Source organism: Schistocerca americana, chromosome 7, assembly GCF_021461395.2.
Source record: "Schistocerca americana isolate TAMUIC-IGC-003095 chromosome 7, iqSchAmer2.1, whole genome shotgun sequence".
Lineage (NCBI taxonomy): Eukaryota > Metazoa > Arthropoda > Insecta > Orthoptera > Acrididae > Schistocerca > Schistocerca americana.
Genome location: NC_060125.1, coordinates 219,659,113 through 219,731,201, shown reverse-complemented (window position 1 = coordinate 219,731,201; position 72,089 = coordinate 219,659,113). Strand labels below are relative to the sequence as shown.

General features: G+C 44.0%; 1 pseudogene; it reads left to right on the top strand.

Annotated features, from left to right (window-relative positions):
* The first annotated feature begins 49,369 nt into the window (after positions 1–49,369).
* On the top strand, positions 49,370–49,487 carry LOC124623564 (annotated as a pseudogene).
* Positions 49,488–72,089: the final 22,602 nt, after the last annotated feature.

Sequence of the window (72,089 nt, the reverse complement as noted above, 5' to 3'; positions counted from 1 at the left end):
TTCAACGAAACTTTCTGTCTCTATTCCATTGTGTTTACAAAATTGTCCAAATTCTTTGGAAGTAAAAGGAGGTCCATTGTCAGAAACAATAGTTAGTGGCAAGCCTTTGAGAGAATACAGAAGCGAGCGCCTTGATAGTGCTAGCGGCATTGGTCGAATGCACTTGGGTAACAAAAGTGTATTTGCTAGTGGCATCGACGGTAATCAACCAACGTGTTTGCCAAAAGGGGACAGCAAAGTCTATACAGAGTCGTCATTACTGAGTATCAGAATGTGGCCAGGAGAAAAATTCCTGGTGCGGAGCGGCCACTTTGTCTGCGCAAATGCGACACACATCCTATTTGTTTATCTCAACCAGGCCACGTACAATGTTGGCGTGCCAGATGCTTAGAGTGAACTGTTCCCCAATGACCTCTAAAAATGGTTCAAATTGATCTGAGCACTATGGGAATTTTGCTGAGCTCATCAGTCCCCTAGAACTTAGAACTACCTAAACCTAACTAACCTAAGGACATCACACACATCCAAGCCCGAGGCAGGATTCGAACCTGCGACCGTAGCGGTCGCGCGGTTCCAGACTGAAAGGCCAGTGACCTCTATATAGAAGACTTAAGAGTTTAAAGAGTTAGCGATTAATGTTTTGGTCTGTTCGTTAGGCGTCTGAAGCAAAATAACATCACTGAGAAGAGATAAAATGTTTCGGTGCAAAAGTATCTTTGCACAAAGGGATCGGAAATAGTTTCTGAGAACATAGCCAATCTTTGCGAATGCGAGTTTTTAGCAGTCTAGTGATTAGTCCTACACTGCATCTTGTGCGATGTGCCATGAATCAATAGGAAAATAATTCAGAGGTTGCGGATCAGAAGAATCAATAAAGCTTCAGATGTATCGAAAGCTGCATCTATACATACAGGTAAACGAGACAAAGTGTTGGCGTTTGCGTGTTGCTCTTTCGGGCGATACATAATTTCATACCGATAATTTGACAATAGGCGACCAACGCTGAAGCTCTCGCGCTATGCTGTCGAGAACTATTTTCGACGGATGAAACAGTGAAGTCAAAGGCTTAGGGTCTGTGATCACGAAAAGTTTTCTGCCGTACAGATAATGATGAAAAATGGTGACACCATACGTTATAGCAAGGCTTCCTTCTCCAGCTGACTGTAATTAATCTGGGCAGTGTTCAAACTTTTCGATGAAAATGGGATGGGGCATCCTGTTTTGCCAATTTTGTGAGATAAAATTGGCCCTTGCCTTGGGACGAGGCATCGAATCCAAGCACAAGTGATTTAAGTGCATTAGTTAAGATTAACGAAGCATTGAATTTTTCAGTCTTTTAAAAGCTTGGTCACAGTCTTTTGTTCAATAGGACGGAACATTTTTACTTGTGAAGCGATTCAGAGGCATGACAATCTGTTCCACGTTACGAATAAACTTATGTAGTAAGTCAATTTTCCAAGAACGGATTACAGCTCATGTAAATTCGTAGGAGATGGCAATTGCTAAATTGTTTTCAAATGTTCCATCGAAGGACGAGCACAGTTTTAGTTAATACTATGTCCTACATATTCAGTCGTTGTGTCGAAAAAGAACATTTATGCAAGTTACATTTGAGGTCGGCCTCAGTTAAAACTTGGAAGAAGACAGTCCAAATTTTTAAGGCGTCATTCCGGTGTTTGTCCAGAGACAAGATAATTAAAACAAGAAGGTACCTTGAACATTACTTGTTCGAGAAATTTTTAAAACAATACAGGCACTAACACTTCCGAAAGGTTGTCATTGATATTCAAACAAGCGGACATGTGTATTTACAAAAAAATTTTCTTTGTCTCTTCGACCAACAGCAATTGAAGATTGGCTTCTGGATGATCAGTTTTTGAGAAGATATGTCCTCCTACAAGCCGATCCAAAATTTCCTGTATACTTGGGAACGAGTGGAATCAACGACTGTAAATTTACCACGCATTTGAAATCAACACAAAGACGAATCTTCCCATTTGGGTTGCGAAACACGAACAAGAGTGATGCCTACAGATATGCTGAAATAGGATTTAAGATACCCGCAGTTCCAGTCTCTGAAATTCTGTAGCCACGTCATTGCACTATGCATGCTGCACAGGCCATGTGTGGGAACATTAGGGTTGTGCATTACTTTTCAGAGTAAAGTGAGAGTGAAAATCTTTCACACATCCTAGGGTATCAACGAACAGATGTTGTCACCGAGTTGTTGAATGGTGGCATGGGAAATTTTTGTCTCAATGGCGTGCACATTGTCTGGTATGTCTAATCTGCAGGAATCAAAAGCATACATTCCGAAAATATTTTAGCCTGTGAATAAGCCGACTACAGTGAAAAGGATTTTAGTTGTATTTTCCTATTTTGCAGGTAAGTGGCACGTTGCAAGCACTGAAATGCTGTCTCCAAAACAGGCAGACTTGACGTTTGCAAAGGTGGTTGGCCACGTTTATCGCATGTACAGGGTTATTACAAATGATTGAAGCGATTTAATAAATTCACTATAGCTCCATTCATTGACACATGGTCACGACACACTACAGATACGTAGAAAAACTCATAAAGTTTTGTTCGGCTAAAGCCGCACTTCAGGTTTCTGCCGCCAGAGCGCTCGAGAGCGCAGTGAGACAAAATGGCGACAGGAGCCGAGAAAGCGTATGTCGTGCTTGAGATGCACTCACATCAGTCAGTCATAACAGTGCAACGACACTTCAGGACGAAGTTCAAAAAAGATCCACCAACTGCTAACACCATTCGGTGATGGTATGCGTAGTTTAAAGCTTCTGGATGCCTCTGTAAGGGGAAGTCAACGGGTCGGCCTGCAGTGAGCGAAGAAACGGTTGAACGCGTGCGGGCAAGTTTCACGCGTAGCCCGCGGAAGTCGACGAATAAAGCAAGCAGGGAGCTAAACGTACCACATCCGACGGTTTGGAAAATCTTACGGAAAAGGCTAAAGCAGAAGCATTTCTTAAACAGGAGATTGGAAAACCGATGGATCGGTCGTGGTGGAGATCATGATCAACAATTCATGTCATGGCCTCCACGCTCTCCGGACTTAACCCCATGCGATTTCTTTCTGTGGGGTTATGTGAAAGATTCAGTGTTTAAACCTCCTCTACCAAGAAACGTGCCAGAACGGCGAGCTCGCATCAATGATGCTTTCGAACTCATTGATGGGGACATGTTGCGCCAAGTGTGGGAGGAACTTGATTATCGGCTTGATGTCTGCCGGTTCACTAAAGGGGCACATATCGAACATTTGTGAATGCCTAAAAAAACTTTTTGAGTTTTTGTATGTGTGTGCAAAGAATTGTGAAAATATCTCAAATAATAAAGTTATTGTAGAGCTGTGAAATCGCTTCAATCATTTGTAATAACCCTGTATTTAGATTAAGCAACGTGACAGAAGCTCCGGTATCTTGTTTAAAGGCACTGATTGGTTACAAATTTGCAACGTAATCCACAATTTACTATATGTTCTATGAATACAATTGTTCATTCCGTGTTGTGGAAAACTGTTCTCTGTTTTCACCTGTGCGCTAGAGTGTTTTCGTGAATTTTTTTGTAAGTTTTTTGTAAGTTCCTGTGGGACTAAACTGCTGAGTTCATCAGCCCCTAGGCTTACACACTACTTAATCTACCATAAATTAACTTACGCTAAGCACAATATACGCACACATGCCTGAGGGAGGACTCGAACCTTCGACGGTGGGAGCCGCGTGAACAGTGGCATTCGTGAATTTCAAGGTTGGGAGAGCCGTTTTAAACCGTGTGGTACTCACATTAAACGCATAGATATGCCCTTTTTGCGTCTACGCTTGTCTGGTAGTTGAGCAGGAGGAGGCGCAGAATCTGAATATGAAATGACATTGATTTCCGTCCTTCTTGCTTTGTTTTATTCCAGTGTGAAACACAGGGGCGGCCAGTTCAGTGTTGTATGTCCACAGCGTTCAGCTTGTCTGAAGAAGCAATTCTTACGATCATGTATGGCGTAGGATTTGACACATGACTCGATTTGTGCGGAGCTGGAGCAGTATAACGACTCCTGCACCAGCACGGCAAACGCTTTATGTAGGGTGTTCGGGCACGTTCGCGCGGTGCTGACTTGCGAGTGTTGGGGCCGAGGCTGTGGCTGGGGCACGGGTTGTTTGCCTTAAATAAAGCGATAACTGGTAGACAGAAATCTTGCTCTGCCAATCTTGAACTTCGCGTGCATCGATAGCTTTAGAATTTTGGCCCTCAATCTCTGATCTGATAGATTCTGAAAGCATTTGTTATGTTGCGACACAGACACAATTGAACTTATGTCTCTAGTCATGCCCTGCATTTCCCCAGTCCATTATTTATAGGACTGATCACTACGACGTTGCATGTGGAAAAATTTCTACCGTGAAGGAGCAACGTGTATCTGACTCTCAAAAAATTCGTCTAATCTTGCAATTATGACCTCGTAGAGCTGGGCTTCAGGCTCTCTGAGGGGAAACAGTTTCACTAGGACGTGGTAGGTGTACACTTCCACACATGAAAAGAAGAATGCATGACATAATTCACCTGTTATATTTTGTAGGCGTCGAAATGATGATGCAGCTGTGAAATGCGTTCTTTCTATATTTCCTTCAGCTCGTCGAACTGTCAGAAGGGCGGTGGCGGCAGGTGAATCCCTTCTTAACCTCTGGTACCTTTTGTTGTGGCGTAACAAGCTAGTTACGCCACACTGAGAAGGGAGCCGAAAGGCACGCGTACACACACGCCGACTGGCGTCAAGTCTGGAACAGGATAACTGTTGAATGGTAGCAAGAAAAGTACGTAGCTGCTTTATACTTAACTTTTAATCTTTGTTGGTTTACAACGTTCTTCTTGAGACATTTATACGATAACTCTCAAACTAGGTAAGGCTAATGGCGCCTTGCTAGGTCGTAGCCATGGACTTAGCAGAAGGCTATTCTAACTGTCTCTCGGCAAATGAGAGGAAGGCTTCGTCCGTATTGTCGCTAGCAATGTCGTCCGTACAACTGGGCGAGTGCTCGTCCGTATCTCGAGACCTGCCTTGTGGTGGCGCTCGGTCTGCAATCACACTGTGGCGACACGCGGGTCCGACATGTACTAAATGGACCGCGGCCGATTTAAGCTACCACCTAGCAAGTGTGGTGTCTGGCGGTGACACCACACCTTTTGCTGCTGGGCTGCTTGCATTTGTACGAAGCAAGAAACTGCTGACAGCAGTTCCATTATTCATTGATTCTGAAAGTGAATAAGAAATGTTAGACGCTGCTCAGCACTTAGATGTTGTTCTCCCCGGTTTGCCTTGATTCCTTAAATATCTCAGCTTAAATATTTCAACTTATGTACTGCAACCTATATACGCACACACACAAAAAAGAATTCAACAGAAGGAAAAAAAATTATCCTTCTCATGTGTGCAGAGCTCCTTGTTCCACTTCCTTGTCCTCGACGCCAGTCTGTTATACAGGATACAGGAGCGAGGAAAAGACGCTGTTCATGAACAGAGAATTCGGACATTAATCTATTCTACCTCTAATATCAAATAGTAAAAATAACACAAAATTTGTTGCTGTAGTTGTAGTGTCAGTTGACAACAGTAGATTTGAATGTAGAAATATATACAGACACAGAAGCTTTACAAATCTGTCACTCTTCAGTACAATGTCTATGCGGAAGATATCGAGGCCTGGCCACTACAGAAGTCTGTAAATATTGTTCAACTAGCACACACACAAAATGGTATCAGTGCATGAATGTTCGAACAGAAGAACACTCGCCGCTACAGCTCCAGAGAGGGGATGCTTGCGTCTCATTGGCTACGGCGTAACCGTTCGTAGCAGCGGCCTCGTGCAGCGGTGGAGGCTGTAGAAAACGTGGCGGCGTAACTGGCGGGGTGCATATTTGGAAGTGCGGCCGATCCGATGGCGGCCGGTACCACAGTACTGAAACCACGGGCTGCCTGTAATAGACACCTATTACGTATGTCGCAAAATGGCGTTATTTATACCATTACTTGCTACGATTGTTATTACCCACCTCCAGGAGGAAGCATTAGATAAATGCAACATAAGGACGTCGTGGTGAAAATTTCATGATACTCTAAGGTTGAAAACAGAAAGTTTCGTAGCATTTGCCTAGCTATCATAATTTGCTCAAAATATTCCTGTCATCCGTTTAAAGTGGAGGTTAGTGGAACAGGCGAGGCGTATTATTTAGAAACCGGAAAGCAGAGGAAAAACAGATTTACTGAATGGTTTGGTTTTGTTTTGGGGGGAAGAGACCAAACAGCGAGGTCATCTGTCTCATCGGAATACGGAAGGATGGGGAAGGAAGTCGGCCGTGCCCTTTGAAAGGAACCATCCCGACATTTGCCTCGAGCGATTTAGGGAGATCACGGAAAACCTAAACCAGGATGGCCGGACGCGGGATTGAACCGTAGTCCTGCCGAATGTTTACTGAATGTTTTCAAATGTTCCTTTAGTAAGGAAATTACAGAAGTACTTCTCCAGTTTGATTCTTGCACCATAGGAAATACGACTTGCATATATATTAATCCCAGTGGTGTTGCGAAACAGCTGAAATCGCTAAGAGTAACAAGGTTCCAGGGTGTTGGTAGAATCTCTGTCACATTCTGCACGGAATTTGCAGATGAGTTAGCTGGTAGCTTAATATAACATAGTATTATTCAGTGTTTATTTAGGATCATTCCTACGATAATTTATTGCCATTAACTATAATTTATGACGCAAAATGGCGGCCACATGATTTACCATGATCACCTGTTTTAATTAGCATAATTTATGACTCAATATGGCTGCCAAAATCGAAATGTGGCTGCCCAAAATATGTCCGGCACCATAACGTCACGGTGCTCATCACCCAGTGTAAAAATGATTGGAAATTTATAAAAACCATTGATGCTAGTTTGTAAAGTACACTCTTTCCATGTAACTTTCACACTATGGAGGCACAGAGTTCATATTTCAAAAGAAATTACACTCTTTCTATATAGACACTGTGGACGTCCGTAAATACATTGATGACATATCAGTAGAAAGTAATAACCGTAAAATGCTTGGAAGTAATCATACAGAGCGATGTGAAGTGGAATGACTATATACACTCCTGGAAATGGAAAAAAGAACACATTGACACCGTTGTGTCAGACCCACCATACTTGCTCCGGACACTGCGAGAGGGCTGTACAAGCAATGATCACACGCACGGCACAGCGGACACACCAGGAACCGCGGTGTTGGCCGTCGAATGGCGCTAGCTGCGCAGCATTTGTGCACCGCCGCCGTCAGTGTCAGCCAGTTTGCCGTGGCATACGGAGATCCATCGCAGTCTTTAACACTGGTAGCATGCCGCGACAGCGTGGACGTGAACCGTATGTGCAGTTGACGGACTTTGAGCGAGGGCGTATAGTGGGCATGTGGGAGGCCGGGTGGACGTACCGCCGAATTGCTCAACACGTGGGGCGTGAGGTCTCCACAGTACATCGATGTTGTCGCCAGTGGTCGGCGGAAGGTGCACGTGCCCGTCGACCTGGGACCGGACCGCAGCAACGCACGGATGCACGCCAAGACCGTAGGATCCTACGCAGTGCCGTAGGGGACCGCACCGCCACTTCCCAGCAAATTAGGGACACTGTTGCTCCTGGGGTATCGGCGAGGACCATTTGCAACCGTCTCCATGAAGCTGGGCTACGGTCCCGCACACCGTTAGGCCGTCTTCCGCTCACGCCCCAACATCGTGCAGCCCGCCTCCAGTGGTGTCGCGACAGGCGTGAATGGAGGGACGAATGGAGACGTGTCGTCTTCAGCGATGAGAGTCGCTTCTGCCTTGGTGCCAATGATGGTCGTAAGCGTGTTTGGCGCCGTTCAGGTGAGCGCCACAATCAAGACTGCATACGACCGAGGCACACAGGGCCAACACCCGGCATCATGGTGTGGGGAGCGATCTCCTACACTGGCCGTACACCACTGGTGATCGTCGAGGGGACACTGAATAGTGCACGGTACATCCAAACCGTCATCGAACCCATCGTTCTACCATTCCTAGACCGGCAAGGGAACTTGCTGTTCCAAAAGGACAATGCACGTCCGCATGTATCCCGTGCCACCCAACGTGCTCTAGAAGGTGTAAGTCAACTACCCTGGCCAGCAAGATCTCCGGATCTGTCCCCCATTGAGCATGTTTGGGACTGGATGAAGCGTCGTCTCACTCGGTCTGCACGTCCAGCACGAACGCTGGTCCAACTGAGGCGCCAGGTGGAAATGGCATGGAAAGCCGTTCCACAGGACTACATCCAGCATCTCTACGATCGTCTCCATGGGAGAATAGCAGCCTGCATTGCTGCGAAAGGTGGATATACACTGTACTAGTGCCGACATTGTGCATGCTCTGTTGCCTGTGTCTATGTGCCTGTGGTTCTGTCAGTGTGATCATGTGATGTATCTGTCCCCAGGAATGTGTCAATAAAGTTTCCCCTTCCTGGGACAATGAATTCACGGTGTTCTTATTTCAATTTCCAGGAGTGTAAAACAGAACGTAGAGAAGCAGATGCCAGATGTAACAGTTTAATACATATTGTCCATCAAGTGTGTTAAAAAAAGAGAAGCCAGATCCTTCATGATTGCGTACAGCACACGTCTACACTACCATTGATGGATTCAACACTACTCACAAGTCGTTTCATCGTAATAGTATGTGCGGGAACGGGTTACAAGGCTCGGCTGCAAGTATAGCGTCTGTGGTGCACAGGGCTCTGAGATGATGGAAGCAGGAGTATGCTGCCCAGGCCCAGGGTGGGAGGAGTGCATTGAGAGAGATAAGGCAATCAGTAGGGAACGCTACGACTGCAAATAACGTGAACCAAAGTCAGTACTAATTATTTGGAATGAATCTGCACAGAGACCACAAGCAGAGTCTCAAACCACACATAGGTTAGAAAATTGAGGTAGTAGTTGTAATTGAGAACTAGTGAACGAAGATTTCATCTACAAGATACGAACTGCTGGTCAGCCCATTTGACTAGATATTTATTTCCGATAGAAGGCTAATGGCAGTCTCCATGTGAAGTGGTATGTACCATAGTAACAGTATCACCACTACTCTCTGAATCAGTATCCCTAAAGTGGCGGGATATTAGAAATATTTTCCTTCATAAACATCCCACATGAGTCTTCACACGAAATCCTGTCCAGTCGTGGGACCATTCTCAAATATTTCACATGCAAAGTGTTAAATGCAAGAAAACACCACAACTATTATTGCTACTCCTTCTCTATCTCTTAACGACAGCATATCAACTGTCCCATCAACATTTTTCAGTTTCACCAAATATACTTTTCAGTTTTAGCTGACAGTGAGAGGTCCACATAATAAATGCCAATATAAAACCACTTGAATGATTATCAAAACACTTACAAAAGTACTTAAATTTTGTTCGTAGTGGCCTGTCTGGGTCAAAAATTAAATAAAATCGGAGGTGGTTCATTCAACTCACACTGCATCGCTTAACAACACATAGTCTCCATCCACAATATATAACTTTATATTGTGAATATCACAAAACGGTGTTAATTACTCGTACTTTCCAATGATGATTGCAGAAATTTAATCACAATTTCTATAACACTACGACGTTTCAATCATTAATACAAGTCAGTTACAAGAAAGTAATGCCAATCTTTCATTTCTTCACTAATTTTCATGTGAAACAACTCACCACTGAGCTGGTGAATCTTTGGCAACACGGGGTACACTTAATGATCGCTAGAATGGACCTATCGTCGGTATCCACAGGGAAATCGAACCGGTCCATCGATGGAACCGGGCCACCGATAGCAACATTCCCCTATCCCCCATGGACTGCAGTCCCTAGTATGGATTACCGACTGTCCCACACAGACTGGCAACGGGAATGGGGGGAAAGAAAAAGACAGAAAGGCAAGAAGTATCCTACAATTCACCAGTAAGTCCACTACTCCACGAAACCTCTTACAAATTTGATACTTCCTAAGAGACAGACTCAAATTTAACCACAGACGTGTCAGTGAATATCTTTACAGGCTGTATATCGTTCAGACACCTTTACGCTCCTGTAGAGAAGAAAGGATGCCCTAGAGGCCTGGAACTAATATGGTCCTTTTACAAGAACTTCTGCAGCTTGGTCATCCGTTGCCAACCTGCGTGACGACTGTGTTAGAAACAAAATATCACATAATTTTCTACGCGATGTACAGATTCACTGTAGCCGCAGGTATCCGTGCTCTGTAACTATGTATTTTCTGTCAACAACATGTATGTGCGTGCAAACAAACAAATATTCTAACATTAATTTTCTGTCAGTATCTATATATGCTGGCTGTATGGTGTAAGCTAAAGGGCAATAAATTCAATTGAGTACTGACAACAGAGGACAGAAGTTGAGCCGCATCAGTGTTAGAGTAGGACTTTACCACTGACTTGTAACGCCAGAAGGAGGCTATAGAAGACACATTGACGTGCTAAGTGTAGCAAATATTTTCACGATACTTTCAGTTTGACTTAAGAGCTTGTTTTATATAGATACTAGTTGACGAACCCGACATTGGCAGGTTGTGCACCTTGCCAATTTTCTGTTAAAAACATAAACAAAAAATTAACTGTGTAGAGTAAAATCGAAAAAATTTCATTTCCACGTATTCGTGGAAACACCTTTGAATTATGAAACAGTCGTATAAAGAAATAGGCGTAACGTACAAATGTGTAAGTACAGCTGCTTTGCGTGTCCACCTCTACGGCAACGGATCTTCGTAGCTCTACCGACGGATACTGTTTTCCCCTACAACCGCTTCAGCTTGGCAGTTGAAAGCTGCCAAAAGCGCTGCCAGGTGTCAGGGATTTCCTTCTACATCTGCATCTACATTTATACTCCGCAAGCTACCCAACAGTGTGTGGCGGAGGGCACTTTACGTGCCACTGACATTACATCCCTTTCCTGTTCCAGTCGCGTATGGTTCGCCGGAAGAACGACTGTCTGAAAGCGTCCGTGCGCGCTCGAATCTCTCTAATTTTACATTCGTGATCTCCTCGGGAGGTATAAGTAGGGGGAAGCAATATATTCGGTAGCTCATCCAGAAACGCACCCACTCGAAACCTGGACATCAAGCTACACCGTGATGCAGAGTGCCTCTCTTGCAGACTCTGCCACTTGAGATTGCTAAACATCTCCGTAACACTATCACGCTTACCAAATAACCCTGTGACGAAACGCACCACTCTTCTTTGGATCTTCTCTATCTCCTCTGTCAACCCGACCTGGTACGGATCCCACACTGATGAGCAATACTCAAGTGTAGGTCGAACGAGTGTTTTGTAAGCCACCTCCTTTGTTGATGGACTACATTTTCTAAGGACTCTCACAATGAATCTCAACCTGGCATCCGCGTTACCAACAATTAATTTTATATGATCATTCCACTTCAAATCGTTCCGTACGCATACTCCCAGATATTTTACAGAAGTAAGTGCTACCAGTGTTTGTTCCGCTATCATATAATCATACAATAAAGGATCCTTATTTCTATATTTCACAATACATTACATTTGTCTATGTTAAGGGTCAGTTGCCACTCCCTGCACTAAGTGCCTATCCGCTGCAGATCTTCCTGCATTTCGCTGCAATTTTCTAATGCTACAACTTCTCTGTATACTACAACATCATCCGCGAAAAGCCGCATGTAACTTCCGACCCTATCTACTAGGTCATTTATATATATTGTGAAAAGCAATGGTCCCATAACACTCCCCTGTGGCACGCCAGAGGTTACTTTAACGTCTGTAGATGTCTCTCCATTGAGAACAACATGCTGTGTTCTGTTTGCTAAAAACTCTTCAATCCAGTCACACAGCTGGTCTGATATTCCGAAGGCTCTTACTTTGTTTATCAGGCGACAGTGCGAAACTGTATCGAACGCCTTTCGGAAGTCAAGGTAAATGGCATCTACCTGGGAGCCTGTAACTAATATTTTGTGGGTCTCACGAACAAATAAAGCGAGTTGGGTCTCATACGATCGCTGTTTCCGGAATCCATGTTGATTCCTACAGAGTAGACTCTGGGTTTCCAGAAATGACATGATACACGAGCAAAAAACATGTTCTGAAATTCTACAACAGATCGATGTCAGAGATATAGGCCTATAGTTTTGCGCATATGCTCGACGAACCTTCTTGAAAACTGGAACTACCTGTGCTCTTTTCCAAGTTGATTACACTGTAGGAGTGTCTTGAAGTACAGTGTTTATGACGTCATATTTCTTGAACTACGTATTTTACAATGATGTTTCTGTGTAAGCACATTCAGCGACATATATGGATACTATATCCGAAATATGTCGCGAATAGTGTTAGTAGCAAAGTAGTAATAAATTTAGATGTTATGCATGATGTGGAAGTTTTTCACGCATCCCAGATGTATGATCTGTGTCATACAATGATATAATTTTGTAGGTACTTTCAGCGGAATATGTGGATACTATTTGAAGAATGTGTTGCTAATAGTGTTAGTAGCAAAAATTAAAAAAAAATAAAACTAATAAATTTAAAAAATCAGGCACAATGCGGTAGTTCTTCATGAATCTCATGATATAATTTTGTAGGGGCATTTAGCGGTGTATGTGGATACTGTTTGCAAAATTTATTGCGAATAGAGTTAGTAGTATAGAAGTAACAAATTTAAACGTCACGCATGATGCAGCAGTTCTCACGTATATCATTGCATTATGTCGTCATATCTTCTGAACTATGGTAGTTCTTACCAGACAACGATTATTGCCTGAAAGTATGTGTACAAAGTTTGGTCGAATTTGGTCCAGGGGTTTAGGAGGAGATGTGGAAGATACATTCACACGCACTCGTACATTTTTATAGTACGCGTGGATAACTAATAAATATGTACAAATCTTTTTCTTGTGGTTACTTTAACAGGTGTCATGAGGGATAATTTACAGCCTGAAGTATAAGTGACAACATGTAATCTACAACACAGCGAGGAAACTTTGACAAGGACTTTGCCAAGACCACCGAGCTACTTCAGTACCTGGTACAAGAGAGTCAGCCAGTTACGCGTCCTTTTCTGTTCGGATGGAGACACACCGAGTCATAGCCTTTTGATACTTCAGCTCCCCTCCATATTAAAGGGCGCTGTGAGTGAATATTGAGTTCCGCAGGCAGCGGGAGCCAGAAGTTTAAAGCGGCCGGAGGTAGCAAGTTTTCTCCCGGGAGAGAACACACGGCTAAGTTGACGATATTTGCTCTGCCGAGGCACAGCGCATGTCATATTGAGTTATGCTAATACTGCGTGATATCGCAGGTGCCAGCCACGCACGGTGCGTCCTGAATCTCAGCAGAAATCAGCTGAGCGTGCCGTCCCTTTCACGCTACAGGAAATGAGGCTTAGGGAGCAATCAAGCTATGTTAGTGCGCTCGATTACTTATGGCATCCCTTGCAGAAGTTGACATTGTAACTATAGGAGTTAGTCAAACAGTACCTGTGCTACAATTTTCTAATTTATTACAACAGCTCAAATTTTACAGTGACTATTTTTCAACGTAGGAATCCTGCTATTCAGTGTTCACTCTGTGCACAAGATGATCCAACACCTTGAAATGTCGAAGAAAAGGCATGTACTGACGTTTGCTTTCCTGCTGAAAGTGAAGAGCCCATGTTTTATCTCTATGGTTACTATAATAATCCAGTAGTGCATTAAATGCATCCACAGCACTGAAAATGGACAATCATCAGCTGAATAATGGATTGAAAAATAGTGCCAGACAGGGACCTCCCCATCTGGCTCACGGCCGGAACCAAACTTCCATATCTCGGACGGGAACATACATAATGAATGTACGAGTACAGGTTGTAGAGACATGGTAGTGGCCGGGAGTCCTGCTCGGATAGCCAGATGGTAAGGCGACCTCTCGCACTAGGCCGAAAATCCAAGTTTGAGTCCCGGTCCGGCACATTTTTTCACTGTCGTCATTCCATCATGCATTTGATGTTCATATTCGCAACTGAAGCTCTCCAGAAAGTATACGATTGGTCAATAAGCAATAAAGTGACAGTGAACATAAAGAAAACTAATACAATTAATTTCAGTTTGAAGAGGGAAAATGACAATGTTAAATTAAATGTAGATGGCACCTCTATAAACTATGTAACAAATACTTCTAGGAATGAGTGTTGACCCTCAGTTGAAGTGATGTGAACACACAAGGGTACTTGAAAACAGAATGTCATCAGCATGTTATGCCCTTAGAATCCTATCATCAGTGTGTAACATGCAGTGTCTTTTAGTTACATACTACTCATATGTACACTCAATTCTTAGCTGTGGCATTATTTTTTGGGGAGCAAATGTGCAACATATGAACACCATTTTCAAACTTCTGAAGAGAGCCATAAGAACCATAACAAAAAAATAGTAGTCGAGCTCATTGCAAAGATCTGTTCAAAACAATGGTGATTTTTACTGCTGTGTGTGAATACATTTATGACTCAGTTGAAGATATCAAAAATAACATTGGTAATTACTGCACAAACAATTCTGGCCATGACCATAGATCAAGAACTAGACTCAACTTATATTTGCCAAGAAAAAATAAACATAAAGCTCAAAACAGCATTTTCTACCATGGAATGAAACTGTACAATGAATTACCAACAGAGATAAAAGAAATTACAAAAATATACTTATTTAAAAAGGCAGCTAAAAAGTGTCTGTTATGCAATACATTTTATACATTGAAGGATTACTTAGATAAAACAGATTAGAGGTTTGGTAAAAGAAATGTTATACAAATAAATAAAAATAATGGCTATAAAACATCCAACATTCCACATAACACCTTGACACTATGTTTTTTTCCTTCTTTTTTCCTTTTGCAGAAAAACTTACCCCCAAGCTATACATTACACAAAACTAACACCTCTTCCTTTTTCTGAACTCAACATCTGACTCATTATAGAGGGATGCTGACTCAGTTTTTCAGGATAGCAAATAGGAAGTTCTGTCACAGAAAATGGCCCACAGGTCACCAGTGTGTGTGTGTGTGTGTGTGTGTGTGTGTGTGTGTGTGTGTGCGTGTGTATGTGTGTGTGTGTTTTTGTGTGTGTTCAAATGGTTCAAATGGCTCTGAGCACTATGCGACTTAACTTCTGAGGTCATCAGTCGTCTAGAACTTAGAACTAATTAAACCTAACTAACCTAAGGACATCACACACATCCATGCTCGAGGCAGGATTCGAACCTGAATGTAGCGCCTAGAACCGCACGGCCACTGCGGCTGGCGTTTGTGTGTAGTGAGTGAAGAGTTATGAAACAATGTCTGTATAGTACGTGCAGTGACTGTTAGTGAGATACGAGTGAACAATGTGGCATTACATTATTTAATAAGTTATTCATGAAAAATATTGTATACCAGGAGTAAATCTAATAACTGTAACTAGAAGTCTGTAAATATATGTGTATACGAATTTGCTTATTTTAAATTGGTCTAAGCTTGTAAATACTTTGACATGTCCTACTCATATGTCCTTGTAAAAAGAGATCTACGGATGAATAAAGCTACTATTACTACATTTAAAGTATTTCATAACAGCTGTAGTCAGCGCAGAGCATCTACTTTCAGACATGCACCAATGTCCGAAGGAACACTGCATCATAATTAGAATAACACTGCCACTGCAGTATCGTAGACCAGTAGTTGCTGACAGATTCTCAAATGATTACGCCTGTATTCTTCATTGAGTTGTTTTGGAACCTTGCTGCACACCTTTCACGAAAGTTGATTTCTCTATTGATGGTGTTATACGCGGAACCATGCCTAATGTGTATTTGGTTTGCCATTTCATCAACAGTGTTTCTTCGGTTACTCAAACTCAGTTCTCGAAGTCACTCGATGTGGGTTTCAGCAGTCAATGAGCCTGGAGATCCTACTCTCTCCTCCGCACCTTTTCGGCAACTTTCGGATTGTCCACTCTACTGATAAGCAATTCACCGCGGTGAAATATTACTCCTTTATTGCGCTGCAACTCTACAATGGGTTTCAGCTCCTGGTACATCAGCCCACAAAAGCCGGATTAGAGAACACTGTTGTTAATTGGTGCAAAACGACAAAACCTGCTACGAGCGAAGTGAATGGTGCCATCTAGCGATCAGCGAGCGCGCTGAGCCATAATGAGAACCTGAAGAAGACTAGAAGGAAACTGCAGATACCAAATGTCTTACCCTCGCAAACAGCCCTCACTGTAAAATCTAGTGAGGAATTTTTTCTTTTAAAAATTATAATGTAATATTTACCATATAATAATTTACACTATGAAACGAAAAGTATCCAGGTACTCTGATGTAACACGTAATTGTCACGTGAGGCGGATTCGCAAGAATAAAAGGAGGCGCGAAGCACTGTATTGTCAGCAGAGAAGCGGCAACAACAGAATGTCCGCCAGGAGTGCTCAGTAACTCTGAACGTGGTTACAATCCTTCTAAAACTGCCCAAGTCGACTTTTGGTGATGTGATAATGAAGTGGAAACGCGAAGGAACAACCACCACTAAAACAGAACAAGGCAGACTAAATGTACTGACTGACAGCAATCGTCGAGTATTGGAGAGGTAACTGATGAAATCCCACGAAATCAGCAGAAGGAATAACCAGTGAGTTCCAAAGTTCTGTCCAGTTAGCTCAATGACTGTGTGTAGGGGGTTAAAAAGATTGCTATACAATGGTCGAATAGATGCCCATAAGCCACACATTTCTGTAGTCACTGCTAAGGTGTGCTTGATGTGGTGTAATGGGCAAAGCCACTGGATGGTGGATGACTGGAACTGAGTGATTTTGAGCGTGAATCACGCTATTATCTGTGACAGTCCTGTTCTGGCGTAACTACAAGCGCTGGAACGAAAATGCGGAATGCAAGACCAGAGAGGGCGGTGAGGAAACGTTGGCCAATGGTGCGTGGAAGTCAGGAGTGCTCCCAGCAAGAAGTGAATATAAGTGCTGGTCCTGCCAACCTCGGCCTGGAATCCACCCGTACCCGACGCATCCACCACAATCTCCGCCGGCACCGCCTTCTTCCCGTTACCCAGTGTGGCTTTCGGCCGTCCTTCTCTGCTGATGACCTCCTCCTTCGCTTCGCTCATCTCCTCTCCGAACAGCTCGGCTCCCGTCGCTCCGCCATCTTCCTCTCCCTCGACCTTGAACGCGCTTACGACCGTGTCTGGCATTCTGGTCTCCTCTTTGGGCTCCAAACCTTCGCCCTTCCTATCACCTGCGTCCGTCTGATCAGATCCTTTCTTTCCTGACTCCTTCCTGTGTCACCATCCATAGTGCGGATTCCTACGCCTTCTGTCCCTCCGCCAGTGTGCCCCAGGGTTCCGTCCTCTCCCCTCTTCTATACCTTCTGTATACGGCGGACGTACCGCCCCCTTCACCCCCCGTCCACCTTCTCCAGTACGGCAATGACACCACCTTCCTTGCCCTCTCCCCTTCCCTGCGGCGCTTCCAGCTCCAATTCCATCTTGACCGGTTCACCACTTGGTGTAACCAGTGGTTGCTCAAGGTCAATCCTTCCAAGACCCAGGCGATCATTGTTGGCAAAAACACCCCTTCCTTCCATCTCCTCGACTTCTATATCACCATTTATGGCTGTCCTATCACCCTCACTCCCATGCTCAAGTATCTTGGCGTCACCCTTGACTGTCACCTCTCCTGGACCCCCCATCTCCGGACTATCCAAGCCAAGGCATGCTCCTGACTCTGTCTCCTCAAGCTCCTTTCTGGCCGCACATGAGGCCTGGACCCCTCCTCCATCCTCCACACCTATAAATCCCTCATCCACCCTATCCTCTGCAACACTCATCCCACCTGGACCTCCGCCTCTGCTACCTTTTACAAATCCCTTCAAATCCTGAAACACCATGCGCTCCGCCTCGCCTGTCACATCTGCCTCCCATCCCCCGCGCGGATCCTATGTGACCTCTTCCCATTCCTGCACCTCCTTCTTTTCCTCGAATGGATATGGGTCGTCTACACCTTCCGCAAACTTGATCCCCCTCACCCGCTTGTCTCTCACATCCTCTCCCAACCCCATCCACTGCTGTGCCTGCATTCCCACATCCCACCTGCCCTCTATCTCTCCACTCTCCATACCCTCGCCCCAGGTGGCTTCCACCAACTCCCCCGCCCTGATGATGCCCTCCTCCCCTCTGTCTGCCCCTCCTACCAACTTTGATCCTCCCCATCCACCCTCTGTGTTTTTTTCCAAGGGCACCCTCTCTCCCTTCTCTCCCTCCTCCATTCCTCCCTCCCCCCTTTCCCTTGGGCTTCCCCTGTCTCCCCCTACCTTCTTTCCTCCCCCTCCCATCTCCTCTGCCACTGGCATCTACACCCTCCCCTCTCCCTCCTCCCCCACCTTTCACCTTTTGTCAGGTCCTCCGACTCGTAGACGTAAATTGAATATTCGCGCGCCGGAGATCGTCGCCAGTGTTTTGTGTATGCCATTGTGTTAGTGATTCCGTGTGTCGTCATTTGTGCTCCTTCGTGCACGTGTGCCGTTTCTGTTGTCTCTGTTAGTGTCCGAGTGCTGCACGTATTTCTTTGGCCGCTACACCTGTGAACGACTTCATGTATTTTAAGTTTGTGTGTCTACTGTTGTCTATACACCGTGTTGTTTCGTTTTTCGGTGTCTCAACTTGTGGTAAATGTATTATCTGTGGCCGAAGAGCGGCGTAATATTGCCGCTGCCGGCCTACCTTTGTATAAGGCGTAAAAAGAGAGAGAGAGAGAGAGAGAGATAGAGAGAGAGAGAAAACGGCCTCGGCCGCTCAGATCGCCTCAGTGTACTGACTAGAACAACTAGTTATGATCATTATCAGTTACTTGCTGAACATTTCACATGTCACAGGACTCTGAATTATATTGCACGTCGCCCCTCGCTTGCGACAACATTTTGTAGATACAAGTTAAGCAATGTCAATCTGTTTTATGGAAATAAAACTACTAATATTATCTGTTTAAATTAGTATAGGCACCCTATAAACGATGAGTGGGCAAGATCCCACAACTCGCGACGAGGTGTTAAAGCCATTCCCATGCCTGACGGCCACGGACTGTTTTTTTTTTATTTTTATTTTTTTAAGGGCCTTAATAGTCTCTAGTCTTTCTTTTGCTGGGGCGCATGTTGACCTAACTGTTTCATGTCGCTTTCGCTAATGTTTCAGGTGGGCGTTGCGGAAACTTTCTATGTTCATATTTTTGTCTATTTGTTGCATTTGTGTCTTCCAAGATGACCCCTCCCCCCCCCCCCCCCCCCCACCTGTCTCGCCCCTGCTCACGCGCCACACCCGAAAGCGTCAGATGCCACACAGCTAATAAAGATGTTTCAGTTCCAGATCAACACATCTCCATGTTACTCAACTCGGTGCAGTCACTATTGGCCATCCTGATTTAGGTTTTCCGTGATTTCCTTAAATCGTTCCAGGCAAATGCTGGGATGGTTCCTTTGAAAGGGTACGGCCGACTTCCTTCCCCATCCTTCACTAATCCGATGAAAATGATGACCTCGCTGTTTGGTCATTTCCCCCAAACAACCCAGCCCCACTACTGCACAACGCTGCGCGTCCTACGGAACAAACACCCCCCTACTCCGGCTCTTATACACCTTTTCGACGGTTTTGTGACCAGAGGTGCACCTAGTCCCCCGCACCGTACCAGGCACTGTGAAACTTCCCTATCTATTATCAATAGTAGGAAGTGTAGAGTTCGGCCTCATCAAAAAATTTTCCTAAAGCCACTCCGAGTGAACTTGATTACGATCAAGTGGTGCAGGCCCTAAAAAACTATTATGACCAACAAATGATTGTGGTAGCAGTTAGGTATCAATTCTTCAATTGCAAAAAAAGGCCAGAACAAACTTTTCGCTAGTGGGTAACTGATTTGCAGTGGCCGAGTGGTTCTAGACCGTCCAGTCCGGAACCGCGCTACTGTTACGGTCACAGGCTTGAATCCTGCCTTGGGCATGGATGTGTGTGATGTCCTTAGGTTAGTTAGGTTTAAGTAGTTCTAAGTCTATGGGACCGATGACCTCAGATGTTGAGTCCCATAGTACTCGGAGCCATTTGAACCATTTGGTAACTGATTTGCAAGGTATAAGGGAATGCAAATTCAAACGTGCTTGCGGTGCTTTATATTCGGATGTTATGTTGCGTGATGCGATCGTGTACAATGTGCCTGATGACAAAATCAGTGAACAAATTTTAATACAGTCCGATCCATCATTTCAGCAGGTAGTGTAAATGCTACATCAGTACGATTCCGGTGCCTTGTCGGCTAATACATTTGAGCAGCCAGCTATTTGCTAGGTTGAGTCCTTCGTTTGTGGTCGCCCCATTCCGCACCGGCGGCGTGCGCTAGCCAAGCCGAGTAAACAGACTTCCACGCCGCGTACGCAGTTCGATAAACAGGCCGCTACACAGGAGAATAGAATTAAGTCTTGCCCTCGCTGTTATACACAGCACAAACGCCAAGACTGCCCATCCCGACAAGCTCAGCGTTCCGCTTCTAGTAGGAAAGGACGAGTGCAATCCGTATGTTTGCAACGGAACAAACATAAGAATTCGGCCCATTCACAAAAATCTAGTCACAAGGCCCATGTCATTAATGCAGTATATTCCAAGTCTGCAACTAGCAAGCATGCAGTTTCTACAGTGATAACCGAGCGAGGTGGCGCAGTGGTTAGACACTGGACTCGCATTCGGGAGGACGACGGTTCAATCCCGCGTCCGGGCATCCTGATTTAGGTTTTCCGTGATTTCCCTAAATCGCTCCAGGCAAATGCCGGGATGGTTCCTTTCAAAGGGCACGGCCGACTTCCTTGGGTCGTCCTTCCCTAATCCGATGAGACCGATGACCTCGCTGTCTGGTCTCCTTCCCCGAAACAACCAACCAACCAATCTACAGTGATACGTCAGTCACACAAACTTTTTGTTTATTTACGTACTTGCGGGAAACATGTGAATTTTCAGTTGGTCATGTGTGCCTCTGTCACATTGCTAAATCGTCACACATATGAACTGTTAGGCTCCCCATGAATGTCTAAAACTAGGACGCAACTGACGGCTTATAATGGACAAGACATTCCCATTCTCGGAACATGTACTTTGCCTGCTATGTATCGCTCGCATACCGTACAGTGCCTTTTACAGTACTACAATCCCGATAGTGTGAGAACATATTTGGTCTTGATTCTTTTGACTTGTTTGACTTTAATATTCAGGACAATGTGTTGTCAGTGTCTGCATTCAATGCAAAAGATAGTGTAGATAGCCAGCTAAAAGAATTCCCTGAACTCTATTCTCAAGGTTTAGGCAAAGCTAACAATTTTGTTGTACATATTATTCCGAAAGACAAAGCTTGGCTGAAATTTTGCCAGGCCAGAACTGTTCCCATTACATTAGGGGACAAAGTCACTGCTGAACTTAAAGACTTGCAAGATGGCGTAGTTATTGCGCCAATATCAGCTAGTCAATGGGAAAGTCCACTGGTTTTGCTCCCCAAACCTTCTGGTCACATTCGCCTCTGTGTTAACTTGAAGTCTACAGTCAACCCCCAAAATGTCATTGTTTCTCATGCTTTGCCATGGCCAGAGGATCTCATGTACAGATTAGGCGCTGGACGCTATTTTTTAAGAATTGATTTTCGCGACACATATATTCAAATACCACTCGATGAAGAATCTCAAAAAGTGAGTGTAGTAAAAACTCATTTAGGCTTGTTTAAATATTTTCGTTTGCCTTTTGGCAATGCTTCCGCACCCGCCATTTTCCAGCTGTATTTGGAGTAGCTGATTGCACAAGTTCCAAACTGTTCAAACCATTTGGACGATATTGTAGTAGCATCTCAAGAACATATTGCAAATTTACATGCTTTGTTTCGTGTGTTATCTGAGGCAGGACTGAAGTGTAGACGGGACAAGTGTGATTTTTTTAAACCTGAGTTGCAGTATCTTGATCATGTCATAAACAGTCAAGGTGTACATCCTCCGCAGTCGCATTTGTTAGCCGTACGATACTTGCCAGTTCCTCGCAATATCACAGAATTGCAGTGAGTTTGAGGGAAAATGAACAATTATATTCGGTTCATACCGAAAGCTGCACACATTGCAGCTCCATTGCATCGCTTGCGTCGCAAGAATGTCCCCTTTGTTTGGATAGATGAGTGCCAAGTTACTTCTCAAAAACTTAAAGATGCATTGCTCAGTGATCGATGCTTAGTTCACTGATCCTGTATTGCAAGTTGACGCTTCCTCTTGCGGAATCGGTGCAGTGCTTTCGACAGAATTGGTGATAAAGACAGACCTATTGCTTTCGCATCAAAAGCGTTGTCAAAAGCGCAGTGTAACTATTCACAAATTGAGAAAGAGGCTTTGGCTATTGTGTATGGTGTCAACAAATTCCACCACTACTTGTATGGCAGAAAATTCTACTTAGTAACGGATCACAAGCCTTTTCAGTCCTTGTTTGATTCGACGAAACCGGTTCCTGTACGAACTGCCCAAAAATTGCAACGATGGGCTTTGTTGTTGTCTCAGTATCAGTACGAGATTGTGTATCGTCCGACAGCTCAATATGGTAATGCGGACGTGCTTTCACGTCTTCCGATTGGCCATGATGGGAACTTTGGCGCTTCTGCTGCATCTTGTTTTCACATCGATGCTCAGGATTCTGAATTGCTTCAGTCTTTTCCGCTGACGTATAAGAAAACTGCACAGGCCTCCGAAGCTGATTCTGATTTGAACATTTTGCTCCAGTATATTCGCACATCTTTACATTGTTCCTTGCATTGCATAAAGAATTCTGTAGTGCGCCGATACTTTGCACGTCGGCATAGCCTCACTGTACAGAAAGGTGTGATTCTTGGTCAGAATGACGGTGGACAGTCACGTGTGTTGATCCCTAAAGCTTTGCAAAAAGAGGTGTTGCAGTTACTTCACCAAGGACACTGGGGGATTGTTCGTACGAAACAAGGTGTGGACGCCCAAATAGAACAGATGACGCCACAGTGTCACGCATGTACGGAAAATCCGTCCGCTCTGCCACAAAAATTCTCTACTTGGCCTAAGTTGCAATCGCCATGGCAATAGGTGCACATAGACTTTGCGGGATATTTTTTGAGCACCAGTTGATTAATTGTGGTTGACTCATATAGCTAGTTTCCTTTTGCTGTGCCAATGAACTCGACAGCGTCACGTAGCACAATTCAAGTGTCATCGATTTTTTGCCTAGAAGGTTTAGCTGAAGTAATAGTGTCGGACAGTGGACCTCAGTTCACGTCACATGAATCTGAAATATTTTCTGAACGCAATGGCATACAGCATCAAATTAGTGCACCGTTCCAACCACAGTCAAACAGCAAAGCGAAACGTTTCGTGAGAACATAATAGCAGCAGATGGCCAAACTCCACTCTTCACACATCAGGGATCAAGCATTACAGCTGTTTCTCATCTCATACCGTTCGCACCCACGAAGTGGACATCGGCGGCGGAATTGCTTCACGGTCGAAGCCATCGGACTCTGCTCCACCTGCTCCACCCTCCTCAGCATTCGGCGGCAAAGGAAGCCCACAAGTATCGCTTCGCGCTGCATGATATTGTCTTTTTCAGTGTTTTTAGCGGCAGCAGGCAGTGCGCGCAAGGCGAGAGCGCCCGTCAACTTGGCGCTTGCATGTATCTTCTTTCAGGTCCAGAGCGGTTGCAGCGGCGCCGTCAAAATCAACTTCGCCTCTCCCCCCCAGGTTCATGGGTCCAGAGGACAGTGCGGCCGCAGCAGCCGTCTGAGGGTGTCATCACGATACCGCGGGACGACCCATGGAGATGGAGCCTTCGCCTCCTCCACCTCCTCGCGTCCTACCTAAGGAGCTGGACCCTCCTGAACCGCCGCAGTCGCCACTTTCTTCATCTGGTTAATGGCAGCAGTAGGTGGACGTGTACCCTTCTCTTCTTTGATCCATTATGGACTGTGGGACAACGGCTGGCTTGTATTACTTGATGAACTAATTTACCAACAGCCGTATGTATTGTAGAAATTTATTTTATGAACTTCTTATGTGCTACCAGTTTCGGCATTACATTGATGCCATCTTCAGGCCCCACACGTCAGAATCGTAAAATCGCTATACACGGAAGGAGCCATATAACTAGATCCGTGAATCAAATCGCTATGCATCAGCTCTTGGTGGCCAAGCGACACAGACTGGGGCGGTTTGCCAGGTGTGAGTATGCCTGTTCCACTGGAGTATGCTTTAGTCTAAGTTGGGTTGCTTTGTATTGGTTAGGATGATGTTCAAAAAATGGTTCAAATGGCTCTGAGCACTATGGGACTTAACATCTGAGATCATCAGTCCCCTAGACGTAGAACTACTTAAACCTAACTACTTTAACCTAACTAACCTAAGGACATCACACACATCCATGCCCGAGGCAGGATTCGAACCTGCGACCGTAGCAGCAGAGCGATTCCGGACTGAAGCACCTAGAACCGCTCGGCCACAGTGGCCGGCTAGGATTTTGTTAGAGAGGAGACCATCTGTACTGTCATGTCTAGTTACTAATTGGTAATGTTTTTCTAAAGACACTCCCATTTGCATCAAGTTAAATTTAGTTATAGCGTAAGTAATTTTCGTAATGCTTTGTCCTCCCACAGTATCCGCCCATGTCAGATTATCATGTTAGTTTGTCGCCAAGTTCAGTGCTTCATATCTTGCTGTGCTTATTTAACAGCCTTGTTTTGATGGAGTGTTAATTTCGCATGTATTCAACTTGAATTAACTTTTTCAGTTTTATGAACTCTTGTGTACCTAGAGTGATGGTCGACGGTGCTTCTGTTCTTTGTGTGGCACTATCTACCACTTAATTTCGAGTTTGTGTTTTATGATTGGAAATCCTTTGTGATAGAGACCTCAATTAATTGAGTATAATGTTCTTCTAAATCCTGGATAATAATTTCCTGTAGCAGTTTTTATTGGGATTAATGTTTTACTGTCGATGATTGGCTCTGATTCTCTTATCTATTCATAGTCTCCCTCTGTAATAGCCTGGCAATTATTATCCTGAGTATACTGAAGCCCTATGTGTGTGGTAGCGTTCTCGCTTTCCGCGCACGGGGTCCCGGGTTCGACTCCCGGTGGGGTCAGGGATTTTTCCTGCCTCGATATGAATGGGTGTTGTTGTGTTGTCTTCATCATCATTCATCCCCGTTACGGTCGGAGGAAGGCAATGGAAAACCACCTCCACTAGGATCTTGCCTTGTACAGCGGTGCGGGTCTCCCGCATCGTCCCCTACGCTTCTCGGAGTATGGGACATCATCACCATCATGTGCTGTTAATGTTTCCCTGGATCAGACGTTATAGGAATACTTTAGTTTTATCGGGAGTGCTGGACTTAGATTGCTCCTCACCACAACTGATTGATTATTTGGGGCCATCCAGTATCATTCTTGCGTCATTTCCAAAGCATCATGTTCCATGTTGTCCCGAGAGATGTTGATTTCTGATTAACTTAGGCAATTAGAGAAATATTTTATGTGTAAGGGACCATACTGATCTGACGTATTTCCTTGAGAAAATTTTTTTGTTCTTTGTAGAAGGGGAGTTCTATGTAATAAATGTCGATTTTAGTGGAGCTGATCCACCCTCTTTCCACGCTCCACTCCTGTTGGTTTTCATGTGCATTTAAGAATTATAATGTTCCACAGTCTAAGAAACATTCTTACAGAAAAAGGATCCGAGAGGTGGGTTGAGACACTATATGAGTAATGAAGCCATAAGACCCGATCGCCACCGTGTATTTTGAAGAATCCCAAGCGTTCTTTTCCGTTGTGGGTCTTAATGTTTTAATAATCAATTCAGCTAGGGCTTACTCTACCACTTTAATGTTGGATTGGTACGACCTTGTCCGTGCGATGAGTGGCGACCCTATTTAAGAAAGAGTAACGGAAGTAAAATATTTCATCACGATTGCCTGAGTAATCTCAGCAATCGAAAAAACTTCATTTGCTACCATGAAAGAGGAGACTCTTTAGGGATAGTAGTCGAATATTACAAAAGAGTAGAAGCCAAACTTGGCGATCCCCGTGTTAGGTATAAGAGAGGAGAAGTAGGTAGGCATCGTTTCTCACTATAAAAAACATTTGTGATATCGGCTTCGAAAAGCAATGGACCTCTTTTAAGGTGTTCTGCAATCTTGTGAGTTTAGTAGCTTCTTGGTCACAGCCTCTGAGCTTCTCCCCAGAGTGAATTTTCGCTCTGCAGAGTAGTGTGCAGTGCTTTCATAATTCCTGGTTTAACCTGGCTTAACCTGTGTGCTAGACTATATCGAACCCAGAACGCTGTTCTTCACGCTTCGAAATTCTATATCGCACACAGTTTTAATCTAGCAGGAAGTTTCAAAACAACACACACACACACACACACACACACACACACACACACACACAGCTGCAAACTGAAAATTATGTATTATGTTTACGCATGAGGATCCAAGTACAGAGTGTAAATACCGATGGTCGACTCGGGCCAGAAATGGTTCGTTGATGCGCCACGATACGTTACGTAATTTGGCGTGCGGCGGAATAATGAAATGTTCAGCAGATCAGTTTTCATTACATTCATAGTTCTTGTACAACTGGGTCGCCAGTTGTTATTGCACGCTCTCTCGCACGCCAACTTGATGCATTACAATGCAACATTGACAACCAGAAGATGAAAACAGGCTATTTGCATGGACGGAATAATAGATCTTGTACCCCAATTACTGCAACAACGAGAGCGTGATGGCAATGGAACAAACAAACTATAGCCTTACGGTAAACTGCAGCACCGCAGTGAACAGTATGAGGTGCTGTAACGAGAGGGGACAGGGGAGGGTATTAACATACCAAGTGGATTTTTTTCTGTGTTATTCTGTACCCCCCCCCCCCCCCCCCCAATTTTTTTTCAAATACCTTCAATAGTGGTGTTATTTTCGTGACATGGGCATAGTACCAAAAATCTGGAATATTAATTCAAGGCTTAGCCAATTTAGCATTATTATACATTACGTTCTTTCGGTTAACTAGAACTCATAAGTGTAATCATTTCACCTAAAAACCACGCTAATTACAAATATCAATTATATAAAGCTTCGTTACTGAGCCGCGCTGCGAAGTCTATAGCTGTTTAGTATGTACAGGGTGGTCCATTGATCGTGACCGGGCCAAATATCTCACGAAACAAACGTCAAACGAAAAAACTACAAAGAACGAAACTTGTGTATCTTGAAGGGGGAATCCAGATGGCGCCATAGTTGGCCCCCTAGATGGCGCTGCCTTAGGTCAAACGGATATCAACTGCGTTTTTTTAGATAGGAACCCCCATTTTTATTACATATTCATGCAGTACGTAAAGAAATATGAATGTTTTAGTTGGACCACTTTTTTCGCTTTGTGATAGATGGCGCTGTAATAGTCACAAACATGTGGCTTACAATTTTAGACGAACAGTTGGTCACAGGTAGGTTTTTTAAATTAAAATACAGAACGTAGGTACGTTGAACATTTTATTTCGGTTGTTCCAATACGATACAAGTACCTTTGTGAACTTATCATTTCTGAGAACGCATGCTATTACAGCGTGATTACCTGTAAATACCACATTAATGCAATAACTGCTCAAAATGACGTCCGTCAACCTCAATGCATTTGGCAATACGTGTAACGACATTCCTCTCAACAGCTAGTAGTTCGCACATGCATTGAAAATGCGCTGACGCATATTGTCAGACGTTGTCGGTGGATCATGATAGCAAATATCCTTCAACTTTGCCCACAGAAAAAAATCCGGGGACGTCAGATCCGGTGAACGTGCGGGCCACGGTATGGTGCTTCGACGACCAATCCACCAGTAATGAAATATGCTATTCAATACCGCTTCAACCGCACGCGAGCTATGTGTCGGTCATCCATCATGTGGAAGTACATCGCCATTCTGTCATGCAGTGAAACATCTTGTAGTAACATTGGTACAACATTACGTAGGAAATCAGCATACATTGCACCATTTAGATTGCCAACGATAAAATGGGGACCAATTATCCTTCCTCCCATAGTGCCGCACCATACATTAACCAGCCAAGGTCGCTGATGTTCCACTTGTCGGAGCCATCGTGGTTTTCCCGTTGCCCAATAGTGCATATTATGCCGGTTTACGTTACCGCTGTTGGTGAAAGACGCTTCTTCGCTAAATACAACGCGTGCAAAAAATCTGTCATCGTCCGGTAATTTCTCTTGTGCCCAGTGGTAGAATTGTACACGACGTTCAAAGCCGTCGCCATGCAATTCCTGGTGCACAGAAATATGGTACGGGTGCAATCGATGTTGATGTAGCTTTCTCAACACCGACGTTTTTGAGATTCCAGATTCTCGCTCAATTTGTCTGCTACTGATGTGCGGATTAGCCGCGACAGCAGCTAAAACACCTACTTGGGCATCATCATTTGTTGCAGGTCGTGGTTGACGTTTCACATGTGGCTGAATACTGCCTGTTTCCTTAAATACTTGGATGATGTAGTCCAGGGTATCGAGTAGCATACATAGCACACGCCCGTTGGGCATTTTGACCACAATAGCCATACATCAACACGATATCGACCTTTTCCGCAATTGGTAAACGGTTCATTTTAACGTGGGTAATGTATCACGAAGCAAATACCGTCCGCAATGGTGGAATGTTACGTGATACCACGTACTTATACGTTTGTGAGTATTACAGAGCCATCCATCTATCACAAAGCGAAAAAATTTGTCCAACTAAAACATTCATATTTCTTTACGTATTGCACGAATATGTAGTAAAAAATAGGGGTTCCTATTTAAAAAACACTGTTGATATCCGTTTGACCTATGGCAGCACCATCTAGCGGGACAACCATAGCGCCATCTGGTTTCCCTTTTCAAGCTAGACGACTTTCATTCTTTGTAGTTTTTTCGTTTGACGCTTATTTCGTGAGATATTTGTCCCGGTCACGATAAATGGACCAACCTGTAGTCTTTTCCGTTTCGGGGTCTTTGGCCTCTCTCTGTGGTAGGGAGGGAGGAATGGAGTGAGCCAGAAGGACGTGGTCGAAATTGGCGATTGTTGCTAGTGCTGTCCGGTGGAGCGCACGGGCTTCTTGGGGAGTAATTGGCAATATTTCTGGTGCGTGGATTCTGTCGTGGGCGTCATGGGCCGGAGATTATCGTGTAGGCTGGAGCTGTTGCTGACGTGACGTTCTGAGCGAGGCTACCTCTGTCCCGGCTACTCCGGTTCGCTTGGATTTGGGGTTCCTCCTGGAGAAGTCAACGCGATTAGGTGAGGCCTGCAGATCGTGCCCCAAGCTGCCCTAGACGCTCGGAACGCCTTCATCGTTAGATTTTGCCAGACACCGGGTCAACACCTTTTTTGGTTTTCTGGTCGAGGGCAGTGCCGTGTCCTGCCTTCTTCTGTTTATGGGTGAGCGCCATTTGTAATGTTCGCCAGAAACTTGTCTCGGTTGTCCACAGTTTGTTTGAAGCAGCTTGGCGCCTGCCATTCGCTTGCCGAGAAGCGATTCTTCTTGGTGTTTTAGTTCTCTGGGGCACTCTGGGATGCTCCTTGGGTCACTGTGGGATGTACTCTGGGGCAACAACTTCAGTTGTGCTGCGTCCCTGCAATATGCATTTAATTGATAACCATTTGAAGGACGTGCTGGCACGTGCTCTACTCCCTCCCCTATGGAAATTTTCGTATCTGTTTAGAATAAGTGTTTTTTTTTTTTTTAATTTTGGTTACCTAATATTAAGTAAACGTTCAAACTTTCGTTTGCTTGAGGTTTCATCCTGCCACTATGTTGAACTTAAGAAAGACGATCCACTTTAATCAGTGGCACTGACTTGGTTCTTGCAGCCAGTAGTATATCTCCCTCCTTATTCTTTAATGGGATAAGTGGCAAGTTTTATATGGTACTAAAGTATTTGGGTGCGAGGTCTAAACACGCCTGGGGCCTGTTGTGCTGCAATCTGATGTCGGGCTGGTCAGTTGTAATTGATTAATATTTAATGTAAATAATCTTACGTAATTCTTTTAAAATTGTGATGAATGTCTAAATTATTTAACGGGTGGTGAGTTCAATAATTTTTCTCAAAGCTGATCTTTAATATTTTCTCTTCTTTTTTAAACCGAAAAGTAAGCATTGCTTGTTGGTGAATAAATTTTTGGAGCAGGTACTTAATATCAAAATATGTTCAATGGTCTTCACCAGCCCTTCCTCTACGAACTGACTGTTTGTGCCCTCTAACTAGAAACACGCTCTTTATGTCCTGTTCCAGTTATCGCTGTTCATGTGTAAACGTCTACCTGGTTGCGAACTTTCTGACAATGCAGATGAAAAACCTTTGTATAAGACTGTAGTATTTATACAGCTGATGTTGAAAATATGTTAGCAACTTTTACACTTATTTAGTTTCGGAGTAATTGCCATTCTTAATAACATTGTTACTAAAATCGAATACCATATTTTGACTAACTGGCCTGAATAATTCAACTGATATTATTGTTGTATGTAAAAGTCAGCATTTTGAAAAATCTTCCTCTATTACTCGGTTATTCAGAAATGTAAACGTGTAATTGTAATTTGTAAAAAGCCAGCAAACAACAGTAGCTAACTTCAGTTTTGTTTATTGCAAGTTTATAAAAGAGAGGCTGCTGGAAGTCAGTTTAGTGAGCCTGCGGAAGGTCGTGAAAGGTTGATGCTTCACTTCCACCAAAACGGGGAAAATGTCCCGCAGACGCTTTAGCATGACTTATAAAACGGAAAACCTACTGTATTTTATCTAAATTCCGTGTCCAGGAGTTTATTCAGTGCCAGTTTTTAATGATTGAGGGAGAATTGATGATTAATTTCATTAATTATCTTAATATTCAATAATGCTCACTGGGGAAATGAGTTAAACTGTGAACTGTGTCACTTCTACATTACAGTTACTGTGCACAGTGTGTTTCGTTTTTATATGACTATCCTACTGGAAGGACAGTATAACTAGGGAACGTGTTAATGATTTACTTGCCACACGCGAACTTCTGTGTCACTTCGGTATTAGGTTACTGCACTCGAACAGTCTCATTATAGGACATCAACTGAGTGCAGTATGTGGCTACCTATTCATCCGTGCATGAATTATAACAAATGAGACCCGACCTGCCCACAAACTGTAGTTTTTTTTTTTTTTTTTTTTTTTAAAGTGCACTTAAAGTATTTGGCCTCTAAACATGCTGTGGACCATGTCATTTAAAATAGCTTAATTTAGACAACCACTTTCAGCCAGATTCGACGGTGGCGCAACTACGGATGGCATATTGGCACAGGCAAAGACGGGTGTGCTACAGACAGAAGAAATAAATCTTCACAAACTGAATTCTGACCCGTCAGCGAGACAGACGGGTCAATGATTCAGTATGGTATGAAATTTCAAACTTCCCCGGCATACATACTGTTGCATGAAATTTCAGGCAAGCTATCAAATGTCACTTCTTCTTCTTCTTCTTCTTCTTCTTCCTCCTCCTTAGCGTTTGTCCTGCGTGCTGGCGGGGTCCTCTGTTTTCACTCGTCGTCGCCACTTCTTGCGATCTTGTGCCTGATCAGGGTGAAGGCCTGAGTCTTCATGGAGAGTGTCAAGCCATCGCTGCCCTGGTCGTCCTGCTGACCGTTTCCCATTTACATTTAGGTTGAAACTAGTCTTTGCCACTGTTGTCTCATCTGCTCTAAGGACATGCCCATACCAACGTAGGCGGCTTTCTGTCATTTTGTCTACTGTTGGTGCAACACCGTATATCCTGCGAACTTCATTATTTGTGACGTGGCCATGCAATGTTAATCCATATGTCCAACTTAGCATTTTCGTCTCCATAACAGCAATTCTCTGCTCTACCTCCTTTGCTGAAGGCCAACATTCAGCGCCATACAGTGCAACTGGACTGGTAACGGATCAGTATACTTTTGGTTTGAGCCTGTTTGGAATTTTCTTGTCGCATAGTCCCCCAGTAACGGAATGCCGTTTGAGCCACACGCTACTAAGGCGGTTGGAGATTTCTGTACTGAGGTTTCCATCAGCAGCAATTGTCGAGACCAGGTAATTAAAAGTCCTTGCTGTTGGGAGGTCATCACCATTGATTCTGATGGTTACAGAGTCATTTATATCTGTGTAAAGGTAGTATGTTTTCAACACATTGAGTCGTAGTCCTACATCTGCAAGGCGGTCATTCCAGGTTTGGACTTGAAGTTGTAGATCATTCTTATCTTCACTGGCCAGTAGCACATCAACAGCATACAGTAACGTCAAAGGTAAGATCTTATGGAGGTTTCTTGTGACGGTATCTATGACATTGATAAATAGGAGTGGTGAGAGAGCAAATTCCTGATGGACTCCCACGGGAATAGGAAGTCGTCACATAGTCCGGCAGCTGACTGTATCCGGCTCTTGGTGTTCTGGTAGAGCAGTCTGACCCATTTAACGAGCTCTTCAGGTACTCCGAGTTCTCGGCAGGGCGAGCCAAATTACCTCGTGTGGGACTCGGTCAAAGGCCTTTCCGAGGTCAAGAAAGGCAAAGTGTAGATGTTTTCACTCCTCACGGTGCTTTTCGATAAGCAGGCGAGCTGCATGGATAGCATCTGTCGTCCCACAGACCTTCACGAATCTACATTGATTGATGGAGAGACTGATAATTTGTCTGATCCTTTTATCGATGATGCGCTCAAATACTCTCATGGTGTGTAACAGAAGGCCGTATTGGGTGGTAGTTGTTACGTTTAGCTGGACTTCCATTCTGCTTCCAAATTGGAACTGTTATGCCGCAAGTCCAGTCAGCTGGAATCTTTCCCTCCTCAAAGAACTTGTTAAAGTAATACGTCAACCATTCAGCTGAATCCCAGTGTTTTTATTTCCACAAATCTGCAGGAAGATCATCGTCCCCGTTGCCTTTCCGTTTTGCTTTTTCCCTAATGCTTCGACAATCTCATCATTGGTGACTGGTGCAATGGTTCCCTCTACTGGAGTTAACACTGGATTTGGAGCATGTGGAAACTCCTCATTGAAAAATTCCTCAAAGTGTTTCTGTGGTATCGGTAGCTACGATGCCATAACGTAGATGCGCTCTGCTAGGTTTGCACTACGACAGACACCGACGACAGCGCACTCTAGCCGGAGCGGGAGGGCTCTACGAGCTCCGCTCCAGATTCTGCCCATTTGATCAAGAGCAGACGGCCTGGAAACATCGCTTCAACCTCAGCTTGCTATTGAGACTATGTACTACTTACGACGGATCTAAGGCTTCGCTCATCATTACAAAGTTATGTATGCCCTGTATATATTCAAGCACCAGTACACTACTCACTTTCTACATTCGGCCAACCTTTCAATTTTCAGGAGCATACCCAGGCGCCGCCTTCCAGGTGGGATACAAAAGTTTCCTCCATCGGTCTGCTACTTCCTTTTTTCCGGTGATAAATTTTCCTTCTTCATCATTGATTCCGTACAATTTTTCAATGCCTGCAGTTTGTTTGTGGCGCTGCTTCTCCAATCGATAAATTTCTCGTCCTCCAGCAGGTGTTTCTAGTTTATGGCAGACTTCGTTGGTGATTTGGATGCCGCAACTGCCTTCTTTGCTGCATTCCTAGCTTCACGGTAAACCTTCCAGTTTTCATCTGTCTTAGAGCCGAGGAAATTTTGAAATAGCTGCTTTTTAAAGTGCACAGTCTTCTTCACCTCCTCAGTGCAGATTTATGTTTGACGATCGATTTTACGTCGGCCTGGTTTTGTGGTAACAAATTTTTCCTTGGCCGCTTTTATGACACGGTCTTTTAGGGCATTCCATGTTGTTCCGACGTCAATAATAGGAGGAAGAGTGATGGATGAAATAATGTCTCTTTCTGCTTTTTTGAGTCGCCACCATTTGGTACGCGCAGGGTCATTGCATTCCTCTTCCTTTGACTTGAAGGTTTGATGCGCAATTTGTCCGCTCTCTGTAGCAGAGCGATCAGCGCGACAGAATGTCAATCCTAAGGGTCCGGGTTCGATTCCCGGCTGGGTCGGAGATTTTCTCAGCTCAGGGACTGGGTGTTGTGTTGTCCCAATCATAATCATTTCATCCCCATCGACACGGAAGTCGCCGAAGTGTCGTCAAATCGAAAGACTAGCACCCGGCGAACGGTCTACCCGACGGGAGGCCCTAGTCACATTAAATTTACATTTATTTCTGCGCAATTTGAGAACTAGGGCGGTGTTGTGAAGCAGCTGTTTCGTATGGAATACCTTTTGCATCCAAAACGAAGTTTAGGTCGCGTCGTCGTACAAGAATGAAATCTATCTGGCTCATGTTGTTACCACTGTAGTAAGTCCAGAGGTGGTACATCCTCTTCTTGAAGTAGGTGTTCGTGATGCCTAGTTCGTGTGTTTCTGCAAAGTTCAATATTCTCTCCCCATTTACATTTCTATGTCCAACCCCATTACTACCATGGCATCGGCATCCATCTGCATTTGAACCAACACGACGACTGAGAACACCAGATACGATGAGAGTATCTTCAGGTAGAACTTCTAAGATCTTATCATAAAGCAACATCCAAAAGTCATCTTCTGTCTTTTGCGTGCAGCCTGTTTGTGGAGCGCAACACGAGAATATATGGATGTTCCTCTCGTCCGTAGCCAAGACAGCTTTCATCAAACAGTCGTCAAATCGCTCTACTTTTGTTGCAGAGTCCCGAAATTTCAAGCTAACAACTATCTCAACTCCTTTGACTGATTTTGGACTGTCATTATAGATGATTTTATATCCAATATCTCGTGATTTTGCTCCACTCCACCTGGTCTCGTGCACTGTGCAGATATCAAACTGTCAAATGTCACTTACTTGTCAAATGTTACTAACTTGCTGCAGCAGCATTTCTTCTGGCCATCTAGAGTTGTATACTGCCAAAAATGCACATAGCTCACCTATTCATGACCACGGCGGAGCATCGTGATGTAGCCGGTGGTATGTTAATTGGAGGTGGAGCGGGAAGGAAGAAGAGGAAAGTGACTGGGAAGTGACTCGTGATGTTAGCCGCACCGGGACTTCACGTGGAATCGTCGGCGTCGAGTGAAATTGTGTGCTGGACCAGGATTCGAACGTGGGACCTCCTGCTTAATAGGCAGGCGCGTTAACATCCTGGACTGTCTCGGCACAACTCTCAGCTGACCTATACTCCCACCTAGCCCCAACTGTTGGAGAGATGTATTGCAGTAAGTCCACGTGAACCATCGGCCATCCAACAGTTGTTATCCGCATTGGTGGAGGAGTGGAACACCCCGCCACAACAACCCCTCACCAACGTTGTGGCCAGCAAGGAAGCATATTGCAGAGCATGCATTGACGTCCATGGTGATCACACGCCCTATTAAGAACAATGTTTCACATTTTCAATGACAAGAGGGTCAACGAGAAATCAACGAAATCACATAAATCACACAAACAACAAATATGTCAAGGTATCTGTGAGACATTTATACACGCTTACAGCATGACTATGAAACCCACCAGTCACCAGAACAAGAAGTAGCACAAGAATATTCAAAATAAACAAACACACTAACAAGAAGCATACAAAATAACACAATATCATCAACAACCAAACTCGAATAAGACATCACGAAGTGCAAATTGTACATGAAAACAGTACGCTTTGTTCATGGTGGAAGTATCCATGACTCAAACAAACAAGAATCTAAAACAACAGAGACAAACAAACAAGAATGTGAAAAGACGAACAACATATCGAAAACATAGACATGTCAGATAAACTAAGAATTCATCCACGGCAAGCCGGCCGCGGTGGTCTAGCGGTTCTAGGCGCTCAGTCCGGAACCGCGCGACTGCTACGGTCGCAGGTTCGAATCCTGCCTTGGGCATGGATGTGTGTGATGTCCTTAGGTTAGTTAGGTTTAAGTAGTTCTAAGTTCTAGGGGACTGATGACCACAGATGTTAAGTCCCATAGTGCTCAGAGCCATCCACGGCATCCCCATCAATAAACAATAAAGATGAACAAAACTGCCAAAGATACAAGATAGCAAACACAAGCACAAATGAGAAAACCAACACCTCACAAGATTCGAAAAATAAACAAGAACACACTAAAGAAATAACGACGGACTGCAGGGGTCTTGAGGAGAACATACGTTTAAGCCGGCTCGAAAACAGAGATGTATTTCAAACTGCCCTACGGCTAGTAACACGACTTAATCACCCAGAAGCAAATAAAATATGTTACCCAACTGCGAAACAGATTGATCACATGGTCCTACTACAGAAAACCTCCGAACTGACAAACGAGAGCTCTGTAGACTTCGGGGGTGGTATGCACATGGCTGGTAGAGGGTTTGGACCTAAATAGCGTCTACAAGGACTTAGTAAGAGCACACGCGCGGGTTTACTTTGAATTTAGAGAAACTGAATCCAAGAGCTACGAAAACACAAGATTTCCCCACCCTGAAGAGCATACAACTAAATTGTGTGAGGAGCAGATTAGTTAGTACAGAAATAAGCAAGTTGATGGAAAAAGTACAGATGCATGTCGCTTGATTACAGGCATCCTACATGCGTGACGGTAAAATAACCCTTCTCCTAACACAACACATGACAATTTCAGTGGTAAACGAAGCCAAACCCGCAATTGTAGCAACAAAAACACAAATTACGGTCACAGAAACAACACAACTGTGTACTGAACACCTTGTAACAGCCGAAACTAGACTAAGAGGGGAATGGTAGATAGTCGAATCATTATACTCACAGTACTCATACGACATTGAATCCTTTGCCGACTCATTTAGGGAAATAGCAGTTCCTCTAGGGCCAAAAGGCTACTCATTCTCGCGGACATTAACGCAAGCCCAGCACTCTGGCGTGCATGCTAATGGGACAGTTGTCAAAGGACTAGTAATAATGGATGTCATAAAAGAGTGCAGCCGTTTTGTTCTCAATAAGGCATGTCAGGCCCCAACGTACCTTGGAACTGCCAGAGGTATCAGTAACATACAGTGACATACAGTGCATACAGATTACTGCTGGTCGGGGTGGCCGAGCGGTTGTAGGCGCTTCAGTCCGGAACCGCGCGACAGCTACGGTCGCGGGTTCGAATAGTGTCTCGAGCTTGGATGTGTGTGATGTCCTTAGGTCAGTTAGGTTTAAGTAGTTCTAAGTTCTAGGGGACTGATGACCGCAGATGTTAAATCCCATAGTGCTCAGAGCCGTTTGAAACATTTGAGCCATTTGAACAGTCTATTGTTATCTGTACGCACTGTAATTTTTGACATCTTCGGAAATGCCATTGAAGACTATGTTACGATGATATGAAAATGGGTGGCGTCCCGAAATTAGTCATCGAGCGAATAAAAAGTAAAAATTTGCAACTCTGGACTGGTTCTTCATTATGCAAAAACAATCTCTCGACAACAAGCGCGATTGCTGCTGAACAGGGGAAGACGCTAAGAGATACCACAGACTACAGAAGAAATCCCCTTGCACACCACCCCAGCAAGTGTTGATTACAGAGCACACATATTAACTGACCTACAACAGAGAGTTCAAATCACTGCAATCACACAAATCAATTATATACGTAAACGAAGTATACCATGGTGACATTATTAACAAAACTGAGGTAAGATTCACAAGGTAAAAGGCGATAGTATCAATGAGCAAAGATAACAGAAGAAAAAGGAGTCAGGCTGTAACAATACCTTGAAGACAAGGATATAATATGAATTATGACAAATAAGGGAAGGCCTAAGTTACTGAACACCGTATGGGGAAAGCCATTCAAAATACAAACAGAATAAATTCACTAATGGTAATGTCAGCATTAAAGCGACAAAATTATAGTTTTAGTCTCATTCCTTCCTTGATGTCGGGAAAAAGACGAAGACACGACACCCCTTTTCTGTCGACTCTCTGACAGGTATCAATTCGCCAGAGGTTTAGCAGGCGCCTTTCTGTGATGTCCTCTCCTATAATTTCAAATGCCATTTCGCGTCTGCCTTTCTTCAGCCAGTACGCTGCTGCTGTTGAGCGGATGCTGATGTCAATGGGTCACACTCCATCACCAAGCATAGTGCCTCCGTCGATGTTGTGCCGAACATCCTGAGCAGATCACTTCTTTGGCCACGTCCCACAATGATCTTATGTGTTGGAAGGTTCAGTCGATGGGCCCAGGCGCTCGCCGCAAAAGCATGCTATAGATTCAAAAATGGTTCTAATGGCTCTGAGCCCTATGGGACGTAACTGCTGTGGTCATCAGTCCCCTAGAACTACTTAAACCTAACTAACCTAAGGACATCACACACATCCATGCCCGAGGCAGTATTCGAACCTGCGACCGTAGCGGTCACGCGGTTCCAGACTGTAGCGCCTAGAACCGCACGGCCACTCCGGCCGGCTTCATTCAAATAGTGCGATATGATATGTACGTATTGTCTTTGTGGGCAGTTATATTTTGTTGTATTTCATCTTGCTAATTTATGCATTATTCTCATTGCTTTGTCGGGTATAGGTCTGATACGTTCAGTGAACTTCAGTTTGTCGTCAACATGTAAACTTAGATATTTTGTCATTCTTTTGCGTTGCAAGGTTGTGTTATTTAGCTTGATGCTGGGATTTTTTTAAGTTCTCCTTTCAGTAGAAAGTACACCGTCTTATTAGCTGCAATCGTAATTTCATTGTTATTGCACCATTCATTTATATCTACGAATACCTGCATAGTATTTTGTTTTCGTGTCTTCTTGAGTTTCCTGATACTACTATGATCAAATAATCTGCGTACAGTATTATTCCCTTTGTTCTGTCATCTCTGTCTAAGTTTCCTACCAGCAGCTCAGTAGCAGTGTCCTAGAATATGGGTCCACGTATGGGCCCCTAAGGGCATCCTTCAGTGATTTTCTTCAAAACTCTTTGGTGGCCCGCTCGCCATTCCACAACCATGTCTCTGCATTACTCGAGGAAACTGTTATAAAGCTGTTTAGATTTGCATTTGTCTTAACTTTGCAACTAGAGTAGGCCACCAAAGATTGTCAGAAGATACATCAATTAATATTTCAACCACTTACTTGTCCTGTGTGCTCTGGGTTATGTGGAAAGCTATATTTACTGCATCGTCGACAGATCTGTGCGGTCGGTACCTATACTGACGTGGACTGAGGCTCATATGCTGTCTGTGTGACTGTATTCTGTCATACAGTAGCTTCTCGTAGACCTTGCTTAGTACATTCAGCAGACAGATCGTTCCACCTGATTTTGGGTCTGTTGAGTCCTTCTTCTCTGATATTTTCGTAATTGCTGTATTGGCCACCTTCCAACAGGCGGGTATTCTCACTTGCTGTAAAGAATCATTAAGCAAGACCGCCAGGTAGGGGACGATCTGTGGTGCAGCAGTTTTAATGGTTTCCCCACGTGGCATGGTCCACAGAACACCTCCATCAATTTGGTCTCAGCCGAACGCCAATGTGCACTTGCCAATAACTAGAAACACCTGATCATGTCAATTTACAATATGACAGACACACACATACCACCCTGAACTGAGTATGACAACACAGGGCAAATTATACGAGAGTCTGACGACTGGAGCAATACTGGATGACATAACCGATAATGTGTCACGTACGTTGCAGGAATTACACAAACAAGAACAAACACATATAAAAATAAGAGCAAAAACACAATCATGGGAACAGGATACGTGGTATGACACAGGCAGAGACCCAAACATAGCAACAGACTCAGATGCAGAAACGGATGCAAACAGTGAGATTAATATACATACCCTGATGTGAGATAAGACTAAGTAACAGATCACAGAAATCGATCAACTGTCGTTTAAATATATGTAGATACGTCTTAAGTAATAAGTGTAATTTAAATGATGTAATTGTTTATTGACCTTAGGTAAAATAATACTTGTAATGAAAATGTTGTAATGATATAATGATGTAATATAAGAGTAATGCAACAAATGTCTATACTCATAAATTATCAAATGAGTTTTATAGATATATATTGTGCGCTACCAAGAATGTGACTGGTTCTGTGATTTACCGAGCCTAAAACAAGCACATGTAATCTCTTATTATCTTTTATTGCTCCTTCTTCAACGTGAGATTCTAGTTTTTTCACAAAATTTTTCCAGGTTTATAATATGTCATAAAGTGATAGTATCCAGAATGAGATTTTCACTCTGCAGCGGAGTGTGCGCTGATATGAAACTTCCTGGCAGATTAAAACTGTGTATGCGACCGAGACTCGAACTCAGGACCTTTGCCTTTCGCGGGCAAGTGCTCTACCATCTGAGCTACCGAAGCACGACTCATGCCCGGTCCTCACAGATTTACTTCTGCCAGTTTCTCGTCTCCTACCTTCAAAACTTTACAGAACCTTGGTTCGCAGGAGAGCTTCTGTAAAGTTTGGAAGGTAGGAGACGAGATACTGGCAGAGGTAAAGCTGTGAGGACCGGGCGTGAGTCGTGCTTCAGTAGTTCAGACGGTAGAGCACTTGCCGGCGAAAGGCAAAAGTCCCGAGTTCGAGTCTCGGTCGGGCACACAGTTTTAATCTGCCAGGAAGTTTCATATCAGCGCACACTCCGCTGCAGAGTGAAAATCTCATTCTGGAAACATCCCCCAGGCTGTGGCTAAGCCATGTCTCCGCAGTATCCTTTCTTTCAGGAGTGCTAGTTCTGCGAGGTTCGCAGGAGAGCTTCTGTAAAGTTTGGAAGGTAGGAGACGGGATGCTGGCAGAAGTAAAGCTGTGAGGACCGGGCGTGAGTCGTGCTTCGGTAGCTCAGATGGGAGGGGTTTATCCGTGGTCTAGGGGTAGCCGGTACGGTAGCTCAGCGTGTTCGGTCAGAGAGCCGGTTGGCCTCTGTAATAAAAAACTGAGTTGAACGATCAACCACCGAACTTGAACAGGCTGTCTTGCGACGTCCGCAACGACCAAACACAACGATCAATAACGAAAAAAAAAAGGGGGGGTAGCGTCTTTGATTTATAATCAAAACGTCTTCGGTCCCGGGTTCGATCCCCGCCACTGCCTAAATTTTGCCGGCATGGTAACTCAGCGTGTTAGGTCAGAGGGTTAGCTGCTCTCTGTAATAAAAAAAATGAGTTAATGGATCAACGACGAACTGAAACGGGTGTCTTGCAACGTCCGCCCCGAGCAGACCGCAGTCTGCATTCCGCAGCGCTGCGGCGAGGACGTCTTGTTTACGTCCCGTCCGCGCGGTCGCGAGTGCCCGTAGTTGTTTACTACTGCGTTGTCGCTAGTTTAGAGTCCATCACTACCGACGCAACATGGCACATTCATACAGAGAAACCACCATTAAGATCAGTTTTCAAACCGATCATGCACGACCGCGAGCTTTTGAAGTGGAAAGTTTTCTACGTGACGACGTTAAAATTGACACGCGAGACATAATTGGTATCCATCTCTCTATCACGAGCAGTGTTGTCTAGGTCAAGCTAGTAAGTGACGAGGTGTGCAACAGAATCGTGAGCGCACATGTGAACGATCTTAAATTCAAACATTCTGATGGCCATATTGGGGCGGTCTCTATCGATAACGCGGGGCTTGGCCTCCGTACGATACGCGTCTTCGAACTCCCTCTCGAAATACCACCGGACGTAGTCACCGCGGCTTTCCAGCCCTACGGCAAAGTGATCAGCCATATGACCGAGAAATGGACCACCTTTACAACGTACCCCGTTCTTAACGGGGTACGACAGATTAAAACTGAACTGACGAAACATGTTCCGTCATATCTTGTCATCGGCGGATGTAGGGCGATCATTATGTATGACGGTCAGCCACGCACTTGCTCTGGTTGTGGCCAAGTAGGGCACGTCCGGTCGGATTGTCTCCGACGACGGCTTACTCAAATCCCGACAGGTGAATCTATGACTCCTTCTAAGTGACGACCCTTCCTCTCAATTACGCCGAAGTTACACGGGCAGCAACCTTTTCCGATGCTGACGACCTTAGTCCGATAGCCGCCCCCGGTGGAGAGACCAAAATGGCTTCTGCAGTACAGGATCCGGCCTCTACAACGGCGCCCCCACCTGAAGATAAATCACCGACCGACCTTGCAAGAAGGCGTGGATGCTAGGATGGACATTGACCCACGGGGTGTGCCGACAGCGGCTTTTCTTCCAGACACCGGAGCAGCTGACGAAATCCACCCACATTCAGATACTGAAACACACGTCCGTAAACAGCGTTCCCCGCGAAAACACAAGAGATGGCGGCGTGCTCCATCGGACGAGTGTTTGCAGCGATCGTCTGACATGGACTGTGGAAATTCCGACGACGGTACCGGCGGTACAGAGGCCGCTGTAACTTCAAACTCAACAGATCGCCGTGGTGACGGCTTCAGCCCCTCAGACCCCACAGCACAGCAGGATCACAAGCAGACAGCCATTGCCGATTCCCAGCCAGCAGAGCCGATGGAGTCAGCGCTGAGTGCCGCAGCAGCCACTAACAGCCACCAAGAGCCGATGGTGTTTCATGGCGACTGGGCGGACGACTGTGAGGAACACTCCTTGCCCATCGTGTCGAACGACACGGGAGGAAATTTACCCCACCAGTGTTGATCCTTTCCCGCCGTCAGTTACAGTGACGAGACAGCCTTACAAGGGTATTGATGGCCAACACGGATGCTGTGGATAGACCTCAAACTTATCGCGTTGCAACTATAAACATCAACACTATACGGACGCGCGCTAAGTTATCCTTGCTTCAGGATATGTTGAACTCTGCTTCCATCGACATAGCCCTTCTCCAGGAAGTGTACGTCGACGACTTCCCAGGCATGTACGGTTACGATGCTTACGTCTCTCCAGCTTCCCCAACAGGCAGCGGTGTCGCTGTACTTCTTCGGGAAGGGATAGTGGCGGACGATATCCTGTTTCTGCCTGGGACGAGAGGAATGGCACTCACAGTACTGGGCGTCCGCCATATCATTATCTACGTACCTTCCGGGACGGACAAACGTCGCGAACGTTCACGATTCTTTGCGGAAGACGTCGCCCCGCTCTTCCAAGGCCTCCACGACCATCTGGTGTTTGGAAGTGACTACAATTGCGTACTGGCGCCCAGAGATCAACTCCCATGACATAATCCGTGCCCGGAACTCGGGACGCTAATTCGAGACCTGCAGATGGTGGACACTTGGGAACATCTTCACGGCCACCGACCGGGATTCACGCACTTCACAAGTCACTCTTCCAGTCGTATCGATCGGATTTATGTCTCACGCTCTTTCGCCGCTGGAACACAGGATGCGGAACTGTGGCCTGCAGCATTCTCGAACCACTCAGCTTACATTTGTGCCGTCACCCTGCGGCGGCAACAAGTGTGGAGAAGCCGCAGCCCGTGGAAATTAAACATCGCTCACCTGTCGTACCCGGATTGCCGCCAAGCCGTTGAGGATACGTGGCATTCGTGTGAAAGTCGCCTCCGTGCATATCCCACAACGATCCGCTGGTAGTTGGACTGCGCCAAACCGGCACTGAGGCGAACGTTGATAACCTACGGTCGTGACCACGCTACTTGGCGAAGACATACACTCGACTTTTACTTCCGGGTCCTGCGCGACTGCGATGATTGGCGCCGTCTCCGTAACGACAAACGGCGGTCCACCGTGCTAAGGCTCAGATCCTCGCTCATATGCGACGCCACCTAGAGGGGGTAGTCATCCGCTCGAGGACGCAGGATCGGATACCGAGCGAACGCCCGTCAATGTTCCACGTCCTTCGTGAACGTAAACGACGCCAACGAGCGCTGATACGCTTCATCGACACGGAGGACGGTCATCGCCTCACCACGCAACAAGACATAAACACAGCGTTCTACAATCATTATTCCCAACTCTATCCCGCTCAGACCCCTGATCCGACAGCACCGTCACCCCGGCAATGGAAGCGGCCTTGATGGAAGAAATTACAGAAGAAGTGATCGACGCCATTAGAAAAGGAGCCGTCAACAAGTCTCCGGGTCCTGATGGCCTCCCCTTGGAATTTTACCGGACTTTTCAATATTTATTAGCCTCCCGATGGACGGACATCTGTCGCGAACTCCTATCCCCGGACGTGCCGCTCCCTGCGGCCCTTGTGGAAGGGATGATTATTCCTGTTCACAAACCGTCCGGTGGCTCACGACTGCAGGACTACCACCCGTTGACGCTATTGAACTGCGACTTTAAGATCTTTTCTCGACTGTTGGCGGCGCGGATACGCCAGACCCTACGAAATGTTATCTCACCCGATCAAACGTCATTAGGAAGCGACAATAATATTCAAACAGCACTCAGTGAATATCGTGACTTGATCTCACTGGCGAGGGCATGTCGTCTGAAGGGTGCACTGGCGGCAATCGATTTTAGTCAAGCTTTCGACCGAGTGGACCACAACTATTTGGAAGCGGTCCTTCAACATATGCGGTACCCACAGCCATTCGTCACTGTCGTCATGCGACTACTCCGTGGTGCGACGTCCAAGGTGATCGTCAACGGCCGACCTTCGAAGCCCCTCACCATTTCTCGATCGATACGCCAAGGCTGCCCTCTGTCTACTTTACGCTGTGGCCATGGAACCTCTCCTCTGCGGCCTGTGCCAACGACTAACGGGTATGACGTTACGAGGCCACACTTTCCGGTGTAAAGCGTACGCTGACGACCTGGTGATTGTCATCCGCAACGGTGACGACACCGCTAGCGCACTAAATTGGATAACGAAATATGGCACGGCCACTGGTAGTCGTATCAACGTCGCAAAATCGGTGGCGATGAACATGGGGGTCGGATTGTCTGAGAACAGTGTCACCCCTTTACAGCTCAGAGATAGTTCGAAATGTCTCGGCATTGACTTTACAGACGATATACGACGGACCGCTGCTCACAACTTTCGACGGCTTTTACGGAATGTTCGGACTGGAATTGCCAACAGCCGCCTACGAGCCTTGGACATCGTCCAACGCACCCAGTATGTTAACACACATTTAGCGTCACGCATTCCGCACATCGCCCAGATATTACCTATACCGGTGATGTTAGCTCGCCGTATACTTGCGGCTTTTGGTTCCTTCGTGAGTTCAGGAATGCTTTTCAAGATCAAATATGACACCCTCACCCTTCCCCCGGATCGGGGAGGGCTTGGCCTTTATCACGTTTATGACAGAGCGGTCGCCCTATTTGTGAGCACATTAGTCAAACTATGGCACCGCCGTCCGGACAGTCTGACCAGTTTGTTAATAGAAGAACTAGCACCGCCCTCCCTGTTGCCGCCTGTGCCGATACACCACGTCCCCTCCTCGCTCTTCTACATCGGTGTCTTTTACCTCGAACTCAGTTACGTTCGACTTGCCTTACAAGCGACTCAACTGGCGACGGCAAAGACGGTTTATAGGGTCCTGCAACATGGACGACCCGATAACGTCGTGGAGAGGAAGCACCCGAACGTCAACTGGCGACTAGTGTGGAGGACAATTCACCACGTAACACTGGACACTGACGTCACGGCGATGTGGTATATCACTGTCAACGGTAAGCAGGTGACCAGATCAAGGCTACATGCGATCCACATGGAGGACTCACCCACGTGCACGAGCTGTGGCGTTCAAGACAACGATGAACACCGTCTTAGCTGTGGCGAGTCTACGGCAGTGTGGCACTTAGTGAGGCAAATGTCAGCATATTTCCTTCGGGTAGCGCCGAATCATATCGACCCCAAGACTATCTTATTCCCGGATGAAACGTATTACCCATGCACTAAAACTAATGCAATGACGTGGCTTCGTGGACATGCAGTGCATTATTTGTTTCAAGACGGCACTAAGGACACTTTAGACATTTGGAACTATTTGCAGGAACGACATTGCAAGATCCTCCGTAACCCTAAGTATCGACAATATATTTCCAATTTTTTGTGGAGTGCGTTCCACGACCCTCCACGTAGCTGGAACATCACGGGTAAGAGAAGCTAAAATTAGAATACGATGATAGAACACTACACGGTACAACGTGGGATCTACTTTCATCATTACGAGAAATCATACCTGGATGATACAGCAGATGGAGAGTCTCGTTGTGAACCCTCACACTCTGTAGTAGTATTTGCCCCATTTCCTCTTTTTGTCCCCGGTGCGAAAAGGTCTTCGCAGTTTTAGTTTTCCCATCCGGTGCAAGATGTAGCACTGGTTAATGGTGGTATGGATTCCACCCTTCAGTTTTGTTTCATGGTTTCCTTCGCCCCGCACTTTGCTCTCTTTCTTTATGCCTTTTTCTACAACTATTAGCATGGTTTTAGTTATATGCGTCCCCAACTCGACGTAAAGAGTGCACTTACTAGTTTTCAGTTCCTTACTGTTAAAAAAAATTAAAAAAAAAAATTTAAAAAATGAAAAAATAAAAAAATTAAAAATAAATAAATGAATAAATAAAATTAAAAAAAATTCACAATAATACACCAACTGCATCCTTTGTACCACTTCACATCCCCAGGATGGGAGGGGGGAGACATCGTGGACGGGCCTTGGGTCGCGACCCCTGCCCACCTTGCCTCCGCCAGCCCACTACCTGATCCAAAAAAAAGGAAAAAAAAAATGGTCAGCGTGACGGATTGTCACTCCTCTGGGCCCGGGTTCGATTCCAGGCTGGGTCGGGGAATTTATTAAAAAAAAATCCAGATAAAACGAACAAAAAAATGAGATTAAAAAAAAAGAAAAAAAAGATGGTAGAGCACTCGCCCGCGAAAGGCAAAGGTCCCGAGTTCGAGTCTCGGTCGGGCACACAGTTTTAATCTGCCAGGAAGTTTCAAGTGATATTATGTCATAACCTCTTTCCATATTAATAAATTTCTATCTTCGATTCATAAATCATTAATTTTAAGATTTTCATTTCTTAATTACTTATATATTGAAAAGTATTTAAAGCTGCAATTTCTCAATCCCTATTATATTGTGAAAATACGACTCGTTTTAGTACCTAGGTGACAGGTCGTTTATGAATTGTACCAGCAAATATATAAAACAAATGTTCAAGAGACCATCATCTATCTCGGTGACTTCAGTGTGGTTATTACCTTTGAATAAATGTATAATTTCTGTTCGTCTCATTGCGCATTTCTTTCAGCAGCAGTTGTTTCTATGGGTGATCAAAGGTTCATCGAGCTATGTCACTTGGCAGCGACACATCGTATGAAAGTAACTTTCACACCTAAATTTTCAACACCAGTGTGTATGATGATACTGAACGGGTAATTCAGTATGTGAAGAGTAACGATAATTTAACGAGCAGGGTGACTGGAACGCGTTGGTAGACGAAAAGATAATGGAAAGAGTTACGGGTGAATATAGGATCGCTAGTACGAATGAATGAGGAGAAAACGAACTGAGTTTGGCAATAAATTTCGATGTTTAAAAGAACAGTGCAGTTGAAAAATCACAGGAGGAGTAGATATACTTGGAAAAGTATTCCAGTAGGATTACATCCGCAGCGTCATACAGGTTCAAATGGCTCTGAGCACTAAGGGACTTAACATCTTAGGTCATCAGTCCCCTAGAACTTAGAACTACTTAAACCTAACTAACCTAAGGACATAACACACATCCATGCCCGAGGCAGGATTCGAACCTGCGACCGTAGCAGTCCCGCGGTTCCGGACTGAAGCGCCCAGAACCGCACGGCCACCGCGGCCGACGTCATACAGGGATTCCGAAATCAAGTATTGGGTTGTTAAGCGTTCTGATGAGCAAATACAGACATCGGTCACAATTGTCCGCCCCGGTAGCTGAGTGGTCAGCGTGACAGACTGTCAATCCTAAGGGCCCGGGTTCGATTCCCGGCTGGAAATTTTCTCCGCTCAGGGACTGGGTGTTGTGTTGTCTCAATCATCATCATTTCATCCCCATCGACGCGCAGGTCGCCTAAGTGGCGTCAACTCGAAAGACCTGCACCAGGCGAACGGTCTACCCGACGGGAGGCCCTAGCCACACGACATTTCCATTTTTATCGGTCACAATTTAGTGATAATAAAGACTATGCTATAGTTTAACAGACTCGTCCGAATGAATCAATGGGCAAAGAAGTGTGATGCTGAGGTACTGAAGAAATATGAGGTGGGTTGGAAGTTCTCTAAGGCTGGAGATACGGCGATAACGAATACCAAAAAAGCTGCCTGCTGAACTGAATTGGATATAATTAAAAACAACAATCACAGATGATTGTCAGATGAACATAACTAGAACAAAAGTAACTGCGAAGAAACGGTGGGTAACAGAAGAACGGCTTCAGTTGGTGGACGAAAGAAGGATGTACCATAACGTTCGAGAGAAGAAGAGAATGCAGCTGTATAAAAGTCAGATAAATAGGGTTACGTGAACGAGTGGTGTCTGTTCTTCCGGGCATGCCAGAAAGAATAGACACTACGCTGATACGAAGATGTGACACGTATTACGTAGTTGAAGGTGGAGCGAGGGATGGGGAGGGAGAAAGGAAAGGGATGGAGCTAATGATATCAGCTGCATCGGGATTTAATGTGGAATCGGAGGTGGCAGCGATGGCGGATAGGTGGCGAGGGCGGAAGTGTACATCACCCTGTGAGCGTACCGAGATAGTCTGCTCTTTTGCAGTAAACACTGTGTCCGGTTGGTGCGGTGGTTAACGCAACTGCCTACTAGCTGGAGACACCGGGTTCGAGTCCAGATCCGGCACACAATTGCACTCGTCTCCGCTGATTCTGCATAAAGTTCGGATGAAGCTGAAATTATTAGTTTCCTCCCTTTGCTTTCTCTCACCTCCATCTTCAGTTACATAAACAGTAAGTGTGAGGAAGCCAAGGCGAAATATCTTCAGGAAAATGAGAAGAAATTTAAAAAGAAACGGTCGTCGGAAGGACTGATTTAGAATATAGAAATGTGAAAACAATCTTCGGCGAAATTAAAAGCAAGGTCGCAAACATTAAGAGTACAATGGGAATTTCACTGTTGCATGCAGAATAGAGAGCGGACACGTGGAAAGGGCACATCGAAGGCTTCTACGATGGATGAGTTGTCTGGTAACAAGATGGAAGAAGAAATTGATATAGCAGAAATAGGAGATACAGCTTATTGTCAGAGTTTAACAGAATGTCGGAGAACTTGCGATAAAATAAGGCGGAAGGTTCAGCTAAGGCAGGGGGGACAGTAGCCAACGGCCCTGCCGCAGTGGTAACACCGGTTCCCGTCAGATCACCGAAGTTCAGCGCTGTCGGGCTGGGCTAGCACTTCGATGGGTGACCATCCGGTCTACCGAGCGCTGTTGGCAAGCGGGTTGTTCTAAGCCCTTGTGAGGCAAGCTGGGGAGCTACTTGATGAAGAAGTAGCGGCTCCGGTCTCGGAAACTGACATACGGCGGTGATCTGACCACATGTCCCTCCATATTCGCATCCAGTGACGCCTGTGAGCGGCCAGTCGGTACAGTTGGGCGTTCATGGCCTCTTCGGGAGGAATTTAGTTTAGTTTTAGTTTATTGGGGACATGGTATCCAAATGAATGTTTACTTTGGTATGTAAAATGTATGAGCTTGGAGACATACAGTCAGACTTTAGGAGAAATATCACCCATATATACTTCCGAAGATAACAAGGGCAGTTAAAAGCGAGAACTACAGCACAATCAGCATACCAGTTCAAATATCCAAGATTCTAACAAGAATAGTATACGAAAGAATGGAAAAGAAAATTTAATATCTGTTAAATGACGATCAATTTGGATTTTGGAAAGGTTAAAAGCATCAGAAAAAGTTTTGATGTTGCGCTCGATGATGTATGCAATATAGAAGAATTATCGATGCAGCTTCGCCTCCGGAAAAGCGTTAGTCATGTGAAATGGTGCAAGATCTCCTAAATTTTAAGAAATTGGGAGTAGTGTAAGCGTGGGACTGTCAGTATACAGGGTGTAAACCTTAAGTTGACAAACCAGAATAACTCGAAAAATAAACTTCACACGAAAAAACGTGTGGAATCCAAAGTTGATTATTTTCGAGGGGGACATCTGCTGGTGCTAAAATTAGCCCGCGACCCCAGCCCCCTGGGGGTCGGGGAGGGGGCAACTTTAAAATTTCAAATAAGAACCCCCATTTTTTATTGCAGAATCAGGTTCTACATAAAAAACTACATACATTTTGTCTTAAACTTTGTTTTGATTTTTGGTAGCTGGCGCTGTAATTAAAAAAACTTGTTCTCATTTTTACGTGGAAAATGGTTACGGATAAATTAAAAATACTTATTTACTTCGTAAATTTTGATTCGCTAAAACTAAAACTCTCCCTCTCTCCCCATAGGGTGGGGTTTGTGAGAGAGGAATTATAGTTTTACTAATGTTGACCACGAAACAAACAAAACTTATCCGAATCTGCGGAAAAAATTAATACTTGGGTCAACATCTGTAAAACAGTGTAGTGAGTTCGGAATATCGACTGAGAGTAAACCAAAGAAAGGCAACGAAGTAGGCGAATTCAAGGAATTCCGCTAACTTAGAAACAAAGTCACACACAACAGACGAAGCAAGGAGGACATAAAAAGCAGACTAGCACAAGCAAAGAGGGCACTCTCGGCCATAAACCACTCTACTAGTATTAACCGTAGGCTTCAGTTTGAGGAAGATTTGCTGAGACTGTATGAACTACAGCATTTTATGGCAGTGGAAATTGGACAGTGGGAAAATCGAAAAAGGAAAGAATTGATGAGTTTGAGATGTGGTGTTGTAGAAGGATATTGAAAATCAGGTTGACTAGTAAGCTGAGGAATCAGGAGATTAATCGGCGAAGGAAAGAACATACGGAAAACACTGACAATTAGAAGAGAAAGGATGATAGGACACGTGTCAAGACATTGTGGAAGGACTTTCATGGTACTGGAGGGAGCTCTAGATGGTAAAAACTGCATGGAAAGACAGAGACTGAACTACATATAACACATAATTGTGAATGTAATATGTAATTGCTAATGTGAGATGAAGATGTTGGCAGCTTCAGTCCCGTCAGAAGACTGATAACGACGAACGACGAACCCCCACAACCCATAAAAAAAAAACAACAAAAAAAAAACAACGCAGTTTCTGTTGTCAAAGGCCTCACTAAATTTCTTAATCTGCACGAACACTAAAACATTACGAAACTTGCACTTGCTTGCAGCTTCTGCTTTGCCTTGTGCCTTTGTCCCGCATTTTGTCAGGGTCGGCATGGTTAAGGTTGGATTTGGAATGATTAATTTAAGGGATGGCTTCATGCCCTTCCGGTCGCCACCCCGAACCCTCTGGGACGAAATTAATGTACCCCAGCTGTCTGAATCTAGTGTAAATCTTGAAATAGTGTGAACGTTTTCAAATGTCTGCGAACCATGTAACTGAAGAGGGACCAGCATAGTATTCACCTAGTGGGATGTGAAAAACCGCCTAAAAACCACATCCAGGCTGGCCGGCACAGCGGCCCTCGTCGTTAATCCGCTGAACGGATCCGATCTTGGTACATAGCTGAGGGTTATGTTACACAGGATGGCTATCCTGCCAGTACCGTGCCATTTTAAAAAGGTCACACTAACGCATCGTGTTAAAATATAAACAAAATATCTTCTGGAGTACTGCTGAAATGTTTGTGATCTTTGCCAAGTGGGCCTGACGGAAGATGAAGGAATTCATAGAAATGTTGCTAGGATCGTAATATATTGGCAGCGTTCTTTGCCTCGGCCATCAGAAAGTTTTTAAATTGCAGATCTTGATAGCGATGCTTCAGTCTTGCCGACATTTAACACATTATGGGGATGCCCGCACACACAACATGACTAGGAGGCATCACTGTTGAAGAGTTAGATGCATGTTTCACGTCCTTTCTTCGGACTGCAGATCGCTATCGGGAGAAATGGGGAAGGGTGCATTTCTGGAACGATTCATTTCATCGCATGTGAGAATGACGGCCACGTGGACCGATGGAGCATAACGTATTACAAGGAACCTTGAGTGCGAGGTCGCAAAAGAACATTAGACTACGGAGCATAGTTGAACTGTTTAGTCGACGAGTAAATCACTACAGTGACAGTGCTAGAGGTGTTGACAGCAATGGCGACGATAAACAAAGCAAATATTGCATTATATCTGCAAGAATATTTGCTGAACTTAACATTTTGTCAGAAAGGAACACAAGGAATTTTGCAGAGTGAGAAGGAAGTGGCAGATGAAATATTAAAATTTCTGCAAAACGAGTCAGTGGACAATGTGGGTTGTATCCGCTCGACTGTGCGTACAATGAGCATGAGGGGTACAATGATTACCATACTTGGTTAACAAGTGAAAGTGATATTGAAACATGTGTCCAGCCATATAGTTCATCATCTTTGCCTGACAGGGAGTCACAAATTCCTTCTCCCGTGGAATCTAGTAAAGGACAACCTTTGTCCAAAGAGCGGGTATAAAGCATAATTACGTACATGAAAGATGATCCGCAGAGTAGTAAAAACAAGCTATAAAAAGGTTTCAAAGAAGTCCATAGCAATATGAGCGTATAGTGCGTAAAGAAACCACATATATTCAAGGGAAGACAAGGCGCACTTGTTACAAAAACTGATGTTTACGAGCTATAAGGAATGTTCGAAACGATTTGTAGAATGTGCATGACAGTGACCTACTACTTTATACACGTCACATTGCGCACGACATAGATTACAGAGATTTCAAGGGAGGCAGTGGATAATTGCGTAACTTCTAACAATGCTACAGAATTCGAAGCCGTAAGAGAAACGAAATTTCAAACAAAGCGTCAACTTGACAATACACAGCAGACGACGGAATTGGCCTGAAAAGTTATAGATGGGATAAACAAACTTTTCCCATAGTTCAGCAAGGAATTTGTTTTCGACTCCTACCAATCGGTATTTGAAGAGAAAATGTATATGAAAGGAATCTGGAAATTAGAGATACCAAGGGAGTTGTATCAATATTAATTAACATCGATACCTTAATGCACTCGTATACAATTTTGCCGACTCCTAAACTGGATGGTAAATTGGATGGCAATTTATTTATTTTGCTGTGAGAAGTTCAAGGTTCTATGTCCCTTACGATTTTTGCTCGTGTGCGTGATATTGCAAGGGCAGCACGGAATATTTACGTCACAGCAAGCAATAGTGTGAAAATGGGCGAAAATAACTACAGCTATGGCATGAGCACTTCTTTTCGCCCGTAGCTGGTCAAAACAACTTGCTTTTGCTTGATTCTTGATCTGTGTATAAAAATCATACTGCTTTAGGGAAACTATCTCTCCTGAAAAGTGTGTGTGGCATTGCAATTTATACCACCTGGAACCACTGGACAAATCCAGGCTTTGGATGTTTGTTTTTTTCGTGCCTGTAAAACATTATCGCACTATCTGCAATCACGCCTTAAAGAATAGGTTTCATGACAAGTCAGAATATTTTGCTTTCGGTTTATGCCATCACATTCCATTAGTTCTCATCGCCCCATCTCATTACTACGATTCTATACGCGCTCTTTAAAAGTGGATGCCTACCTGAACGTCCGGCACTACCGGCAAGTTCGCCTTCGATCTTGATAGTGCGAACCTTTGTGATTACCATGGCACGCCGTTTTGCATTCGGTGTTCTATTTCCAAGTTAATGGTTTCTGCATCTACATCTACATTTGTTTTGAACGTTTCTTGAATGTCAACGATGTTCATTTTGTGAATTATAATACATACATCCCATAGAAGGTTGATTTATGTACTTTCCAGGCACTCATTTTCTTTCGCCCTCCTGAGGCACATGATAAGTCATTAGCAGATAATATGTTTCCTGTCATAATCGTTAACAAAACACTTTCAAATGAGCCTTACTAAATACTGAATTTGCGTCCTCGCACACAAGGTGTTCATCGTTAGTTGAATGCAGGGCGTGGTGGAAACAGGAATACAACGCCCTTATCTGATGTCTGAATACCTATTAGCAGTTTATAGAACAAATGTCTCATGCTTTTTGCATAACCTAGAAATCACTATGATATTGCCATCTCTATGGCAACCAGACAGCCCCAGACACTAGCGCAAGCAGATGCTCCTAAACACCCACCTATGTTATGGGTCGAACCACTCGCAATTTACAACTTCCCTATTAAATTAAGCAACACATTAAAAAACTAAAACTAACTAAGGATGGGAAAGTAATATGGAATTTAGTACTAGCCACCCGGAAGTATGCTGGCAACAGGCTAAAACTAAACGCCACACCAACAAAATGTTAATTTGATCCACCATCCCTCTCTCCCCTGTCCCCCTCTCTCCCCCCTTTCCCCCTCTCCCCCTCTCCATCACCCCTCTCCCCCATCTCCCCTCATCTCCCCCATCTCCCCCCCATCTCCCCCTTCTCTCCCCTCTCTCCCCTCTCTCCCCCTCCCCCTCACTCCCCCCTCTCTCCCCTCTCTCTCCCCTCCTGTCCCCACTGTCCACTCTTCCCCTCCCCCTGTCCCCCCTCTCACCCCTCCCCCCCACTGCCCCCACTGCCCCCTTGCCCCCTCTCCCACTGTCCCCTTCCCCCCTCTGCCACCCTGCCCCCTCTCCCCCATATCTCCCCCCTGTCCCCCCCTCTGCCCCCCTCTTCCCCCTCTGCCCCCTCTCCACTCCTTTTTAACTCCTATCTCCAACCACAACTCTACTATTACTGTAATAGTCTTTAATCAACTGTGACAGCAGCCCCAGGCTCCCAGGTAGATGCTATTTTTCTTGACTTCCAGAAGGCGTTTGATACAGTTCCGCACTGTCGCCTGATAAACAAAGTAAGAGCCTACGGAATATCAGACCAGCTGTGTGGCTGGATTGAAGAGTTTTTAGCAAACAGAACACAGCATGTTGTTATCAATGGAGAGACGTCTACAGACGTTAAAGTAACCTCTGGCGTGCCACAGGGGAGTGTTATGGGACCATTGCTTTTCACAATATATATAAATGACTTAGTAGATAGTGTCGGAAGTTCCATGAGGCTTTTCGCGGATGATGCTGTAGTATACAGAGAAGTTGCAGCATTAGAAAATTGTAGCGAAATGCAGGAAGATCTGCAGCGGATAGGCACTTGGTGCAGGGAGTGGCAACTGACCCTTAACATAGACAAATGTAATGTATTGCGAATACATAGAAAGAAGGATCCTTTATTGTATGATTATATGATAGCGGAACAAACACTGGTAGCAGTTACGTCTGTAAAATATCTGGGAGTATGCGTGCGGAACGATTTGAAGTGGAATGATCATATAAAATTAATTGTTGGTAAGGCGGGTACCAGGTTGAGATTCATTGGGAGAGTGCTTAGAAAATGTAGTCCATCAACGAAGGAGGTGGCTTACAAAACACTCGTTCGACCTATACTTGAGTATTGCTCATCAGTGTGGGATCCGTACCAGGTCGGGTTGACGGAGGAGATAGAGAAGATCCAAAGAAGAGCGGCGCGTTTCGTCACCGGGTTATTTGGTAACCGTGATAGCGTTACGGAGATGTTTAATAAACTCAAGTGGCAGACTCTGCAAGAGAGGCGCTCTGCATCGCGGTGTAGCTTGCTCGCCAGGTTTCGAGAGGGTGCGTTTTTGGATGAGGTATCGAATATATTGCTTCCCCCTACTTATACCTCCCGAGGAGATCACGAATGTAAAATTAGAGAGATTAGAGCGCGCACGGAGGCTTTCAGACAGTCGTTCTTCCCGCGAACCATACGCGACTGGAACAGGAAAGGGAGGTAATGACAGTGGCACGTAAAGTGCCCTCCGCCACACACCGTTGGGTGGCTTGCGGAGTATCGATGTAGATGTAGATGTAGATGACAACAAGTATAGACGTAAGTGTGCATGGATAAAAACTCTACAAAACTGCAATGATAATGACTAAATACTAGGTGAAATCTAGATCTGCTTTAATAGAGCTAAAACGGAAACGACGACTGGTTGCTACACGCTACCATTTTAAAAGTCATACGTACCTCTCTAGCCCAACTCATGGCATGGAACCTCATACTTTACACTGCCATAGAAGGAAGTATGTCAGGACAGTATCCTGTCACCTGTGGTACGAGTAGAGGCGGATTACTCATTTAGGTAAAACAGGGATTGGGAAACTAAATCTGGATGGTCAGGTCTGGAATCAAAACTCCTTTATCTCGCACTGTGCTTCACACTAGGAAGAAGACGTATTCCTTTAATGTTTGTCACCAACCAAATCGCTCTTGCCATAGGGAACCTTACCAAAAATGGCTCAGAGATCATACGACAAGTTTCCAATCGTCAACAGGAACAAGAAAGTTACTTGTCTGCTATGTCCTGATTTAGAAGAAAAAATGGTTGAAATGGCTCTGAGCACTATGGGACTTAACTGCTGTGGTCATTAGTCCACTAGAACGTAGAACAACTTAAACCTAACTAACCTAAGGACATCACACACATCCATGCCCGAGGCAGGATTCGACCTGCGACCGTAGCGGTCACGCGGTTCCAGACTGTAGCGCCTAGAACTGCTCGGCTACTCCCGCCGGCGATTTAGAAGAGGTTTGACAGTAACAGGTGTTTCGTTTGTAGAGGTTCTGTCGTTATTTCCATTGAAACAGTGTTACATGGATGTGTATTAGGTATTGCTGTAACTTTCACACTCTTGTATTATCACAGTTAAAGACCCTGCTTAACGATTCAGCTTTCATATTATTGTGATAACCAAACGAAATTCCTCGGTGACGTAGGCCTTGGGCATGTGTCAGGGTGAGGAGGTGTCTGTTTGGTTCGAGTTGGTGGGAAGTCAACACAATAACTTGGTTATTAATGCCTTAGGCAGCTGAGAACAATTCCAGAGATGTTATACATCAAGAAGTAAACAAAATGCATTGTCAGTGTATAGCGTCCCTTTTTCATATATGACATATATATTTTATAATATAGGTATCATGCGACAGTAATCGACGTAATGTACCCAACGAGATAATAGAAAATCAAAGTACATTAACTACACCATGACAAATTTTTGTTTTTGAAGTATAAAAATGATGACATGATAAATGCTGAGCTCTCTCTGACTCTGACTGTGAAGCAGATTAGACTCTTGTATTGTCTTGACTGTCATCACTTATGTAAGTGATTAATATGACTGAAACAAAAATCGAGTTGGTTTAAAGGTGTGTCATGTTACTGATTTAATGTTACCCTCCCCTACAGTTCGATGGAATTTTTTTAAGAAATGCAAATGTGGCCGTCTTCCACAAACAGAATCCATTCGTTATTTTAGCAAAGTCATGGTTGATCGCTATTTGGCACTATTTTCAATTTCTTACTGTTTCCGTAATAGGACTTACACAATTTTGTAAAAGAAGTCTGACTGCTTATCAGGTTTAATTCATTTCCACAGATTTTCATTTTGAATTGCGTGTGCATTCATGATGAATCCATACCAAATAGATGAATGCGAATATTCACAAAAGAGAATTTCAAATAAATAAAGACTTCATTGAAATAATTAAAATGATATAAAACCCACTGCACATCGGCTTGTAGAAAAGCAGAGGAGAATTTTTTTTATCTATCGTTGGCTAAGCACCTCATCGTGAAATTCGATTAGAAAAGGATGGGAACTACAGATATCGTAGTGTACGAGCCAAACAATGGAAATGGTAAATATACAGTACAACAGAGAAATTAAGATTTCGAAATGAGATATTTGTATCTTGGTCAAATAAATTCGTTGTTATGCTTCTGAAGGAGAGACACATCATCATGGTACAAGATAGAGAAAAGCACATATTTTCTACTCCGTCGTGCTTCTAGAGTGGATGTTTCGGTGGGCTTCTATACATTGACAAGTACTGGTGACAGGCAGATTTATCGCACGCTCCGATAACTCGCCTGTCCAGCTGTTGGCAAAGGTAGCATTGTATTGTATCAGATCGCTGACAGCTGGCTGAGACCCGTGAAGTCGCCACACAGACGCGGAAGTTTGCGGCAGATAATTCTGGCGGCGATAGCTGCGCTGCCCTAGCGGCAGGCGGACGACGGATTACGTAGCCGCTTGCGGACAATAGCCGCCTGAGCGGGCGGTGAGTGGGCGGCGGGGGCGGCGGGGGCGGCGGGGGGGAGGGGCAGTGTTGTGGGCGGAGGCTTATCAGCACGCACGAGTGGGCCCGCGAGATGATATCGGCCGCCGTACTCTCTGCCCCAGCGATCCGGGGCGGGCGCATGTACTGGCCGCTGACGTCACACCGGGCGCCGATGAACCACTTGGGTGCGCCAGTCGGGAATCTAGTGGGTTGGTAGGAGGCGTGGGGGTGGGGTTATTTGGTCATTACTCCCCCTCCCCCAAAAATATCTTTTTAATAGATTTATATTTTTAGATACACGAGTGGCATTTAGTAAGTCTATCTATATCCGGATCCCGCTCCAGCTACTGCCGGGTCTGGGTGCTGACGAGTCCTCTCCATTTGGCTCGGTTCTCCCACCACTTTTCTTCCTCCTGTCCACAGATATTCTCACTCCCGTTTTCCACCGGGTTCTTGGGCGCCCTCTAGGTCTTTTCCCATCCATCTTTAGTTCTTCCATAATTTTAGGGAGTCTCTGCCCATACATCCTCTTAACCTTCCCGTACGATCTTAGTCTCTTTCTTTCAATTTCTTCTCTCATACTTTCTTGTTTAAGGTCCTTTCTGATATCTACGTTCCTTAGTCTGTCCATTCATGTTTTTCCCTTAACTGCTCTGAGAAATTTCATTTACCCTGCTTGCAGTCTGCTCCAGTCCCTTTCTGTCATTGTCCATGTTTCTCCTCCACAGGTGACAATAAGGAAGTAATAACTCTTATACATAAGGAGTTTTGCTTTTTCTGAAACTTCCTTAGTCCAAATCAGGTGTTTTATTGTTTGGTAGACATTGCCTCCCTTCTGTAACCTCCTATTAATTTCGTTGGTTATTCTTCCATCACTAGATATATCATTTCCTAAACAAGTGAAACTGTCTACCACTTTGAGGGGTTCTCCATTCAAAGTAATATTTCCGTTGATCCCTTTGTCTCTTCCAAATACCATTACTTCACTCTTAGCTTTATTTATTTTTAATCTATACCTTTTCATTGTTTCCTTCCACGCATCAAGTTGTAACTCTACATCTACCTCTTTATCGCCCCATATCACCATATCATCTGCAAAAATCGTCTTTTTGTCTTTTTCTTTTACTGTATCTTTAAATGCCCTATTCATTCCCTCCATCACAACATTAAAAAGTGCAGGAGACAGAATACTTCCTTGTTTAAGCCCTTGCTTATTTCGCAGAATTCAGAGTTCCCCAATGATGTTCTAATTCTACAATTGTTTCCTTAGCACATTGTCTTTATTACATTAATGTATCCAACTTCCATATCTATTTTCTTCATTTCTTCCCAGAGTCTTTCCCTGTTAACTGAGTCATATGCCTTTTCTATGTCTATGAAAAGCATTATCACCCTTTTGTTATACTCCCAACTTGCATTTAGTAAGTACTGCAACATATTCTTTTCTCGGCCAGTTTAGGTTGAAAAATGCCGACTTTTTAATGGGACATCGTGGAGTATTCCTGCTTCAGCTACTGTAGTTTCATAATCTAATAGCTGGTGGCGGTATACGTAGCCTTCGAAATGGCATCTGTAACCGAGGTACGTTCCAGTCAGAAAGCTATCATTGGGTTTATTTTGACGGAAAACCAGAGCATCGCAGATATTCGTGCTTGCAGAATGCCTACGGAGACCTGGCAGTGAACAAAAGCCCTGTGAGTCATTGTCCGAGGTGTTCGTCATTATCGCAACAAAGTAGCGCAAACTTGTCCGAAGTCACTCTTGCCAGCGGCACACTGCTGTGACTTCTGCAATGTTGGAAAGTGCGCACACTCATTCAAGGTGATCGACGGAGCACAAACACCTCGCTGCACAACTGGCAGTCTCTGTTGGTACTAAAGACACACTCATCTACCATATGGGGTACTCAAAGGTGTTGCCCGCTGGCTTCCTCGCCGCCCAGCAGAAGACCGTAAAGAGCAACGAAGGACCATCTGTGCGGAATTGCGTTCGCGCTACGATGCTGATCGTGACATCTTTTTGTCGTACATCGTCACAGGCGATAAAACACGGGTTCGCAAGTTCGAACTAGAAACAAAACGGCAGTCTGTGGTGCTACAGAAGGATGCTGAAGATTAGATGGGTAGATCATATAACTAATGAGGAAGAGGAGTTTGTGGCACAACTTTACAAAAAGAAGGGACCGGTTGGTAGGACATGTTCTGAGGCATCAAGGGATCACAAATTTAGCATTGGAGGGCAGCGTGGAGGGTAGAAATCGTAGAGGGAGACCAAGAGATGAATACACTAAGCAGATTCAGAAGGATGTAGGTTGCAGTAGGTACTGGGAGATGAAGAAACTTGCACAGGATAGGGTAGCATGGAGAGCTGCATCAACCACAACAACAACAACAATGGAGTGGCACCAAACCACCTCTCCTGCGAAGAAAAAGTTCAAAGTTGTACACTCAACAAAGTAATGGAGACAGTTTTCTAGGACTCTGAAGGGGTTATTCTGTTTGATCTCCTCCCTCATAGTGCAACTAGCAAACCGGAAGTGTGTTGTACTATCCTCAGGGAACTGAAGGATCGACTTAAGTGTGTTCGCCGCCATAAAAATGCAAACGAACTTCTCCTCCTCCATGACAACGCAAGGCCTCACATAAGTCTGCGCTCTCGAGGGAAGTTCACAAAACTTCACTGAACTCTTCTTTACATCCATCCTACAGCCCGGATGTCGCACCTTTCGACTTCCATCTGTTTGGTCAAATGAAGGATGCATTTAGCGGTAAGCAGTATCTGGATCGTGAGGGTGGGGAAATCACTGACCCAGCAAGACGATGGTTCTGATGTCGACCAGCAGAGTGGTACCATTCGGGCACAGATGCCATCCCCGTAAGGTGGTGTAAAGCCGTCGCATTGGACGGAAATTGTATTGAAAGGTAGGGTTTTGTAGCCAAAAGACTGGGGAATAATATGGTGTATTGAAATTCTGAATGAAACTAACCTGCTTTCAGAAAAAAATTTCATTACTTACTGAAGGTCACTCGTACCAGTTTCCTAATTTGACACCTAGCTGTCGGAGAACATAGTGGTAAGAAAAGACTGATGTCCCAAATGTAGGAGGAAACGACAGAAAATAATAGCGTTTCACTCATTTATATGTTCGCATAGTCACGTTCTGCAGATCTCTATTTATAATCGTAGTGAAATGCTGGCAATCGTAAGTACGTACTTTGGTTTTATATTGCGTGGGTTATCAATTCGTCAAAGGTGTGTTTGCTGAGATTGTAGTTCTTAAAGTAGTTGCATGACACTATCATATGTGCACCTCACATTTTTTGTCATACGCTTTCCAAATGCTACTTTTTTTTGAATGGCTTCTAAAGCGGAGTACTTACAAGGGAATGGTCCAATCTGACATGTCGAAACTCACAGTGAAATTTTTTATGCAGGGAGAATGCAACGAAAGAAATGTACTGTCAAATTTTATCTGCTAAGACGCAACTGGATTTTAAGAATTGTTGACGTTACTCGTTTCTGTCCCAGGAAGAACCGCTATTGACAGCTGTTTGTACAGTCCTTCCTGTCTAGCGCGTGACCCGCCGTGAGCGTAGCGTTAGTATCTGAAATGAGACATGAAAACTGAAACATTTAAACTGTACAAAAAGCCACGTATCATTAATGTTTTGAATAAGGGACAGTTCGTATCAACAGCTAAATTGAGCTAAATTGTTGCACATGCAATTCTTACAAAGGTAACTAGCAGAAGCAAATGAATCAAGACAGTGTTCGATGTTACATTACAGACGACTTCCATCAATAGTGACTTTAATTTATTGAAATGAAATATGTCTTACATGTACTTCAATTGTTGTAGAGCAGTTCTTATGACAATTTTTGAGTAATTAATATTTTAGATATCCATCATAGTCGTCACAATAAAGCGAAATTTCATCTGAATGACGAAAACAGCCAGTTTCCTTAAGAAGACACCCCTGAAGAAGGAAAATTCAATGCTTTCAGGCACGTCAAAGCATTTACTAGTTATATTTAGAAAGAATTTCAGTGGTGAAAGAAAAAATCCTGGCAGTTGCTCTGCTTATTGTGGTGCATACCAAGCATACTTAAAGCAATTAGTAAAATGCGCCAATACACACTGACAATTCACAAACGTCAAAAATTTAGGAATGCTCTTCTCCTGATAAAATCTGAATTATATCAACAGTCTTTTAATCGTCCTCCTGAAAGACGGCGAAGAGCCCAACAAAAGTGATGTAATAATTTGTGTAACTGGTTATGAACCGTTTCGAATGAAATGTTAAAAACTATACCTTCGTATTTTTCCAAATTTTGATAGATCGATTACAAGATTTGCTACTGAACAGCCCTTTCTCAATTTTTGGTCCTAACGCGCCTGAGAAAAGACGTAAAGCTGCAGAAACAATGATACACTCGTACTTATCCCTGTCATTGTTATATATATGTGTGTCATAGTATTACTCGGTCGATCAACACAATATTTTTTTTTCGCCTCGAAATTTGCTTGTAGTTTCACGAAACTTGTCTGATCGCCGCTAAACACAGCAGATATGGGGATAATAACAAGGTTCGTTTTCACGTCATCTAAGAGTTAACGGCATCTCCCCTCCACTTTTAGTTCAAGTAAACTTGGTTGTTTTGTAAGTTCCTCAGAAGACAGGAAAGAATGATTATAACTGTGGTGTCACCGCCAGACACCACACTTGCTAGGTGGTAGCCTTTAAATCGGTCGTGGTCCGTTAGTATACGTCGGACCCGCGTGTCGCCATCAGTGATTGCAGACCGAGCGCCGCCACACGGCAGGTCTAGTCTAGAGAGACTCACTAGCACTCGCCCCAGTTGTACAGCCGACTTTGCTAGCGATGATTCACTGTCTACATGCGCTCTTATTTGCAGAGACGACAGTTTAGCATAGCCTTCAGCTACGTCATTTGCTACGACCTAGCAAGGCGCCATATTCAGTTACTATAATCTGAACAGATAATATTGTGAATCATGTACCATCAAGAGTGACGTTCTTCATTAATGGAAGTATCAAACTAATTACGTCCGCTTTCTGAATTCTAATTCTTTGTCATGTTCCAGACCTCACGTCAGTATAGTTCTTCCCTCCTCACGCCAGCCTGCGTGACCTAAAACGCATGCATTTCGGCCTCTACTAGTAACACAGTGTTGGCTCTTCTGCCAACATAAAAATAACCATGAGATGAATGACGAAAACTGGCGGAGTCTATGGTGTAGACCTGTCGTCAACACGATGATGCGTGACCGTATAGAGATGATTAATTAGTTTCGTCCTTCAGAATTAACTTTGCAATACAACAACGCTTATAAATCGGCACCGGACTTTGTTTTTATGTCGTTAAATGAAGATAGTATGAAGGCTTTCACGACCGGATGACATATCTTCTGGTAAACCTTCCGGGATGTAAGGTCGTGGTCCATGAAACTCTTCAGCTCCTAACGTTTCGTCCAGAGCTGCGCTGGACATCTTCAGAGGGGTGTTTCTCCTCCGGCAAAACTCACCGGAGGAGAAACACACCTCTGAAGATGTCCAGCGCAGCTCTGGACGAAACGTTAGGAGCTGAAGAGTTTTATGGACCACGACCTTACATCCCGGAAGATTTACCAGAAGATAAATGAAGATAGTTTTTTTGGAACGTGTTGTAAGCACTTAAGGCTGTGACAATGGCCTCCGATCCGTTGAATCATCATATTAAGATGAGCAGCAACTAATATTTGATGAAAAACATTAAAAACTATAAAATGAGGACATGGAGTAAATTGAACAATACAAACGAATAAAGCAAATATTCATATTATTCTAATTCAAACTTGTCTAAATTAACATAATGTGACGTACTCTCTTATTACTGAGACAGCTACGACAGAAGAGAGAGAGTACAAGACAGTATTTAGACATTATGATTTTTCATAAAATAAATTCCTATCGTAAATAAATCACAGAAAGTCTCTGACATCAGAGAGCTGTGATACTATGGGATTACCCAGTCCGTTGAATGGCGTTGGCAAAATTCTTCAGAATGAATTTGACAAGACCGTTTAACATGGCACTATACAGGGTGAGTCACCTAACATTACCGCTGGATATATTTCGTAAACCACGTCAAATACTGACGAATCGAGTCCACAGACCGAACGTGAGGAGAGGGGCCAGTGTAATTGGTTAATACAAACCATACAAAAATGCACGGATGTATGTTTTTAACACAAACCTACTTTTTTTTTAAATGGAACCCCGTTAGTTTTGTTAGCACATCCGAACATATAAACAAATACGTAATCAGTGCCGTTTGTTGCATTGTAAAATGTTAATTACATCCGGAGATATTGTAACCTAAAGTTGACGCTTGAGTACCACTCCTCCGCTGTTCGACCGTGTGTATCGGAGAAGAGACTGGAACAGCACATTACGTCCACATGCTAACACCTTTTTATTGGTCTTTTTCACTGACGCACATGTACATTACCATGAGGGGTGAGGTACACGTACACACGTGGTTTCCGTTTTCAATTACGGAGTGGAATAGAGTGTGTCCCGACATGTCAGGCCAATAGATGTTCAATGTGGTGGCCATCATTTGCCGCACACAATTGCAATCTCTGGCGTAATGAATGTCGTACACGCCGCAGTACATCTGGTGTAATGTCGCCGCAGGCTGCCACAATACGTTGTTTCATATCCTCTGGGGTTGTAGGCACATCACGGTACACATTCTCCTTTAACGTACTCCACAGAAAGACGTCCAGAGGTGTAAGATCAGGAGAACGGGCTGGCCAATTTATGCGTCCTCCACGTCCTATGAAACGCCCGTCGAACATCCTGTCAAGGGTCAGCCTAGTGTTAATTGCGGAATGTGCAGGTGCACCATCATGCTGATACCGCATACGTCGACGCGTTTCCAGTGGGACATTTTCGAGCAACGTTGGCAGATCATTCTGTAGAAACGCGATGTATGTTGCAGCTGTTTGGGCCCCTGCAATGAAGTGAGGACCAATGAGGTGGTCGCCAATGATTCCGCACCATACATTTACAGTCCACGGTCGCTGTCGCTCTACCTGTCTGAGCCAGCGAGGATTGTCCACGGACCAGTAATGCATGTTCCGTAGATTCACTGCCCCGTGGTTTGTGAAACCCACTTCATCGGTAAACAGGTAGAACTGCAACGCATTCTCTGTTAATGCCCATTGACAGAATTGCACTCGATGATTAAAGTCATCACCATGTAATTGCTGATGTAGCGACACATGAAACGGGTGAAAGCGGTGACGATGCAGTATGCGCATGACACTACTTTGACTCAGTCCACCGGCTCTCGCAATGTCCCGTGTACTCATGTGTGGGTTCATGGCAACAGCAGCTAACACACCAACTGCACCCGCTTCTCCTGTGACGGGCCTGTTACGGACCCGTTTGCGTGCTACGACCATACCTGTTGCATACAGTTAGCGGTAGATGTTTTGCAATGTGGGACACGTTGGATGCTCTCTGTCCGGGTACCGTTCTGCATACACCCTGCAGGCTTCAGCTGCATTTCGTCGACACTCGCCATAGATGAGTAACATCTCCGCCTTTTCAGAGTTCGAATACACCATGGTCACAGTTCCTACAACACTACACTATCACAGACGTCTGGTAACACGGTGTACTACAGTTGGTCTGCGTGCGTAGACGAATGCAGAATAATAATAGCAGCAAGCGCTAATGCGGACACTGCGACAGCTAGACGAAACCACAGCAGTGCAATACAGCCACACTCGTAAACACGATCGTCATCGTAAACATTTCCCTGCAGATGCTGCTCGCCGACTGTGGCCCGTGTTTGTTACAACACGCAACTGAACGTCGGAGGTTTCAAGCGTCAACTTTAGGTTACAATATCTCCGGATGTAATTAACATTTTACAATGCAACAAACGGCACTGATTACATATTTGTTTATATGTTCAGATGTGCTAACAAAACTAACGTGGTTCCATTTAAAAAAAAAACGTAGGTTTGTGTTAAAAAACATACTTCCGTGCATTTTTGTATGGTTTGTATTAACCAATTACACTAGCCCCTCTCCTCACGTTCGGTCTGTGGAATCGGTTCGTCAGTATTTGATGTGGTTTACGAAATATATCCAGCGGTAAAGTTAGGTGACTCACCCTGCATAATGTCTATTCATTGCTGAAATTCCCTTGAACTCAGTATATTTTAGCAAGTATTCAAACCAACAGATACACTGATTTCGTTTACATAGGCAGAAATTCGTGTCTTTTAAGTTTGCACTTGGTAAGTGTAGGGTTTTTAATTCATATCTTTGTCATTTACATTAAACAGTTGAAGCTGTAGGTCGTCTGTGCATATCTCGCTATTAGTCATGGAGTGAGACTTATTTTTATCGTATTTAGAAGAAAAAGTCAGTATTTCATATTCATTTCTGTCTTCTCATTGTCCTGTGTAAAAATATTTACACTGGACTTTCAAATTATTCGCAAATGTTCAGCTGAGGTTAAGCCGATTTTGCTTTAATGTTTTCCACTACCTGGTTTCATCACTATTTAAGATTTAGGCAACAGGTATTCCCTGTGTAATATTCGTCCATTCCTCATTACTTACAACTACTTATCTATTTAATGAATCAGTGCCTAATCTAGGTTCAAGGATTTCATTTTTCAAAAACAGATTAGTAGAACACAGTGCATCAAAACCTTAAGATACTGATTCCATCTAAGATACTGATTCCATCAGAAATATATACATATCACTGTCGGTGGTCTTCTCGAGCTCATACTAGTTTTGATCAGTTCAAGGATATGGTTAGGTGGCCATTCTTGTGCATAACAGAAATTAAAGGCTAATACATACACCTACTTATATTAATTGTCCGCTAATGAGTAAATCTTAATTAAGTAAAAATTTGAGGACTACTTATTAGACTTTACCTGAAAAGAACATGAGTCCTTTCATTTAACACTTTCTGGTTAGACACTTCAATGCTTTTCATCTCAGTTTTCTGTTAATTCCACATTTAAGCACACTGTACCTCTAGTAAGAAAGATCGTAAAATAATTTCTTTACAAATATAGTGTTTCATGTAATGATCTACAAGACCTCTGATCACACAGTAATTTTTTCAGTAAATAAAAGCAGTATTTGCTACAGTCACACAATCTGTACATATTACAGCACAATTACTTTAAGTAGTGATATAGTCCTTTATATTCGATTAATCTAAAATTCACAGTATAAAAGCATAGGTTTCGTTGTTTGTTTGCTTCAGTTTTCACACATGTTATTTGTAAAATACGTCAGTATACCTAATGCTTTCTCAAAGCAGAGAACAAAATCATAACTGTTACACATGTAGATATCTTTTCAGGTGCTGACGACAATAAAGTCTTAATTTTACCACTTTTAGGAAAGGCCAAAAAAATAACTAAATGGATGTGCTATGTTGATTATTACATAAGATCCTGTGCAAAGTAATTGGCATTTGCAATTTATCTTTTGTAAAACATATGACTTCGGGTGAAACTTAAGTAGTTGTGTTTCCCCAACTAAATAGTTCTGGACATAGCCTAACCTTCCCTCATATGTGTTTTTTTCTAATTATGGCATCATCAGTGAGTCAACAAGTGTGGTCCTTACCTTTTCTTCTAAAGCAGGTTCTTCTTTAGGCAGAAGTGGCAATGGGTTTATCCGTTTGTTGGTTTCCTTATGGTTATTCAGTGTTTCTGCAGGTGTGTATGGTATTATGTAGATAGGTAAATGATTTACAATATTTTCATACGGTCCACTGAAGTCTATTAATCGTGTATGTTGTGAACTGGCGTAAGTTTTTACAAATCGATTACATTCTCTGAAAATGCGTTCGACCGGGTTACTTTGGAGGTGGTACTAGCTTATCAGAATGTGCTTAATACTATTGTCTTGTAGGAAATCTTTCCGTTTCTTGCACTTAATGTCGTGAAATGCTTTCCTACCGTTTGTATGTAATACCTGAGGATCCTCCTAATAGTAGTAGACGCTGCCATCGATCTCGTTGCATACAGCCTGACATGTTTGGAGAAAATGTCATACAGAACTAGCAAATACTTGAGAACACTCGTCCAGAGGTCACTGACCCGCTGACATCAAGAGACACAGTCTGTAGTGACTGTGTTCATTAGATAGAGTGTAATTCCATGTAGAGACACTTATTAGTAGGTTTTGATTTTTAAGACAGTAGGCCTGTTTTTAACAGCTGTTTAATAGTCCTTCGCATATTAGGAAAGTAGCAATAAAAATTCAGTTTCGTTAAACGTTTTGTGGTACCATAGTGACCCCAAATATAGAGAGTACACCAAACTAAGGTTTCTCTAGAAGTATCTGGAATGTACCCACACGAGCCATCACCAGAAACATTACGCTGCAAAATAAACCCTTGTTTTGAGATTTGTAATGTTGTAAAATTTTCTCATGTGGGTTTTGCGTAAGAAGAGTCTTTATTTTATGTCACTTTGGATCTTTAGCTTGTGATGTAGCCGTATTGTTACATATCTAGATAGTATTGTTTGTAATGGGTGTCTTTCATTAAAAAAATTCTGTAATCAGGTTTTTGTCCTGCTATGTGTGATGCATCAGTCAGCCCTGGAGGCAGATGCGACAAACCATTGTTCTTACGTTTTACATGCATTATTCCGAAACTGTACTCCTGTGGAAAAGCTGTCCACCTCATAATTTTGGAATGTAGTAATAAAAACCTCAGAACGTGGCGGTCACAAAATACCCTAATGTACTTTCTACAAAGGTAGTAACTGAAATTCTTGAACGCCCTTATTGAGGCCGAATATCCACGTTCACACTCTGAAAGAGTTCTACTAGCAAAGCTATTGATGTTAACTGCAGCAGTTCGTCCTTTCGAGGCATTTGAAATAGACATGCAGCGATTCCCGAAAAGAAATCCTTGGCAGTGCAAAAATCTAAATTCATGTCAGGATGACTTAAGAGTTTAGAAGTTACTAAAGCATTCATTGTGACGTCGAAATCTGCTTGACAATTTTCTGACCAGTGTCATGCGACATTCTTTCTTAATAGACTCAGCAATGCTGAATTATTAAGTAACTGTCCAGGAACAGAAACGAACGAAGACCAAGAAAAGTTTCCGATTGCCATTTTGTGTTTGGAGCTGGACAATTTTTCAGTGAACTTATCAGGATCAGGTGTTATCCTTGCAGGAGAAATGACATGAACCAAAATTTTATTTCTTTTGGATCAAACTTTGATTCATGCAAAGTAATCATGACTCCAGCCTGTGAAAATTTTTGAAATGTTCGAGCCAATCGTTTAAGATGTCCTTCCCATGTGGCAGTTGCAACCGGCATATCATCAACATACAGTGTTGCTTTGTCAAGGAATTTGGTCCGAGAACTGTACCTAGTCGCCATAATAAATACAGCAGAAATTACGTTAAGCCCAAACGGTAAAACGCTAAACTGATATCTTCTGCCAGCATGAACAAAGGCTGTGTATTTTCTAGACTCATTTGACAATTGATTTCCGTTAGACTCTGCTTATTGGAAAAGTAGAGTATTCTGAAATCTAACAATGTATTGTTAATTTTACCTAAATGTATTAAGTGTTGTATAAACTGTTTTATGTACAATATACGCTCTGTTTTAGTAACTAAATATCAGGAAATAATAAAATAAAAGAAACTCTCACACTGAGTTACAAGTGCCACGATGAAGCGCGGAACTCTTCCTTGAATCTTTTTGTACCTGTTGTGTTACACTAATCTGATAGTGTTGCAGACCAGCGAACAGTACTCAGTTGATTGAAATATTGTTTTATTCGTTAGGATTCCTCCAACAAATATGAATCTGGCGTCCGCTTTTCTAGCTAGATTCATCTGGTAATTCAACTAAAAATCGATTTGGACAGATATTCTTACACATTTATAATTGTATATCAGTAAATGTTGTACCGTGTTGTTCAGTTAAGCGGTTTTCAGTTTACTAGACCATCATCAGACAATAACTCACTATCATCATCCAAGAAGGTACAGTTCTGATGAACAACTTACACATGGAGACTGACAAGGAAAAACGTAGAACACGATACCTTTGACTGTGCAATTGTACGTTAATTAAAAGATACATGTTAATGGGATCGTACCACAAAGCTAAAGGACTCAACATCGAAAAAGAAAACGTGTGCGGACGTGTGTGTGTATGTATATATGTACGCGCGCGCGCGCGCGCGTGTGTGTATGTGTGTGTGTGTGTGTGTGTGTGTGCTCGCGCTTGTGAGTCCACGGATGAAGCAGAAGGGGAGGAGCACAATATGACTTATATGTATCATATCTGATACAATGGCTATGTGCGAATAAGTTTCGTACATCCGTAAGCAACTAGAAGTAGATGGCATTCTGTTCTGTATATTTACAGTTCCAACAATATCTTCTTGTCCTTAGTAGGTGTGTGCCTAATTTAATAACTGTCATACATTTTGCTGGTTTTTATGTGCTTGATGTACGTTGGGGACAGAGATACCACTTTTTTTATTTTTCAATTTACTGAATCATACATGCAGACTAAAACGCTGTTCTTGAAAAGAAATGGGAATGGAAGGAAAGTTATCTTAAAGATGTATATTTCCGAAAATGTAGAATAACACTGAAAGAAGAAACATCTTCAGAGGAAGTCCATAAACTAACGACTGTAACGTGATGAAAGAGAAATATCTGCTCAGCCGCCAACAGCAGTGGTGTTGGGTTGTTTGGGGGAAGAGGCCAAACTGCGAGGTCATCGGTCTCATTGGATTAGGGGGGGTTGGGTTGGGTTGTTTGGGGGAAGAGACCAAACAGCGGTCTCATCGGGTTAGGGAAGGACGGGGAAGGAAGTCGGCCGTGCCCTTTCAAAGTAACCATCCCGGCATTTGCCTGGAGCGATTTAGGGAAATCACGGAAAACCTAAATCAGGATGGCCGGACGCGGGATTGAACCGTCGTCCTCCCGAATGCAAGTCCAGTGTGCTAATCACTGCGCCACCCCGCTCGGTCAACATCAGTGGCTGATAGGTACAAACATGTTTTTCACATGGCAGGAGTTGCATTGAATAATATATATTATGAGGAATGTGTGGTTATGAGCTGTGAAATACTGTCCTAGTAGATTAAGTCTCCATCTAATTAAACATAAATTTCACCCATAGCCCATGATTGAGAGTGTGGTAAATACATCATGGTGCGTAGGCATATTTTGCTGCTGTTGCAAGCCAACATCTGACGATGCTGCATATCCTATCCCCAGTGACCCATAAGAGGAGGAGCTCCACGTAAGATTATGTAAATGTAAAGGAAACAAAGCCACGCAGTGAATGACGGCTTATTAAAAGAAAATTACTGGGGGTTGTCCAACTGAGGGTGTAAGTATTGGTCCCCACCTCATATGGGCATTTTATTGAAGGGATTTATTCACCTGTGAAAGGAAACTAGCAAACACTATATCAATTTGCTTTATTGTCAAAAGACATCAAAAAACGATTTATTCACTCAATCCAGAATACAAACATTTAAAAAGTGGGCCAGGGATTGCAAATACCAATTATTGCCTTGGTACAGGTGAGTGGATACATAAAAGAACCATATAAAACTGTCATGAATACCCCCACTGACTGTGAAAAAGGTTAGCGGTTCAAAAAAATGTCCCAGAAAGGCATGAACGAACACCAGTACTTTCTCCTAGGTGCATGATGCGTGCTGTTTAGATCTGCAAAACGAAAGCATGATGCAAATTAACCTCATCTCAATAG